The sequence below is a fragment of the Lepidochelys olivacea genome (genome assembly GCF_965140295.1).
Source record: "Lepidochelys olivacea isolate rLepOli2 genome assembly, chromosome: 3".
Taxonomy (NCBI): Eukaryota; Metazoa; Chordata; order Testudines; family Cheloniidae; genus Lepidochelys; species Lepidochelys olivacea.
The window spans coordinates 87,396,888-87,468,976 of NC_140413.1; the positions used below are offsets into that span (position 1 = coordinate 87,396,888).

The window sequence follows — 72,089 nt, forward strand, 5'->3', positions numbered from 1 at the left end:
CTTCAAACAGTGTGTGCTGGATTTATTTTTTAATCTCGTTTGTTTGTTTAGGTTTTTTTGTTCTTATAAGAGGGTTTTGTGGGTGGCTATGAGAGCAACCAAACAGGAACAGGCCCAGTCCTCCCCTCTAATTTTGTACCCTTCTGCCTTTTCAGTTTCCGCTTTGCTGCTGTGTCTGACATACATCTTCCCTCTTGCAAAGCTTTAGAAAGGCTGGGTACAAACAACAGAATGGCAAAACTAATGAGGCACAAAGCATTATTGAATGCAAAAAGTAAACACAGGAAAATATGACAGAAATATAGTTTCCTTAAATAGTTCCATTATAATAACCCTAACAGTTACCTTTAAGAGTAGCAGATATAAAATGTTAAGGAAGAAATGTGAAGGTGTCCCTTTAAATAAAACTGCTTTAAAAATCATTTTCCGGTCCCTCAGTGTTTTACAGTGTGAAGCAGCCTCACACTGAGTTCTTGCATTACACCAATATTGCTTCTGGTCACACACTGTATCATCATAACTGATGTGGAATGACACAATAGGGTTCATTTTCAGCACAGCTTGTAGGGGAATTAAGGAACTTAAATCATTGTTAATGGAAGTTCTGCCCCTATGTCCAGCCATATATGCTGAAAGTTTACCTCAGGGTCAGGACACATTTGAAGAACCGGCTAAAGGCTTACAGAAAAGAAAAACATTTAGTGTCCCTTCACCCTGTATACATAAAGGACACATAGTGGTTTTGAGTTTTTTTTACTTAAAAAGTGTAAAAAATCAATCAAGGGGGCAACCCTCAGAAGGTTTCAATGTGTTATTACTTTATCTTCCAGTTGTAGCTGAGCCTAACCATTTCCGTTTGATGGGCAATAGGGATTTTGTGCTTGGAGGGAGGAGAGTGTATAGCACTTATTTTATAACTTGCACAGTGGCCTCAATGAAACATTCACTACAAACTCACAATTCAGAGATAACATAGCCACCAATTTCCATTTGCTGCTCATCCATGTGGAAACGAATTAGCAATAAGAAGCATCTTCATTGCAGCAAGGCAGGGTGTAGAGTTTAAGGACAAAAATGAAACAAAAAAGCAATAAATCTTTCAAAAATACCATACAGGGACATGCAAGTGGAAAGGCATGCACATCTAACCAAATCAATCATGGTAACTAAATCAATTGGAGGTCAGTGGGCAGAAAAACATAGACGTTTTGGAAGACGTGTACTTGTGCGATAGTGAGCAATAGAATTCACATGAACAATTGAATAATCTCAGGTCAAGACCTGGGTAAAGGGTAAACCAAAGCATTGTGCCTTAGAGGGCTCATCCAAAGAGATTCTGACATCCTCTGAGAACAGCGTGAGTGTAATTTTCATTAAATTGAGGCTAAATGATATTTTCCATTATATTCACCTCTATCCAATATCTATTAAATAAGAACTGATGAGCATGGTGATGTGACAGCCTCATATATTTGGTCCCTATTTTTACTTTCAGTGAACAAAATGAGAGATAGAGAAGATGTGTCATCTTTAGGTCCTTTTTTTCCTCTGCTTCTGTTGTGGCCTGGATGATTTATCCTGTCTTCTGAAATTCACACTCTGAGTCCGAGAGGGGAAAATAAGAGTGTATCCATCATCAAGCTGTTTGCTCTCAGCACTAATCATACATGGCTGCTTTGATCATTTCTGCTCCAGTCCCCTGTGAGAACCAGGTGTTGGTATGTGTTCAAGTGAAGGCACTAGATCAAAGAACACACAGAGATACAAAAGTTTATCAGTGGAAGGGAACATTCATACGTTATCCCTCCTGAGAGCAGACTTCAGTTGTCAGGCTGTTGCATGGAAATGTGTTGTCAGCGCATCAGGTAGAGCGGACCTGACAACCCTGAAACATGCCTGTAATAGAATTATCAAAGGAACTAATGGTGAATGGTGGACAATATTTTGAAGATTAACATATGAGAATCTGATGCCAGCATTAGGCCCGTAGTCTTCATATCCTCCTGAATCACTGACAAGTTTGTTGGACCAGAGATAAATTCTTTTTTTAATCACTGAAGTATAATTTCATTCCAGTCTCTATCACAAAAGATCATATTAGCTGTAGTAAGTTAACTGTTGGGAAACACAAGCCATGCCTCCTACTAGAGTGGAAGTTTAAGTAGCCATGCAACATCTGATATTATTTTTTTGGCCATACTGTAGTGTTTCCTGCTGCCCATTACCCTAACTCAACCCCCAGCAAGCAAGAAATGTGAGCCCTATTACCCTCCCCTGCTGATTTTATTGTTATGATTCACCACATGTGAACTTACTCAGTTCTAGTATTCATTTCCAGTCTTGTCATGAACTTCAATTAGCTTCCAGCATCCACACAGCATAGAAAATCTCTGCTGGCAAAAACACACCCAGGTTCAAACCAATAAGGCTTTTTAAGGCTGTCATAATTCCCATTTTGTCAGACAAACAAATGTCGTGGGTGGACATCTGCTGATGTCTTTAGTAGCTTGAAAGTTTAATCATAAGCTGCTAGGTTAAAGACCCTGACTTAAAACCACATAAAATAGCCTTTAAGTTTTTGTGCTAGTTATTGTAGTACAAGTGCATTTGCTGCTCTGGGAATTTGCCCCCTCCCTCTTATGCAAATTCTAGCTTTGGGAGCCTAGGCAATGAAATTACATCAGGTCCAACCATGAAGCCTTCCTGCTGCTCTTCTTCTCTCCCATGTGCTCTGTCACAATCCCTGAATTTCCCTCTTGGTATTTTGCTCCATCTGCCTCTCTTAGCCAGAATAATACCTCATCCTCAAAGTATCTTACCCAGCTATCTGGCTGTCTTTTTTTTTTTTTATACCTCTTCATGGGCTTTCCAGACCCCCCAACCAGGAGATACCCAGAGCATCTACTAGTTTCCTTGTCTGACTGTCAAGCTGCAAGAGGTCTTGCTTTTATTCCAGCCTTTCTTGCACTGAATAAAATGGAGATCATATATCCCTTCCCCTTTCCCTGTAAACATTGCTTCAAGACCTACTCCTCCCAGGAGCCCGTGAGACCTCAACTCTCAGAATTCATCCTCGGCAGTAACCAGCAAAAGTGATGTGCTGGGCCTATAGCCTGTCTTAAAAGGCCAGAACAACCTGTTATACAATAACTTCTAAGCCATGCTAAAAATTTATAATTGCTTTTGCTTGGGTTGTTTGTTTTTTTCAATTGTCCTATGGCAATTTCTCAATTGTCCTGTAGAAAGCGTTACTGTGCATACATAGCAGGCTCAATTTTGCTGTCAGTTAAACTCATGCAACCTGATTGGCTCCTGTGGGGTTGCACAAGTTTAACTGATGGCACTAATTGGCCCTCAAAGAGCAAAATTCTGCCTTTATCTGTGACCGCTGTACAGGGGGTGAAGCTAGTAGGAGGCCACACATCTGCCATTGTCGCTCATGCTGGCTCAAAGCGGGGCACCACAATGTGCTACTGGGCATTATTTATTACCTCTATAATTTGTTTGTTTGCCTAATGCTGCTATTGTTGCCTGGTGCAAGCTGCTGCTGACAGCATGTGCATTAGCCAACAGGAGTCCTGCACATGCCCCTAAACCGACAGACCATTCCAAACAAACTCCAGATACAAATGTTGTATACCCATGATGGGAGTAATGCAGACTCCATGATCCAAACATACCCACAGGTGAGGGCTTAAAATACCAATCCGAATCTGAACTTTTCTAAAGTTGGGGGTATTATAAACACAGGCACAAGTGCAAACACAGAGTCCAGGTTTGCATCACAGTTTTGTTTCTGACTCCTAGCTCTTGAGGAAATGTTTTGCAGGCTGTCAAATGTCATAATAAGAGGGCTCAACTCCTAGGGCTCTTTTGAGCACAGGGTAGACATTCTGCCTTCCCTTACCTTTTTTTGTGGTGGAAGGAAGTTGTTCCCTGCTCCATCTTCTCTGCCCTGGCCCTACTTGTACTCCAGTGCTACAGAGGGCAGGATTTTACCATTAGCACAAATTGCACATTAAGGATAATACATGCTTAATATAGAATAAAACACTTATGAAAGCCAGAAGCTTTCCAAGTCTGCATGTTTGATCCACTTTATTTATTTTGGAACAAAAGATCTAAATAGCCCCAAAGTCAAATGGTTTCTTTTGGCAAAAGCTAAAACAGGAGGAATAGGAAGAGCTGATACAGAAACTGTTTTAAACTGAGAGGAACAACTCTTCAAAGCTGGGATAGAGGCTGCTCCAAGCATTACACGGTGTTTGTATTTTTAAGTGTTGTCTGTATGCACAATTTATATTATATTCTTAAATCTAATTGTAATCTTTGAACCAAAAGAATGTAGTTAGTGCTTTGTCCAAACTCCAGTGTAGTCAGTGGGAATAATAATATTGTCTACAATAGGCATTTGAGCGGGCCCCAGACTCCTATCTAAAAGCCCGTAGTCCTGAAACGTATTTATTTCTGTAACTTTCTACAATTATTAAAAACACAACTCTCTAGAACTATAGACATAAGTTACAAAAAGAAAATTAATTATACGTTTACCCACCCACAGAACTGACTCGCTTACAAAACAGACAACACAAAATATTCCTTCATTCAGCTCTAGGCTCACCAAACCTCTACCGCTGCATCGTTGTGTAGCATTATGCGGTAACATCGCACAGTGTATACGTTAAAACATTGCTGTGCAGAAGCACTGAATACTAGCTAACTACAGAATCATAGAATCATAGAATCATAGAATATCAGGGTTGGAAGGGACCCCAGAAGGTCATCTAGTCCAACCCCCTGCTCAAAGCAGGACCAATTCCCAGTTAAATCATCCCAGCCAGGGCTTTGTCAAGCCTGACCTTAAAAACCTCTAAGGAAGGAGATTCTACCACCTCCCTAGGTAACTCATTCCAGTGTTTCACCACCCTCTTAGTGAAAAAGTTTTTCCTAATATCCAATCTAAACCTCCCCCACTGCAACTTGACTTTGTTCTGTGTCTGTACAGCACCTACCACAATGGGTTCCAGGGCCATGACTAGTGCTCCTGTGCTCTAGGGTAATTAAGGAGGACGTGTCTCCCCATTCAGTTCATGTCAGCTGTTGTGTCTTAATTAAACCCAACAATATCAGTAAGCTAGAAAGATGTTTGGCTAAATTCCCACTTGGGGTAAGTCCTACACCAAATCTAAATTTCATCTATTCATTCTAAAAGTAAATCAATCTCCTTATGAACTAATCACACAGTGCATTTAATCATATAAAATGGAGGACTTTTCTTAATGAATGTAAAAAGGGCTGAGCTCAGAAAACTTTTTCTGCCATCATCCAACCCAAAGCTGACAAGACTGATTTATTTCAAACTGTGTTAAGGTTTGTTTTTAACCTGAGAAATGTTGGCTTTCCTCTTGTCAACATAAAAGCTGTTCATAGAATTGACAGAAACTGATCTACTTGCATTATAAGCTTCAGCAAAGAACCCTACAGTATATAGTTCAGACTTATTTTGTTTTTTAAATCCAACATCCTTATGGGGGTTATGATCACCACTTAGCATTGGTGTTGTAGTTATTAACAGCCAGGGTAATAATCACTCCTAAAAACCTTATTGAAATAGGTGTGAAATTTATGCAAACAAAATTACTTGTAATTGTGAACAAAATGCAAAATATCTCTAATAGAGATGATGATACCTGATAAATTCTTTTACATTTTACATTAAAACATCATAATTTAATTCAGTCAAATTAGAATAGGACTGAAAGGTTTTTTTGAGCTTATCTGTGTGTCACTAAATACTGAACATATTATCATCACAGCTTGGAGCTGCCTTTATGAATAGCAATAATATAGTTCTTGCTATGTTAATAACATAGTTGTCTGGATTCCTGTAAAGGAGATGGTAATTATGACCCCTTCATTTATTTTTTCCCTAACTTTCCAAATGTTTAATGAGTTCAACCCAATGTTACAGTAGTGATGGGAGAATCACTAAAGGTTTGCACCTTAGGTGAAATGTTCAAACTCATCCAAATTACCCCCAGGTCAAGCAGTAGCAATAGAACCAGCATGGTATCCTATTTGCCCATGTTTGGGATATGGGAGTGTTGACCAGAGGATATGTATAGTCACTATAAGACTGATTGATTTTTAAGGCCAGACGGGACCATTAGTATAACCTTCTGTATATGACAGACCATAGAATTTCATCTAGTTACCTCTCTGTTGAGCCCAATAACTTGTGTTAGGCTATAGCCTATCTTCCAGAGAGGTATCCAGTCTTGATGTGAAGACATCAAGAGATGGAAAATTGTTCCTACAGTTAATCGTACTCATGGTTAATTGTTTGCACTTTAATTCTAATTTGTCTGGCTTTAGCTTTAAGACATTCTTGTTATGCCTTTTTCCATTAAAATAAGAGCACTTTAGCCGCTGGAATTTGCTTGCCATGCAAATACTTATACACCCTAATTAAGTCACCTTTTCATCTTCTTTTTGATAAACTGATCAAATCAAACTCCTTTAGTATATCACTGTAAAGCATTTCCATTTCCATAATCATTTTTGTGGCTCTTCTGCGTATCCTCAAGATTTTTAACATCTTTTTTAAAATGGGCACATGAGAACTGGATGCAGCTATTCCAGTATCATGGTATGGGCTGCTGGAAAGGTTTACATTTTATCAAGACACCAGATTTTTTTAAGATTAGAAACCTTTTTAGTTGAAATGTTGTTTGATACCAACAGAAGCAAAGTACTGTCTTAATGGGAAATAAAAGTGACATTTAAACTATTTATAAGAAACAACATCCGTTTAATCTGGAAGTGAAGCTCTGAACAGTTGTTTGCCTGACAGGGTGGGGTGTCTGGAATATGGATGAAATCTAGTCCAATTTTCTGACAATTCTGTATTTAGTTTTAAAATTGGATTTTCCTGTAAGATGGTCTGACAGTGTCTCAATGAAACTCATGCTCATGCCAGGTTCCTCAAAATAATTTCACCTGAAGATCTTTGTTAAATGTATCAAGATGGGATTATTTTTAAGTTACATTTATTATTTTAACATCTCATGCAACTGTGTATATTAGAAAAGGAGGAATAATGGTTATTTAACCCCTAAAATCTGGGCCAGCAGCCTCTACCATTTGGGCAACCACTGGTATTTGAACTATAATGTACAACTGGCTTTAGCCTGGGATTTATTAGTTCCCTTTTTGTTAAGACTTTTAGTTGATACATACATATAGGTTCAATTGGCTGATTGCTGCCTTCCCAAATTGTTAAATAAAATGTGGTATTTTTAGTATTAATCCATTTGATTTTAACCTGTTAAGTAGGTAAATTTGACATTAACATATTTTATCTTCATTTGATTTGCATCATTAAATTAGGAGTAATTTTTGTAGTGACATTTTTTTAATTTTTATTTGAGAATTAATTTATTAAAATATTTAAAATTGGGAAAAATTGTCAGATCAGTTTTTTTGCTCTACGAATGTGACAGGCTAAAAATCACAAGTGAGCGTTTGGAGTTCACAGGCACCATTTCTTTCACAATTAGTCTATAGGCCCTAGTTGTCCTCCTGTCACTGAACCACTAGCCATAGCAACCCAGAATAAGACTTTTCCCGGTTGTGGCTGGAGTCCAGCAGAACACAGCACCACAGTACACAGGATGTGCAGAATCCCCTGTATCCTGACCGCTTCCCACTCCCAGCAGAACCTGATTGCTTTTTCTCCCTCTGTCTACCTCACCCCTGGTTGACTTCCCCATCCTTGCCAAAACCCCTTCCCTATCTTGGAGCCCTGTGTCCTAAGTAGGAGCGCTGGAATTAATTTAAGTAAAGAAAAATTGAAAATGCAAAAACAAAACAATCAGGATAAACTTTCTAAGGGACAGATCTTAATTCATGGAATGCTCTCCCAAGCTGTGGAGGCACCATTGTCCTTTTCAGGTTTCAGAGTAGCAGCCATGTTAGTCTGTATTCGCAAAAAGAAAAGGAGTACTTGTGGCACCTTAGAGATTAATCAATTTATTTGAGCATAAGCTTTCATAAACTAGCATAAGCTTTCGTGAGTAGCTCACGAAAGCTTATGCTCAAATATATTTGTTAGTCTCTAAGGTGACACAAGTACTCCTTTTCTTTTTCTCCTTTTCACTTCTCCTCCCTTTTTTTTTGTCATATCCACCTATTGTCTCTCCCTTCATATGCTTCAACTGTAAGCTCTTGGAGACAGGGACAGTCTATTATTACATGTGTATACCACATGTAGGGTGACCAGACAGCAAGTGTGAAAAATCGGGATAGGGCGTGGGGGGTAATAGGAGCCTATATAAGACAACCCCCCAAATATCGGGACTGTCCCTATAAAATTGGGACATCTGGTCACCCTGACCACATCTAATATATTTGGACCTTGATCTCTTTATCAGGGCATCTAGAAACCACTGAAATAAAAACAGTAAATAATAGTACTCATTGGTTGTGTCATTTACCACTGGACTGATCAGTATGGACAGCGCACTTGTGAATATGTGGTATTGTACATAGCAGCCTCTACTGTGATAGGAATATACACTAAATGATTACCTATAGGTTTTTTCCATCTTTAACCAAATGGGAACAGTATCTAGAAAGTTCCTGGAACTCAATGGTGCCAGCACATGGGTCCAAAAAGTATAAATACGCAGAGACTTCCTTGAATAACAATAGTGTGAAAGCAGTATATGGGCCTCATGGCTATCATTTGGCTATTGAAGATGTGCCCTAAGCTACACCCATCTAACACAGCCTTAAACTGTTACATATCTTATTACTCCAGTAGGGAAAATAACATGCAACTAAACAAGCCTTGACCTGCTCAACACTTTTCAGCAGAACTCGGGTACACTCATGTTTAGTTATGAAATAGCAGAACTGGGCCCCTAACATTATGAATCATCATTATTATTTCTTTTTTAAACAAAACACTTGTGAGTTAGGGAAGTAATATCCACATTTTACCAACGGGGAGTGGAGGCACAGAGAAATTAAGTAACCTGCCCAAAGTCACATAAGAAAGCTAGAGCAGAGCTGGGAACCTGGAACCCAGATCTCCTGAGTCACAATCTGGTGTTTTAACTACAAGGCCATCCTTTCTCCAAAATCAGGAGTGACGACTGTGAAGTCAATAGAGTTACACAGGTGTAAAAACAAAGTAAGTGAGAGGAGAATCAGACCCTTGGTGTTTCTGGATGGAAATCTGAGTATGTTCACATTAATCCCCATAAAACGCCCCTCACGTGTGGGCCTTCAAATATTTATTAGACACAATGTCTTCTACTCAGTTGTCAGATCTCAGATCTTTTTCATTTTCTTTTTGCTGGTGGAAATGGAGAATGTTCCCATCACTTCAACGGAGCTCCGCTTGAAGAACAAATGTTTTATATGTATAATTATTCTGTCAATATTCTTCAGTCGTGGTGTTAACTGAACCCAATGTACTAAAATCTGTTTTTCTTTCTGAATAATACTGTGCCCATACCCTTACAAAGTTTGTTTGAAAAAACATAATGTACCATTATCCCAATGTACAAATCTTCAAGTATGTTTTCAAATTATCTGATGTTGCATAACTGAATGTAATGTTGCATTTAATTTTTAAACATGGAACTTCTGCAGTTTAGCATATATTTAATTGTGAATGATATACACTCCATCAGCTCTGAAGCTTTAAATAGCGTTACTGGTTTGAACCTGGGTGTTTTTGCCAGCTAAGATTTTCTATGTTGCGTGGATGCTGAAGGCTAATTGAAGTTCATGGCAGGACTGGAAATGAATACTAGAACCGAGTAAATTCACATGTGGTGAATCGTAATAATAAAATCAGCAGAGAAGGGTAATGGGGCTCACATTTCCTGCTTGGTGGTGGTTGTGTTAGAGTAACGGGTAGGAGGTGGCACTGCACCATGTCCAAAAAATATCAAGAGGTTGCATGTCTACTTAAACTGCCACACTGCTAGGAGGCATGGCTTGTGTTTTGTTGTCTGGAACCTATTAAAAGAAATAAAAGCAGATATGAAGCCTTTCTTCAACATATGGAAGCATTTTTCTGTCAGCCACATTCGGAGGTAGAAGCTGTCAATTCACAAAGCATTTGTGCATCTTTTCTTATCACAGGCATATCTGTCTCTTACCCCCAGAGAGTATTAAATGAGCCATCCTTGGTCAATATTTATTTGGGATTTGTCAAAAACTAAACAAAAAATAAACAAATATTTTTCCTCCTCATGAAACAATTTATTTTAATGAAAATTTCATTTTTAAGAAAAAAATCATTCCCCCCCCCCAACTTCAATCATGAAAGGAATGTAAAACTGCTAAAACAAAAACAAGGAAGGCACTGGGTCTCTGTTTCTTATGGGGGTACAGAGTACGACTGGATTCTTGGGAAAGCATGTTATAAGAAGTAACACATCTATCCAGTCAATGAAAAACATCAGAAGCACCATACATGGGTTGGCCACCCTGACTTCCATCCTAGATGCCTCCATCTGTGAGGAATTAATATTAATGGCTGTCTTTGGTTGGTTTTATGTTTCCATTGGGTATGATTTCCAAAAGGGGAGATATCCCAATAGCCTATTAATAGGCTATTAATTGTTTGTAACTGTAAAGCTGCCTGCAGTGACTCAAGAGCATGAGTACCATTCTCAAGGCAGATTGATAGGAAGCAGGGCACAAACCCCAGATTGGTTGTGAGTTCTATATTTTCATTTCCCAACCAGTTATTAAGTATAAACTCTTCTGGCACGGTAACAGTCTAAACAGAGAGTCACAGACACTCCCTTTGGGTGCTCCGATTTATCTTGCCACTCAAGTGACCATACCTTTGTGGTGGATGGTTCCTTCCTCCAAAGATCACTGCAATAGTCAGGTTACTCCCAGTCCCAAAATGATCAGTTACTGAGCCTAGGTCACTTGCACCTTAGATCTTACACCAAAGACAATGCTTGTAGCCAATCCTAGAATAAACTATCTTAAAGATTTATTAAGTAAGAAAAAAGAGTTATTCACAAGGTTAAAACAGGTAAAAGTATATATACATAAAAGGTACAATTATAAGATTTAAAAAAATAGAAACTTCTATAATAAGCAAGCTCTATATATCTTTTAGGGCTAACCCCAGCCAAGCACTGGGGATCTCTTGCTTATGCCTAGTAAACCTTGCTCCCCAGAGTCCAAGCAGCACAGATATATATAGTTCTTTTTTTGTCAGAGGTTTTTATCCCCTTCCTCCCTTGTGCTCTGAGCTGTAAGCTCAACTTATGGAAGGAATCCACTAGCATCACTTCTCTTCATGAGGGATTTGGGGGGATGGCAAAACAACAAACATCTTTTGTCATCTTTATTGTCCCACAATAGTCCATCTGGTGTCAATGGACCTTTCTTGTTGGGCAGGATATAGCACCTTCTGTTGGGGATCATCCCTTCACACTAGTTAAAGTCTCTTTCCTGGCTGGGGATTGGTTGTATTGTAATCCTCAGTGACTATGTCACTCAAATATTACCTTACAAAGTGTGATACAGATATTCGAAGTGAGATTAATACATACAGCTGCTCACAAGCATTCAATAAAGTCTAAACACTAAACATATTCTTATAACACAGATTCCAGCTCTGTATTTATCAGGGTTCACTGAGACATGGGGACCGTGGCATGAGTTGGAACTTGGTCTGCCAACGTCCATACCAGGTGACACAGGCCTAAAAGTTAAGACCAGTTTCTTAGCAGAACCTCTTCATATGACACCTTTTTTACATTGCCAAATATTGAGTTTCATTACTAAAATAAATGAAAGTTTCACTTTTACAAATAACTCATTAAATTGTGTGTGGGGGGGGTGGGGGGGATGGGGGGGGAGCTGCACTTCTGAGAAGCACTGCTGCTCATAGAGCTCAGTGGGTGGAGGAATTGAATGCCAGTAGCAATAGTCTTTGATCTATGCATTTTCCCAAGCTGTGACTAGCACCAGCTTCTTTGCAACTATTTGTCTGTGTGCATGTGTGAAGGCTGCTTAAGGACAGGGCAGATACACTTTTCTAAGGAGAGACTCAGCAGGTAGGTGACTATGCAGTCTGCTGGCAAATAAATGTGTCTATTTGAGGAGTTGTTTCATTTTATGTGTATTCTTCTCACCATGTAATTAGCTGCCTTCTCTAAAAAAAGAAACCATTAGTTCAGTACGTCTACACTACACACTCCTTTCAACAGCATGCAGAGTACATATGTTACATATCCCCCCACCAGGGGTATAAATATCCATGTAGACTGTGAGACACTTCTTAGATGACTCGAGACACATCAGAGCCCTGTGCATATATACCATACAGCTCTCAATTCATCCAAGCAGTGCCTCCTCTGTCTACACTGCTATTTTTGGTTGTGTAGTGTCCCCCAACCTTCCTGCTGGGACAGGCCCTAGCAGTGGGGAAAGGCTCTTGCAGCAGAGAAGCAGCGGGGAAAGCCTCCGGCAGTTCCTTGCTACTGGAGCCTTTTCCCACTGCCTCCCTCTGCCAGAGCCTTTCACTGACATGTAGCTACACACTGGCAGGGTGGAGACACTTTTCACTGCTGCATGTAGCCACGCAAACCCCCACATCCTGCCACAAGTGATGTGCAGTGTAGACTTAGCCTATGAAGGCAGGTTGCAATAACGAAGGCTAGAAAAAAACAAATTTGGACAAGCCTGAGACTGACGTGCATTGAAGCTAATAGATTCAGACACCTTCATTGGAGGGGTCCCTGGAATGACAAAGAGCTGTGTGAGTTTCATTATAGGAAAGAGTACCACTCTGGGGATGTGTGTATGTGTGAAGAGAATAATATGGAAGATGCCCACTTAAAAAAACAGATATGAACGAAGATACTCTTCAAAGCATTTAAGAATACCAATACCAGTCTTTGACCTTTCTAACTTGTTAGCTAAGCTTTGATAGTACAAGCTTCTCATGGATGAATCCACATAAGAATCAAAGTCAATGACTTCCTTTGTTAATGACTTCCTTCAGTTCCCTGAAAACATCCGCTCAATGTGCAGAGTCAATAAAAGAAACCTAACAGATATTAGGAACCATTAGAAAAGGATAGATAATAAGAGAGAATATCACAATGCCACTATATAAATCCATGGTATACCCACACCTTGAATACTCTAAAAAGAGATATGTTAGAAATAGAAAAGGTGCAGAGAAGGGCAACAAAATTGTTAGTGATATGGAACAGCTGCCATATAAAGGGAAATTTAAAAGACTGGGACTTTTCAGTTTGGAAAAGAGATGGCACAGGAGAGATATGCTAGAGGTCTATAAAATCATGAATGGGGTGGAGAAAGTGAATAGGGAGGTATTATTTACTCCTTCACATAACATAAGATCCAGGGATCACCCAATGAAATTAACAGGCAGGAGGTTTAAAATAAACAAAAGGAAGTACTTCTTCACACAATGCACAGTCAACTGGTAGTACTTGTTGCCATGGGATGTTGTGAAGGCCAAAAATATAACTGGGTTCAAAAGAGAATTAGATAAATTTATGGCAGGTAGGTCCATCAATGGCTATTAGCTAAGACAGTCAGGGATGCAAACCTATGTTCTGGGTGCCCCTAACCCTCCCATTGCCAGAACCTGGTACTGGATAACAGGGGATGGATCATTCAATAATTGCCCTGTTATTATTCCTTCCCTCTGAAGCATCTGGCACAGGCCACTATCAGAGACAGGGTATTGGGCTCGATGGACCATTGGTCTGACCCTGCATTGCAGTTCTTATGTTTGTTTATATCCACTTTTTCTCCATTTAAAAAAATAAAATATGAGACCACTCAGGGGTGAGGAAGTAGGGAGAGAGATGCCCTGGGCTCCACTGCCAACAATGCCCCAGTGATGACCAACTGTCTATCTCATTCTCCACTGATGGAAACCACCAACACTGATATATCAGAATAGAATGTGAGATCAGCTCCTGGATGAAGAGCAGATGGCTCAAACTCAACCCCCCGTCAAAACAAAAGAACTAGACTGCCATACTTCTCCTTCCACTGAAGGCATATAGCCCAAATTTGTCAAACCGGTGTGACAAATCTGGGTCCAGGCTGATTCATCAGTGAACTTGAATGACCAATACATAGTGTCGTGGAAAAATTAACCATGCATTTTGTTTGGATCAAAACAAGCCTGAGGCTCCTGTATTGGTTACAAGCACAGGGGGGTAACAGCTCTAAGTAGCTGCCCCCCTATGCAAAGCACACAGAGCTTTTTAAAGCTTAAAACCACAGACAAATTACACATACTTCTGTATTAATTACCTTATTTGGAATACACTGAAAAATTAACACTGGTCAAAAGCAAAAACAAGCATCTCCCCCACTAGGCCCTTCCTGTTATTCTGTCTGTTCTTTTGCGGTCAGTGACCTTTCTAACACAACTGTTGCAGTTATGTAGAATCATAGAATATCAGGGTTGGAAGGGACCTCAGGAGGTCATCTAGTCCAACCCCCTGCTCAAAGCAGGACCAATCCCCAACTAAATCATCCCAGCCAGGGCTTTGTCAAGCCTGACCTTAAAAACCTCAAAGGAAGGAGATTCCACCACCTCCCTAGGTAACGCATTCCAGTGTTTCACCACCCTCCTAGTGAAAAAGTTTTTCCTAATATCCAACATAAACCTCCCACACTTCAATCTGAGACCATTACTCCTCGTTCTGTAATCCGCTACCACTGAGAACAGTCTAGATCCATCCTCTTTGCAACCCCCTTTCAGGTAGTTGAAAGCAGCTATCAAATCCCGCCCCCGCCCCATTCTTCTCTTCCGCAGACTAAACAATCCCAGTTCCCTCAGCCTCTCCTCATAAGTCATGTGTTCCAGTCCTCTAATAATTTTTGTTGCCCTCCGCTGGACACTTTCCAATCTTTTCACATCCTTCTTGTAGTGTAGGGCCCAAAACTGGACACAGTACTCCAGATGAAGCCTCACCAATGTCAAATAGAGGGGAACGATCATGTCCCTCGATCTGCTGGCAATGCCCCTACTTATACATCCCAAAATGCCATTGGCCTTCTTGGTAACAAGGACACACTGTTGACTCATATTCAGCTTCTCGTCCACTGTAACCCTGTCTGCAAAGGCCTGTACTCTAAGAATTTAGGTGTATTCTTATCACTTGGCTAGTGATAGAGGTATAAAAGAAAGAATCAAAATCACTGTCTGCTGGTGTAAGGGCCTTCTCTTACTGTGACAGTCTGAGGCCCTGTTCTTAGGCTAAGGCCTTTGGCTAAGCAGCAGAGGCAGCCATAAGCTGGGAAGCGAACGGTCACATCCTCACATTCCAACCTAGTCACATTGAAATAAGGTGCTATTGGGCTGTTAGGCACTATCAGGACAGGATTGTATTCCTATCACCTCCAGAGAAAGGGAAGTGCCTAGAAAATGTAAAGGGAAACTTAGTTTGATAGCATCCTGTCTGGCAAGAACTCACTTATCAATAGCTGGGATGTGAAATCCTCACTTCTGTATTGTTTTGTCATTATAGTTCCCACTTTGCTGTTGTTTGTCTGTATAATCTCTGTCTGGTTCTGTGATTGTTCCTGTCTGCTGTATAATTAATTTTGCTGGGTGTAAACTAATTGAGGTGGTGGGATATAATTGGTTACATAATCATGTTACAATATGTTAGGATTGGTTAGTTAAATTTCAGGAAAATGATTGGTTAAGGTATAGCTAAGCAGAACTCAAGTTTTACTATATAATCTGTAGTCAATGAGGAAGTGACGGGGTGTGGGTGGGGGTGGGCATGTGGGTGTGTGAGATGGGAACAGGTAATGGGGGTAAGAAAATTGGAATCATGTTTTGCTAAAGGGGGAGATGGGAACAGGGAATGGGAGTAAGGAAGTTGGAATCATGTTTGGCTAAGGGCAGGAATGGGAACAGGGACACAGGTGTAAGGCTTTGTGGTGTCAGAGCTGGGAAGGAGGATACTAAGGAAGGAAACTGGAATCATGCTTGCTGGAAGTTCACCCCAATAAACATCGAATTGTTTGCACCTTTGGACTTCGGGTATTGTTGCTCTCTGTTCATGCGAGAAGGACCAGGGAAGTAAGTGGGTGAAGGAATAAGCCCCCTAACAGCCATTCAGTCCCTAGTCTGTAGCGGTGCATGGGATTCTTCCGTCCTAAGTGCAGGACTCTGCACTTGTCCTTGTTGAACCTCATCAGATTTCTTTTGGCCCAATCCTCTAATTTGTCTAGGGCCCTCTGTATCCTATCCCTACCCTCCAGCATATCTACCTCTCCTCCCAGTTTAGTGTCATCTGCAAACTTGCTAAGGGTGCAATCCACACCATCCTCCAGATGATTAAGGAAAATATTGAACAAAACCGGCCCAAGGACCGACCCTGTCCTTGTGCTTGTCCAGCTTTTCTAAACAGTCCCGAACCACTTCTTTCTCTACAGAGGGCTGGTCACCTCCTCCCCATGCTGTGCTGCCCAGTGCAGTAGTCTGGGAGCTGACCTTGTTCGTGAAGACAGAGGCAAAAAAAACATTGAGTATATTAGCTTTTTCTACATCCTCTGTCACTAGGTTGCCTCCCTCATACAGTAAGGGGCCCACACTTTCCTTGACATTCTTCTTGTTGCTAACATACCTGAAGAAACCCTTCTTGTTACTCTTAACATCTCTTGCTAGCTGCAACTCCAGGTGTGATTTGGCCTTCCTGATTTCACTCCTGCATCCCCGAGCAATTTTTTTATACTCCTCCCTGGTCATTTGTCCAATCTTCCATTTCTTGTCAGCTTCTTTTTTGTGTTTAAAATCAGCAAGGATTTCACTGTTAAGCCAAGCTGGTCGCCTGCCATATTTACTATTCTTTCTACACATCGGGATGATTTGTCCCTGTAACCTCAACAGGGATTCTTTAAAATACAGCCAGCTCTCCTGGACTCCTTTCCCCGTCATGTTATTCTCCCACGGGATCCTGCCCATCAGTTCCCTGAGGGAGTCAAAGTCTGCTTTTCTGAAGTCCAGAGTCCGTATTCTGCTGATCTCCTTTCTTCCTTGTGTCAGGATCCTGAACTCGACCATCTCATGGTCACTGCCTCCCAATTCCCATCCACTTTTGCTTCCCCTACTAATTCTTCCTGGTTTGTGAACAGCAGGTCAAGAAGAGCTCTGCCCCTAGTTGGTTCCTCCAGCATTTGCACCAGGAAATTGTCCCCTACACTTTCCAAAAACTTCCTGGATTGTCTGTGCACCGCTGTATTGCTCTCCCAGCAGATATCAGGGTGATTAAAGACTCCCATGAGAACCAGGGCCTGTGATCTAGTAAGTTCCGTTAGTTGCTGGAAGAAAGCCTCGTCCACCTCGTCCGGTGGTCTATAGCAGACTCTCACCATGACATCACCCTTGTTGCTCACACTTCTAAACTTAATCCAGAGACTCTCAGGTTTTTCTGCAGTTTCATACTTGAGCTCTGAGCAGTCATACTGCTCCCTTACATACAGTGCTACTCCCCCACCTTTTCTGCCCTGCCTGTCCTTCCTGAACAGTTTATATCCATCCATGACAGTACTCCAGCCATGTGAGTTATCCCACCAAGTCTCTGTTATTCCAATCACATCATAATTCCTTGACTGTGCCAGGACTTCCAGTTCTCCCTGCTTGTTTCCCAGGCTTCTTGCATTTGTGTGTAGGCACTTAAGATAACTTGCTGATCGTCCCTCTTTCTCAGTATGAGGCAGGAACCCTCCTCTCTCATGCTCTCTTGCTCATGCTTCCTCCCGGTATCCCCCATCCCCACTTACCTCAGGGCTTTGATCTCCTTCCCCCGGTGAACCTAGTTTAAAGCCCTCCTCACTAGATTATCCAGCCTGCTTGCAAAGATGCCCTTCCCTCTCTTTGTAGGTGGAGCCCATCTCTGCCTAGCACTCCTCCTTCTTGGAACACCATCCCATGGTCAAAGAATCCAAAGCCTTCTCTCCGACACCACCCGCGTAGCCATTCATTGACTTCCATGATTCGACGGTCTCTACCCAGGCCTTTTCCTTCCATATATATGTCATAAGCTTGACTATTGCAAATCTGTTCTGTCTGGGGACTTTTCTATCCTGCCCCTTCATGCCCATTATGCACAGAAAACCATTGTTCCATTTTGGGGACTTTCCATTGTGACTTCTTCTACTCCTTGACACACATAAGCAAACAGGATCTGTTTACGGCCTGCAGGCAAGCTTGATCAAAGTCAGGGCCTTGACCTGAGTTTTATGTCCTGTTAATTTTCCCTCACAATAGTAACCAAAAACTCCACTCTCTTTCAGTTTGTTAGGACTCTGTGGCCCTTCCTCCTGAATGAGGCCCTGACCATAGTCATCCATGAAGTTGTCAGCTCCAGACTGAATTACTGTCATTCACTGTTTCTGAAGATGAATGTGAAAACCATGCAAAGGCTTCAGCTGGTGCAACGTGTGACTACCTGCCTCCTCCATGGTGTAGGCTGCTGTGAGCATATCTCCCTGTGCTCCTATCCCTTCATCCTTCCACTGGCTCCCATTCATCTTGAATTGCCTGTTTAAGGCCTTGGTCCTAATCTTCAAAGCATTTACTGGATCAGGTCCCATTAGAGGCCATATTTCCATCTATGAAACAGCAAGATAGTTGCAGTCCTCCAAGACATACAATCCAGTAGAAAGTGTTTGTGAACTGCAGACAACACATTCTACAGGTGGATCACATAAGTTAAGAATGAATCTCCAATGGAAATAGATGAAGCTAGAGTCTGACTACCTTTAGAAAATGTTGCAAAACCTTGCTAGTTGAAAATGTTTCCCCCAGCATATCCAGGATGACATTCACCACACAGCCCACTCCTCTCTCCTTCCCCCACAAAACAAACCCCACAACCCTACCTCACACAGAATTTGAGTAACTTGAAAAGGAGAAGAATTAGAGATCCATGAAGTCCAACTGGGAACTTTGTTAATTTACCTGGAATGCACTCAAAGTACAGCACTAAACCCAAAGATAGGTCATTTAAATGCAACTGTTGAATATGGTTCATAAGCATTGTAAACACACACCTACATAGAACAGATGGGCTAAGAAATCCATCCTGGACTTGAAGTCAAGTTATTGGTAACTGCAGAGGGAAGGGGTGTTGAACTTGAAAGATCTCAGAATGTCTCTCAACCCAATGGACATGTTATCTAAAGAATATTCTGTGTGTGATAAAACATTGATTGAAATAAATGCCCATCCCTTTCACTGTCTCTAAAACAAAACATGGTCTTGATTAACAATTTGGGAGAGAGAAAAAAAAGATAGGTTTGCAGATTACTGATCTGTTTGAGCTAATAGTTGTAAACACTCAAACTTTGGTTTGTCCTCTTGTTAGTATTAGGCTTTGAGACTGAGCCTGAGATGACACTCAAGATAAACAAAGCCTATCTGATTATGACTAAATTCCAGAGTTCATCTTAATAAAGTGGAGGGCAGCAGGTTTCACCTAGATCTAATAAGATGTGAAATTTGCTAGTCATGATTATTTTTAATAACCTTGTTGCAAAAGGGAATCTGGCTATCTGAAAACGGAAGAAGGTTAGAAAGGTGGCTTTCCAAAGGATAAGGTTTTTTTATTTCCAGATGTTCCAAATCCTATTTTATTACATTGGTGTAGATTCAGGCAGCCGAAGAAAGACTTTTTTTTTCCTGCTCCATTGGAGGGTCACATGGTTAATTTTTTTTTTTTACTATGATAAGACAGGCAATTGTTTGATGTGCATGTCACAAGGAACACCCCTCATCTGGAGCAGAGGACTTTCTTCTCACCTTGATATGCAGCGAAGTGTATCAAATCCATTGGAAATCTGCTGAGCAGAACAACACATTTGTAACCAGCCTGCATACTTGTTGCTCCCAGAACTCCAGGATATCTCAACAAGTGCATTCAGTTTAGATTAGCATGTTTATGAGAATGAACTGATCTGTTTCAGGTGAGGGAACATATAATAAAACTGAGGTCAGTGATTTTCTTTTTTCCTCATCCTCAGTGCTTGTTTTATATGAATATCAATGCTTTTTTTATAACAGCTTTGTCTATAAAAGATATTATGTTCCATTATATCTCTAACTTTGGACAAACCAGCAGGATCTCTTTAAAGGGACACTGCTTCAGTTTTATGAACACGTGTTGCAGCGTTGCCAATTAAGTGTAACAGTATGGCCTTAACTTGGGCAGCATCAAACTTTAATAATATAGTGATTCCAAGTGCCCCAATGTCCCTCAGCCTTGAGGTGACCTAAAATACAAATAGAAAATGCTGTACTGAAAGTTTGGACATGTTCTATTGCTTAAGCATAAAGACAATAATCCACAACAGCTTTTCTACAACGTTGGATAATTTTCCCTTTCTCGCTGAGAACTATGATCATGCTACATTTGGTCTTTGAACCAGAATCAGCTGCCTCATGAGTAGCTTTTCTTGGCCAGGGGTGGCTCTGCAGCACCATGTGTCTGTTTCCACTTAAGACCTCCACACAATTGCTCGCTCTTTCCCTCTCTCTCTCATGGCTAACACCACCCCGGCCTGGTGCTGGTTTAACAACAAACAGTTCAAAAACTATCCTCAAGGTCCCAAAGTCAAGTCCATCATCACAACACAAACGTTCATAGTCAGCACTGGCATCTTCTACCATCCCTGGTACTCTTCTTCTGTCACAATCTGCTCTTCACAAAACTCCCCGCTCCCCACCCCCAGTGCTTCCGAGCTGGAGCTCAGCATTCTGGCTCTGGCTTCCAGTCCCCAACCCTTCACAGCCTCCTGCAGGAGCCTTCTGCTCACGGCAACTCCTCCCCACAACATTTCTCTCCCTGTTGTGATGCTGTATGGAATCTGGGGGACACTTTAGGACAGTAGTCTCTAATCTTTTTAAGCACAAGATCACTTTTTGAATTTAAGTGTAACCCAGGATCTACCTCAGAGAAAAATGTAGAAATAACAGTAATCACACAATGCCAAACACCCTTGTCCCTGGCCTGCCCCTCCAGGCATGCCCATGCCCCTGCCCCTGCCCCACCTGTTCTCTGAGGCCCCACCGTGCTCTCTCCATCCCCTGCCCCTCTGTTGCTCGCTCTCCCCCACCCTCCCTCACTTTCACTGGGCTGGGACAGAGGGTTGGGGTGCAGGAGGGGGTGCGGGCTCTGGGCTGGGGCCGAGGGGTTTGGAGTGTGGGAGGGGCTCTGGGCTGAGCCTGGGGCAGGGGGTTGGGGTGCAGGAGGGAGTTTGGGTGCAGGAGGGGGCTCAGGGCTGGGGCAGGAGGTTGGGGTGCTGGCTCTGTGAGGGGGCTCAGGGGTCAGGCAGCAGGTTGGGTGCAGGGTGCGGGCTCTGGGAGGAGGCTGGGGCAGGGGTTTGGTGTGCAGGAGGGGGTGCAGGCTGTGGGAGGGAGTTTGGGTGTGGGAGAGGTTTGGGGTGCGGGCTGTGGCCGGGCAGCGGCACGCTGCTTTCCTCAGGTGGTGCCTGGGTGGTGGTGCAGTGGGGCTAAGGCAGGATCCCTGCCTTCCCTGGCCCTATGCCACTCCCAGAAGCTTCCATGCACTTCCCCCGCCTGCAGGCACTGCCCCCACAGCTCCCATTGGCTGCGGGTCCCCGTTCGCAGCCAGTGGGAGCTGCATGGGTGGTGCCTGCAAGCGAGGCAGGTTCCTGCAGTGACTGAGACTGAGATCGACTGTCAGAGGCTCCATGATCATGGTCCATCCATGCACATGGTCTACCAGTTAGTGAGCAGTGCTTTAGGATATAATGAATACCAATATTATAAAATTGCAATGAGCTGTGCCAGATATGCTGTTTAAGGTATCTGCAAAAATGTTATATTTTGCCATGTATGATAATCTTGTTTATATGTGTGTATCACCTTTGTACGGTAAGTTATAGATATGTATAGTATATCTGTATTTCCAAACTTGTGCTGTGGATCTGGGTGATACCCCCAGATAGATTGGCCTCAGCACTGCCTAGGCTACTTGATGGTCCATCAAGGGACATCAAATGTAAAATGAACCCATTGAAAGGGTCAGGGGCTACACCTTATGACTCAGCAAGGCATGCAGGAGTATGCCTATGAACAGAACTCAAAGACTTCCATGCTGTGTGCTGGGCAGCTTGTGTTTGGAACAAAGGAAATACAAGCTGAATGGCAAAAGACTATAAAAGGCACTGGCAGCTGCATCTTTTCCATTTTGTCTTCAGTCCCACTTCTTGTCTTCATTCCGGCTTCTTACCTCTGGAGCAGTGGTTCTCAACTGTGGTCCACCGCTTGTTCAGGGAAAGCCCCTGGAGGGTTGGGCCAGTTTGTTTACCTGCTGTGTCCGCAGGTTCGGCCTATCGCAGCTCCAACTGGCCGTGGTTCGCCACTGCAGGCCAATGGGGGCTGCTGGAAGTGGCAGCCAGCACATCCCTCGGCCCGCACCACTTTCCGCAGCCCCCATTGGCCTGGAGCGGCGAACCGCGGCCACTGGGAGCCGCGATTGGCTGAACCTGCGGATGCAGCAGGTAAACAAACTGGCCCGGTACACCAGGGGCTTTCCCTGAACAAATGGTGTACCACAGTTGAGAACCACTGCTCTAGAGGAACTTTGTTACAAACTGAAGCTCTGAACAAAGGACTGAATGACCCATCCAAGCTAGGGATGTGTTCCAGAGAGACTTTCAAACCAGCAAACTCACCAATACAACAAAGAACTTGATATGTGGACTTTGAAGTCTCTGTATGTATCCGATTGCTTTACCATTTAACAACTCTCTTCTTGTTCCTCTCTTTTTTCTTATAATAAACCCTTAGTTTTAGGCACTAAAGGATTGGCTGGCTGCATGGTATTTTGGGTAAGATCCAAACCTATACTGGCCTGGTAATGAGGCTGGACCTTGGGATCAGAAGAATATTTTGTATATGTGAGCAGAGTTTTAAAATGACTGCTCACTGTACTGGACCTAGGAGCTGATTGGGAGCCAGAGAATTGGAATGCAATAAAGGGGGCTGTGTGATTTCTTTTTTTGCTTCTTGGTAACCAGTGTTCAGTGTGGGGATCAGAAGCAATTTGTGACTGGTTGGGGAGTTTAACTTCAGTGTTACTCACCAGTCATGGGAGTATCTCTCTCCTTTTTGCAGCCTGCCCTGACCTTGGCATTTCCAGTGAGGGCTACCCCAGGTCACTCTTGTTTCCTGTTCCTCTTTGGCTCTTTATAGGGAAGATCGCTATTCTATCAGCTCTCATCAAGGCTGTTGATGAGGCACAGGTGGGCTGGAGCAGGTCCCTCTTACGAGACCAGTCCACTCGGTGACATTCCTCATCAGTTTTGAATAATGCTGGCTCAGTATTTCACTGAGTACATGGAAAAACAGGAGTTCTCCGCCCCCCATACTCACACTTTCAAAAGTGGATTAACCCAGTTGATCAAATCACTAGGCTGAGCGAGGCAGCATGCTCCAGTAGATAGGGCAATGAACAATGTGTTCTGGGGCCTGGGTTTCATTCCCAGTTTTACCACCAACTTGCTCTGTAACCTTGAGCATATCTATCACTTTACTCCTCTGTTTCCCTTTCACCCTGCCTGCCTTGTCTATTCAGATTGTAAACTCTTTGGGACAGGGACTGACTCTTATTCTGTGTTTGTAAATTACCAAGCAGAACTTGATATCAGTTCATGCTTCTAGGTGCTATCAGAATAGAAATTATAATTAGAATTTCAACATAAAATTATTTTTGGAGGAAACCACTCTCTCAGCTCATGTTTCCATGAACTAAATGTACATGTGTGTATATGTTTAGGAAGGAGAGACAACTGTAAATATTTATGTTTAGGTAAATGCAGATAATCTTGAAATATTATATTACCTACTTTTGTTGGGACAGTCGGAAAAGAATAATCGAGAGGAAGGATTTATTGCAACGATTTAATTCAGACCAGGGTTTTTAAATAAAGTAACAAAATTGTTGCTATGTATGACATAAAGAGAACCCTCCTGGTTTTAATAATCCAACTGTTATATTCTATCATTTGTGGAAATTTACTATTTGAAAGGTTGCATATGATATTGTGTGAGTGCAGAGGAATTGACTTCAAAGCTGCAACTCACTGGAAAAAGGTCTGGTGATACTATAGAGCATAAGAGGTTGAGTATATATATAAAATTATCTGAACCTTAAATAATGATCTACCATTTCAGCATTCCATCCCTCCCACTTCCATTTATTCTTCTCCCACAGGCCTTCTATGGACTAGATGACCTTATAGATCTTTTCTCTGACATATATTTCTATGATACTATAGCAGGGGTGGCCAAATTGTAGCTCATGAACCACATGTGGCTCTTTTACCGTTAAAGTGCAGGTCAAGGAGCCACCATGCCCCCCCATGCTCCGCACCTATCAGACTGGGTCTTGGGGGGGAGCTCAGGACCTCTGCCTTGCAGCGGGGTGGTGGGGTTGGGGCTTCTGCCCAGTGGGGAGGAGGTTCTCAGGCCTTCTTCCCAGTGGGTAGGGGGTTCTCAGGGCTGCTGCCCCACAGGGCGCACCTGCCAGGGGTCAGGGCTTCAGCAGGAGCAGGGCAGGTATGCCCCGGCTCTCCAACTTCTGAAGATTGTCATATTCGGCTCAGCAGGTTAATAAGTTTGGCCACCCCTGTTCTATAGATTAGAATATAGCTTGCAGCCATTTTTCCCCAAGAAATGTTTTAGGTGATACTAGAGAGAACATTACAGTAATAATTATTGTTTTAAGGTAGACAGTTTGTAATATGCCAAGTAATATATTGATTTTTACATTAATTTAAAAATCAATACGATAAGTTTGGATGTTCTATAACAAATGTTTCACATATTTTGAAAAGAGATTGGTCCAAATATTTTTGCTTAAAATACATCTCTAATTGTGAACCTATTGATAAATTACATTCAGTAGTGTATGGTTATTATAGCTTAAAGTTGTCCATTTTGCCTTCAGTTTGGGGCTCTCTAACACTAAATTGCTATTATGGGCTCCTTCCTCCTGTGTATTTAGAAGAAAAAATGGACCCTTGATTCTGTGCCAATAAAATTGCAATTACATATAAAGCAGTGGTTCCCAAACTTTTGTACTGGTGACCCCTTTCACATAGCAAGCCTCTGCGTGTGACACCCCCCCTTATAAATTAAAAAACACGTTTTTATATATTTAACACCAGTATAAATGCTGGAGGCAAAGCGGGGTTTGGGGTGGAGGCTGACAGCTCACGACCTCCCCCATGTAATAGCCTGGTGACCCCCTGAGAGGTCCCAACCCCCAGTTTGAGAACCCCTGATATAAAGGGATAAGTTTCAGAAGAAACCTCCAATTATGTTACTGTACTTTTGCACCCATACATAAAGTTTTGTGGGCACAAATATCTGCTGGTGCATTTTACAGCACATAGACATTCAACTAAGTGATTTGTAGGTGCAAGCAGATACCTAGACTTCTCCTGCTATAAAGTGTGTCTGCAGTTAGATGTGGGCACAAAATTCAAAGTCCTCTTCGGGGCCTTTGAAAAATCAGGGTCAAAGACTTAAGATCTTAAATGCAATAACTTTCTGCTTCTTAGGCAGCTGTCCAGCTCATCACATCCTTAGGCTAATCCTGCCTTTAGTAGCTGACATATGAAGTGATTGGAGAGCGCCATAAGGGATCACAGTTGTGAACAGCTATAGCTCAAAAATGTTTTTTAATGCTCTGAAGAGTCTGAACACTGAAGCAAATTCTGCCATATGGGAGAAGGATTTTAGAATACAAGTAGCTTTAAGGGCCAACATAAAATAAGGGTATACGTCAGTTTTGGTGTCAGTCCTTCATTGATATATAATTTTGCCACAATCTCTTTATATTTATTATGATGTAAACAATCTGTCTCGATCAGCATTTCATGTCCTCATGTGTTGTCATATGTTGAGGAAACCATTCTCCTTCTACAGATCATATCCAGTCACTGTTCCATGAGTCTCAATTCAGTGCAGCTTTGATGCTTGCCTTTGAGAGTCCATTCTGAAAGCCCCAAAATACCTGCTTTAATTTAGCTGGTTATTTCTAACTGGAAAACATGATTGAAATGCTTCGTTTTCTACAAACTGTGAGCATTAAATAATGGATCCTTGGGAGTGAATCCCTAGGTTGTACTTTAATCTTTAATATCTCATGCTGTCATTCACAGTGGCCCAACTGCTAAAGTAAAAGTGCAGCTTTTTAGTCAGTCAGGAAATAATATATTATTTCCAACACAACTGTGATGAGAGCCTTAGCCCGGTTGTCTGAGATCTGTTACCAAGGAGAAAAGTCTGCCATTGGTTGACCTCTAACAGAGGAAGACATTTATATTTTGTTCGTTTTCCTGTTTAGAATTCTTTGCTTGACTTTGACCTCGGATTGAGAGGACCACTCCCTTATGTACAAAGATATAAGGCTCACAGTTTGTGAGTTTAGACCTTGCCTATCCCCTAAGGGTGGAGTGCTTCTAACTATAACAATACAAGGGTGCCCATGCTCTAGGGGGCCATGTTGCCTTTGCATATAGATTATTAGTGTAGTTTCCAAACATAGCAATGGTTTCCTGACTGAAAAAATGTGGTTTTGGTTCACATCACTTCCAGAATATTGTTTAATTCAAATAAAATTGTCTAGTTTTTTTTTTAAGCTTCACACAGACACTATCAAACATTGCCAAGAAAATGTAATTGAATAGCAACAGGACAGAAGTGAAAAGACCATGCACTAGCAATAGTCACCTCAAAAGCTTCAGAGCTCAGAAACAATGAAATGTTTGGGGCTTTTCTGAGACTTCATTTATGCACAGTTTTTGTACCCATAATAGAAAGCATGAAAGAACAGGTTCTCTTGTAAGATTTCTGGTACTTCCTGTGGCCAATCAGGCTGCAAATACAGCCAAAGCAGCCTCTTGTATCATTCCAGCCACAACCTGGAGGTAAAAGAAGAGACAAATATGATTTTTAAGTAGATGTTCTATACTTTAAAAACAACAAAAAAAAAACCCCAAAAAAAGCCTGACTTGAGATTTTGGTGGAAAGGATGTCTCTCTCTTATCTGAACTTGTTTGCCCATCCTTGTTGTGTATATATAATAAATATTTACTTGAGAAGTTTGCAGATCTTTTCGATTAGAGAATTTCAAAAGAAGGAGACAAATGCAACAATGTTCTTGCAATCCCCTCCCAAAGAGCATCATGTGTCAGCATTTTGTTTTGTGATCAGCTGGCTAATGTGTGTACATGGAACCCTGCACTTACTGCCTGGAAACAGGGCTCATCTGCTCAGCTGTGTGTCATAGGCAGTTTACTGTTGAGAGCTACCTGCTCCGTGGGAGAAGCTTGTGCTTCGGGGGAGGATCCCAGTTCTAGTCCTGCTGTCACTGAAGTTCCTAGTGGCAATTTAAAGAACATAAGAATCAGGAAGTCTTCTATCCAGACAGATTTGTAACAATATTATGATGCAGTCTTTAATATTAGCGTAAATACCACTACTCGGTAATGCCATAGCAGGACAGAAGTCTGAGATTAATTGAACACCTTTAGATTTGATCATCACTGAATATGATACCCTTGTGTTTTCATTAGTTAAACTAATATATCTTTATGAACAGTGCGGGAGGCTTTAACAGCATATGTTGCATCGCTGCTTAATGTAGAGCCAACAGCTGATACATCCTCGGAGTCATTGCTCAGATGAACGTGTTCCAAAGTAACCTTGGAAAAGCAAGTTTGAACAGTAATTATTTACTTCATTCATATGATGTACGGACACAGGGGCTTAAATATGCCTCCAGTATTCTTACTTAGTATTTCAAAATAAACTGGCCAGCAGCCCTGATTTTTGCAGGGAAGTCTTAAACTGGCCTTTCAGCCTCATGGAATGAATTACCATGGTTTGGGCTGCTGCATTAATGGCTAGTAGAGGGAGAAGATTTGCCTGATTGTCTCACCAGTGCTATGACTGATGCTGCAGTAGTGCTGGTTTGTAAATCTTTCCTGTGAGTAAATAAGTTTCCATTGCCCAACCAGTCACTTTGCAAAGCAAGTGTGCTTAGAATAATGAGCAAACTAGTTTAGCATGTTTCACTTTCAGTCAAGCAGTGCCCCAGAGAGACCAGAAAAATAGACCCTTTCTCACCTCCACAAAACAGAGAGAAATCAGGCATGTTCCATTGTTGCCCCAATTTTCAGCTTATTAGCTGGCCTCCCTGGTCACCCTAAGACCAGTCATTTCTTTGGTAGCTAACATGTGAAAAGGTTCCATGAAAGTTCTGGTTAATGGGTCAATGAATGTCCTTGTTTCTGTACTGATTCAGAAAGGGGAAAAAAGTGGTTGCCCAAACTGAATACTCTGTGTAAACCCCAACAATCTCATCTCAAATATTTTTTTTAAATATCCAAGCCAGATAAGATGGAGGACAGCCCCCCCCCGTCTCCTCCTCATATTATTTCCATGCTCTTCCCACCAATGGCAAAGGTCCCTACTCCTTAGATATCCTTTATTACCACAAGCAAGAGTTTCACTTGGTACTTGCCTTTTTGCCCCAGACTCCAGAGTACAATCTGTGTCCCCTCGTGGGGGAAAGGGAGGGGAAGTTTAGAGTAGGACTCCGGGAATAAGGCTGGAGGGTACAGGCTTTCTTATAGGAACAGGGAGAAGGAGTCAGAAGAATGCTGGGGGTCACTACCTTTGGCCTAGAGAAGGCTGAGCATATTTACCTGACTTTCACAAATATAATGTGAGTGTGGAGGAATAAAACCTCTTCTCCCCTTCAATTCAGGAGCCCAAGACTTTCCAGCTCCAACCTGGGGGAATTCGTGCTCCACTTCTGGAAGGGAACGGAGTCCTCTTAAGATCAGAGTTGCAGTTAATGGGCAGGCTTGGCTGAATTCTCTAGCCTCCTAGTCACGTCCACGCAGATCCCTGCTAGCCACACCCACCTCTTGAGTTTTGCAGCAGTCCATAAGGATTTCTATCCAAACACCAGGTTCTGCTTCTGGAAAATCAAGCAGCAACCCACTGCAGGTATTGAGTACTGCCTGTTCTGGCTTCCCCATGCCAGCCATGCTCGGAATCTGCTGAAATAGCTAATAGTTTGTAAAACATCTTGGCAACTTTGGGTAGGATTGGTTCTGTTTCATATAATTTTCCATGTCCAACATTTATAGGACGATCTTTGTATCATTAATTCAAAACTACTCAATAACGTAATCGAAGACCACATGGTTTGGGAGCACACTTGACTCACAAATCAAAAGTATCTGCTAGAATGTATGCAGAATAAAGCACTGGGAAGCACCTTTCCACTGGGTTCAATTATTTGAATCCCATCAAATATTGTATTGCAACATTGTCAAGGAAATCCGGTATTAGAATTCAATTAGTATTTTTTTTTTAGCCTAGATTTGACATTATCATCTAGCTCAGAGTAAGCCTTCTACTGCAATGCCCAGGAGTAGCCTGGGAGGGAAACTGTCACCCCAGGACTCAGGATCACAATCTCCCTCTCAAGCTCTCTTCTGCTTCAGGTAAGCAAAATGCTGTGACAAGTCTGCATCTAGTGCAGTAGATGTTCCTCAGTACACCAGTGTAGTTCTATTGATAAGTGCATGTTGAGGGTGAGAGGGAAGCAGTGCTCTGGCCCCTTGATGGAAGTAAAAAGAAAAGGAGTACTTGTGGCACCTTAGAGACTAACCAATTTATTTCAGCATAAGCTTTCGTGAGCTACAGCTCACTGAAAGCTTATGCTCAAATAAATTGGTTAGTTTCTAAGGTTCCACAAGTACTCCTTTTCTTTTTGTGAATACAGACTAACACAGCTGTTACTCTGAAACTTGATGGAAGTAGAAGCTCTGCAGATCCCCACATGCTGTAAAGGGTGGTTCCGCATAGCGGAAAAAGGGAGCTAGGGGCTGCCTTAGGCGTGATGTCCATCTGCATACCTGAGATTCCTTAGTCCCTTAATTACAGAGTGTCATTTGCTGACATTCCTTATCAGGTCTGCAAAGGAATTTCCTGGAAATGCTACTAAGCAAATATTTTTTAACACTGCAGAGCAGATAACAGTAGTATTTTAAAACAGTAAAAGTTTGCAGGAGCCCAGCCCAATAGTTTCATCACCGCCACAGACACATTGCTTTGAGAAAATAATGAATGCTATGTATTGTTTCTTAGAAATGCTATGTGGTCGGAGTGGTAGAATGGTTTTCTAATCCAGGAAGGAATATGGTCAGGGAGGGAAGTTAGAGAAAACATAGTGAAGAAAACAGGAAAAAACCCAACCCCCACACTAATTTTTGCATTTTATTGAAAAATATATGCAAAATATAGTGTCTTAACCATCTAAACTCTAACTTCCTAGACCTAAATTATAACTTTATAAACTTCCCTCTGATCCCTTCTTGGTATATGCCACTTTCTGCTTCCACAGATTTGATTAAAAACCTCTGCCTCGTAGGGCAGCCCACCTCCCATACAACCCCTCATCGCCTCCAGGAAGCCCACACAAGCAGCTCCAGCCTCAGTTTCCCTGGTAAGGGGCTTCTTCAACAACTCATCAACCCATTTTATTCCCTTCTCAGGTTGTGGTTTATTAAACTAATCATTCAAAATAAAGTTCTCAAGCCCATCCATTTACCTCCTTTTCAGGTCACTCTCAGGCCTTTCCTGCCTGTAGTCTCATGCCAAAGTTTCTCTGCTGGAGCTTACTCACTCCCAACTGTCTCTATACTGTCTTCTTGTCTGCTCAAGCATCCCCCTCCCCTCTCTGCAGCTTCCTACTGTTCTTTATAGGGGAACCTATAAAGGGGCATCTTATTATTAACTTGGGATTCCTGGGGTCCAGTTCTCTGGCCCTTAAAGGGACAAGCCCCCCCTCTTACATTCTGCAAAACAATGGGGCTCCCTTCCAGCAGGGTTTTAAAAAACCTTCAGGGCTGATGCAAAAATATTAAATTTGAGTAGTGCTCAATTACAAGAGTCAAGTTTTAATCAACATTTTTGTAAAGTTTTATCAAACACTTAATTGATATTGTTACGGAAACAGACATTGAAATACTGAAAATCAGTTTTAAGCCAATGAAAAAAATCACAATAACCATTTAAATAATGTTTGTGAAAACTGAGTTTTCAGTAAATGAAAAAATTGTAACAACCATTTTGATAATGTTTTGATAAACATTTGCTAAAAATACTGATAAAACAAAAATGGATTAATTACAGACCCTTTGAAATGAAAACAACTTTGAAATTTCAGATTTACTCACAAACCTCATTTTCATTTTTCATCCAACCTTCCATTCACTTTTACACATTGATGGAAATTCAGTGACTTTTTTCACCAATCACTCTTACTGCAGGTGGGGAAATCTGGGTTTGATTCCAAGATCTGGTGAAATTTTTACCTAGACAGCAGCGTTTGGAAATGCTGCAAAGAGAAAACAAACTGCTTAGCCTCTGGTGGGAGGGATTGCCTATCACTCAGTCAGCAAGCACCCCAGCTAATTAAGCACTGACAAGCTCCTAAAAGCTTTCTTCATCCAAATGGATGATGGCCTTGACTCTGGTTCCTCGAGAGTCAAGGGTTAAAGTATGGAGAAATGAGATCATCCTTAGGGATGTGGAAAGGACGCTGGAGGAAAGAAAATAAAATGAGCTGAGACTGTGGGACTTTTTTACATGTTCCTTTTCCTTTTGATAGAGTGTTTACTGCATGAAAGATTCCATGTGTGTGTGTTAATTTCACTGATTAGGAGAGGGTAAATTTCTCATTTCATGTGCACCTCTGGAGCAAGACAGCAAGAATGGCAAATTACTTACAGGAAAGAGAAAAGGTTTCTCAGAGCACTTACTGGAATACAACAGCTAGCACTTGTCTGGTTCACTAATCACATATCTTGTACAAAGAAATATTGTATGAAGGAAACTTCAGAAATAATGTTAGAGGAAAACATGATCTCATTTGTGGAATGGGCATAGCAGTAAATGTCATTTCAGGCCCCTAGTTTAGCTTGTTTTTCACACACTTGCTTGAGCATTATTTATGTATTTAGTAACATATGGGATTGTTACTGATTGGGGCAGATGGGTCATACTCCTGTGGGACAGTGTGCATGCAAAGAGTGCACTCTTTCAGATGATTTTAAACTGCAACAGAAAAATGCCTGCATTTGAAAAGGTTTGTCATGTCTAGTGAGTTTTGCCTGTCTGGTTTTGTATAAAAGAGTAGATCTTCATGTTGGCTTGTTCTTATTCTACATTTGGGATAGACGACAGTTGATAAATGGCATGCATATATATTTTAAATAGGCCAGATCCTCAGCTATGCTAAACTGAAGAACTATGCTGATTTATACCAGCTGAGGATGTAACTTTCTGTATCTTTATTTCTGTACACATCTTTGTTGGAAATGCTGCATTTCAAGTCTTTCAGTATGTCTACACTACAGTGTAAGCCGAGGGTAAATAGAACTCAAGTTAGCAGACCCTGGGTTTGTTAACATGGCGCTGGAGCATCTATACTCATTCATAACCCCAGATTAGGATTTGTTGAACGCGGAGTCCCAAAGTGGGTCTCCTGCATCATGCAGGCCTGATCCTAACCACCCATATCTCAGACTTCCTAGAACCCTCACAAAATGTGGCTCCTTTAGGCCTTTGTTTGTGGTGCAGTGTGGGAAACTTGACTGTCCACCTAATTTACTGTCCAGAGGATAAAGAAACTCAGCCCATGGGTTTCTGAGATACTTCTGACAGACTCCCAGAGCATGAGTCCATCAGGACTGCATCTACTCTGCAAAGCAATAGGGCTTGAACCCTGGGTCTTGGCTTGACTCAGGTTTGGATCCTCCACCCCACCTCTGGGGTCCTGAGACCCTGGTCTGAGCCTTGGGATAGTGCAATTTGTGTGTAGATGGAAGGGGTGTTTGGCTTGAGCCTGAGCTTACATTGCAGGATAGACATACCCTTCAGTTCTTCAGTAAATCGTGTTATTTTAAACTAATGGGGAAATTGAGACAAAGAGGGTGCATCTGCTATAGAAAAAATAGTTTGTGCAGAAAGGATGCGGGTGTTTTTCCAGCTATGCCATGAAAACCCGTTTAGAGAGATATAAGAGATTATTTATAACAGGGATTGGCAACCTTTGGCACATGGCCCATCAGGGAAATCCGCTGGTGGGCTGGGATGGTTTGTTTACGTGCAGTATCCGCAGGTTCGGCCAATCGCAGCTCCCACTGTCCGTGGTTCGCCGTCCCAGGCCAATGGGGGCTGTGGGAAGCAGCGGCCAGCACATCCCTCAGCCTATGCCGCTTCTCGCAGCCCCGATTGACCTGGACCGGTGAATCATGGCCAATGGGAGCTGCAATTGGCCGAACCTGCGGATGCTGCAGCTAAACAAACTGCCCAGCCCACCAGTGGCTTTCCCTGACAGGCCGCATGCCAAAGGTTGCTGATCCCTGATTTATAACAACAATGATTTCCTATATTGCACCTCTAGCTAAAAAACAAAGAGTAGGAATTATGTCATACAGCACAAAAATCCATGCACCTTTAGGGTGAACTCAAGAGCTGCTAAAGAGGATACAAGCAACACTTCACATCATCTATCGGTGGAGAAGAAATTTTGAAGAACGTTGCATCTGATTGAAATTGCTGGAGCAATTCATGTTGGCAAAATATAATTAGCTAAATTGTAATTGGCTAGGACAAGGAAATTAACAGCTTTAGTCCTTCAAAAAGTATCAAGCTTCATGGGATCTTTATTGACTAAGTAGTTAGTACCTTACATTTACATCTTTATCAAAAGATAACATCTACTGCAGCACAATGCCCCAGATCTATGTTAGTACATTTCATAGATTCATATTCATAGATTTCAAGACTACAAGTGACCATTGTGACCATTTAATCCGATCTCCTGTCTAACCCAGGCCATAGAACATACCCAAAATTATTGCTAGAGCATATCTTTCAGAAAAACACCCAATCTTGATGTTTGATTCTGTATATGTGGACTACTGCATCAGCACAGTGTCAGGTTTTTTTGTTCAATTCTGATTAAGAAGAAAAAAAATCTTATCTTCCTAATCAGCAGTACTTTGGTACAACACCCAACTGCTGCTTAGATTTTTATCCAGGTGAACTTACGTTTCTTTGATAGGATTACAGCACTTGTTATAATAAAATAGTAAGGACACAGATATTTAAAAGTGGGTGCCTAATGTTGGATACCTACACCCACATTCAGACACCTAAATAAGCAGCCTGATTTCCAAAAATGCTGACAACTCAGCAGCTCCCATAAAAAACAATGAACGCTTCTGGGTGCTCAGACCTTCAGAAAAATCAGTGTTTAATGATGGATTTAGGAGCTTAACTTTAGGCCAGGGATTGGCAACCTTTGGCACGCGGCCCATCAGGGAAATCCACTGGCGGGCCGGGATAGTTTGTTACCTGAAGCATCCGCAGGTTCGGCTGATTGCAGCTCCCATTGGCTGTGGTTTGCTGTTCCAGGCCAATGGGGGCTGTGGGAAGCAGCTACCAGCACATCCGCAGCGTCTGCAGGCCAGTGGGAGCTATGATTGGCCGAACCTGCGGATGCTGCAGGTAAACAAACTGTCCCGGCCCACCAGTGGATTTCCCTGACAGGCCGCGTGCCAAAGGTTGCCGATCCCTGTTCTAGAGTTACAATAAAAAGAAAACAATAAAACATCAGTAACAAGATAATTTTTCTACTACAGACCAAATCTTGGCAGTTGCATGGATTGCTGTTTTCCTCATTTAAAAAAAACCACATTATTTTTTAAAAGAAGACTGTAGTGTCAACTGATCAGTCATCTTCAGCTCCTGGGCTTTCTTACAGGTTATGGCTGACTCTCTGGATCCACCCATGCCAAATCAGTTGCTGGATCAGGTCCTTTAGTTAAACACGCTTGACTTACAATACTGGAAGACTTATGCAAATCTTTCCAAAGTTGTTTTCTTTTTATTCAAAAAAGTAATTAAAAATGTATACAACTTTGACATATTTTTAATATTAAGGAAAGCAGAGTTGAGTGTCTACCCTCTCAGTACTTTCAACAGTTTTACATGAATTCTGCATGTAGCAGCTTTCATAAAATATGTATTGATGTAATATTTGAACAGTGAAAGTCACAGCTTGTGAAGTTCTTTGGCTAAAATTGGATTAAAATTCTAAAAACTGGTGTTTCATGGCCATATCCTTTTTTGGGAACAGATTGCGTTAGTATATATAATAAAATCAACAGACTGTGACTTTTGTCACTGATCACCTAGTACAAAATGACTAGCATCACACACTAGATGATGAGTTTAAGAGGTTCTATAGTATTTGTTTGTAGTGTTGTATTTGTTTGTAGTGTATGTATTTCATTACATAATTTTGCAATAATGTTTTATCCCCATTTAATAAAAAAATCTATAGCAAAATCTTTAATGATTCTAATGCATTTTAAACTTATTTATTTTGTAATGGAAGTCTTGTTCCTGTCAACGTTAGCAGTCATTGATCTGTGATATTCCTTTATTATCTAAAATTGTGAAAAGAGACTATTATCTAAAGGCAGGGCCCTGTAGTTTTATCACTCTTATTACGCAGTGCTTGCATGAGGAAATCAAGCACTGATGAGTGAACTGGTTCAATTAAAATAAGAACTGAACTCCACTTGAAGCTCATCTGTATTGAACCATGACCATTTTAGAGGTTCGAAAAATTCAATTAGCTTACGCATTTTTTAAACTGAATTTAGTGCTCAATACAGTGGGTAGATTGACATCCCTGAAGAAGAAAGTCTTCAACTTATAAAAGGGGAAAAAAAGACATAGCACGGCAAGCTGCAATGGTTCGTTCCATCTTCATGCCCATCCAATCCATGTGTCTACTGAGAAAATCAGCAAATTTGGTCAGTGATTTTCATTGTATGTCCACTGAGATCTGGACGGAGCCCATTTAGTCGTTAGCTGCCAAACAGCCATCAAATTATCTATACTGGTTCTTGGCTGGTTGCTTAATTATTGATCAATGGGATGTTTTTCCTTTTAATTTCTCATATTACTGCACTTCCTGGTGTCATCTAGGACCAGAACTGGAAATATAAAACACCAAAGAGACAGCTCTTACAACTTTTCTCACTCTCAGAAATCCACATAGAATTGAAAGCATTGAGAGGATCTGTCTTCTGCTGTTTCAAACAGCATCCAAAGGCCAGGTGCCAGCTCTTGGCAACTCTGCTGGCATTAGCTAAGAACTGACAAACTCACAGCTGGAGACCAGACCAGTTCACTTATGTGTTAGTGTTGCTCAAAATAGGTATTAATCTTATAAGAATGTATTTAGTGTTTAGACTATAGAACAGTGGTGCACAATCTACGCAGCCAATCAGGGTAACCTGCACCACTTCCGGCAGCTCCCATTGGCCGGGAACAGTGAACTGCGGCCACTGGGATCTGTGGGCGGCCGTGCCTGAGGATGGTCAATGTAAACAAACTGTCTCATGGCCCACCAGCAGTTTACCCTGATGGGCCATGAGCGGCCCCTGGGCCGCAGGTTGCCCACCACTGGTATAGAATGTTTGTAAGTTGCTGCATGCATTAATCTTATTTTTAATGTTTGTATTCCATGCTATAAGGAAATATGTAAGTTTTGTTTTATAAAACCTTGACAATGTTTGCTCTAAACTTGTTAACTCAGATGGGAAGAGTGTCCCACCCACTCCCTCCCCAACCCCCACTCCCATCGCAGACAACTAACAAAAACAGACAGGCCATCAAGGAACATCACAATACAAAGAACTGGTTAATGGCCCTATCACACCTTGGAAATGCTATGCACAAGGAAGCTTGTTCTATGGAGCTGGAGGCTGAATGAATGAAATAAAACAAAGACACGGGAAAATTTTCAATCTCTTTGCTGTTTGAACTCTCATAGAACCAGACACACCAAACAGAAGCCAGAGATCCCCAGGTGTTGCATCCTAGGTCTGTCCTAAAAGACATTTTGAATTGATAGATCACTACAACTCTGTCACTCTTAGGATTTAGATTGCAATTCATTTGTGTATATGTATTTGCTTTCTTTAAGCTTTAAATAACTCTCATATCTTTTTCCTAGTTAATAAACCTTTAGATAGCTTATTACAGGATTGGCTACAGGCATTGTCTTCGCTGAGGATCTAGGGAATCAACTGATTTGGGGTAAGTGATTGGTCTCTTGGGACTGGAAGCAACCTGAATATTATGTGATTTTTGGTGTAAGGGACCAAATGTAGCTAAGTTCAGCTTGCTTGGGTGGCAAGATAGACTAGAGAGTCTAAGGCAGTGGTGGGCAACCTGCAGCCCGTCAGGGTAATCTGCTGGTGGGCCGTGAGACAGTTTGTTTACATTGACCCTCCCATTGACCCTCCAGCCAATGGGAGCTGTGGGAAGCGGTAGCCACGTCCCTGTGGGCCCCAGGTTGTCCACCACTGGTCTAAGGGGACTTTCTATGATTCCATGGTGAGACTGTTATAGTGAGCCAGGAATTCACATTTGTCACTGGCTTGGTGAAATCTAATTCTAGAACTTACCACCAGTTTAGGGTGTATGCCCTGTTTTTGAGAGTCTGCCCTGAGGTAGGCATTCATGGGCGTGAGCCATTCCAGAAATCTACATAGAATTCAAAGCCTTGAGAGGATTTATCTTCTGGTATTTCAAACATTATACAAGGTTTTGGTTAAACCTTTGATAAGAGTTTTGGAAGCTTCTCCATAAAGCAGTCAAAATTAGAACTGGTTGTAAAATTTTCTGTTGGAACTTCTTTTATCAAAAAACCCAGTTTTCCCATCAAAATTATTATTATTATTTTTTTGCAAGAAGTATATGCTTTCTGTGGAAAATTTGGATTTTTTTTGTCAAAAAGCAAAACAAAAAACACCCAAACACCAAAAGGTTTTGTGTTTTTGTCTGAAAGCTGAAATGTTTTGGTCAAAAAATGAAATATTCCAATTCAGATATACCACCAAGGTGCCTCGTGAGAGTTGTTCTTTTGCCTCAGATTTTGCAAATACAAAATGTAGGCACAGATCTCTCAGACTCAATTTATATCTGCTGAAAGGAAGTACAAATAATTGGATATGCACCTGCAATCCATTTTGGTGCATATGGGTATTATGAAGGCAATGTGAAGTCATGAGAAATGAAGATAACACTCAGCTTTTTGAAAGTTTGCCCTTTTTGAAAATCTGGCACCAACTACTAAGGGTATAAAAAACCAACTCTGTTGATTATCCAATAGAGTATTTAGTGCAAGCACATTTCCAACTGTTAGCTTGCTGGTTGTGTGGGAAAAAAATCAATGTGTCTCTAGACAGCAGTGCAGCTGCTCAGTTTAGAAGAACCTATATATTTGGTGAAGGATAAATCTGATATGATCTTTATGTATAGAACTGATATTGGTTGTCTGTGAGTAAGAGAATGCATGATAGTAGAATGAGTTTTGATGTAAGTTGTATATGTTAACTATATTGTCTGATGACAGAACATTTGTGAGTCACACTTTTAAATATCCATTTATCAATATTGTTTGTATCTTGTGGTCAGTATATTAACTATGTTTATAGCATATTTGACAGTTCTGAGCAAATCAGAGATCAGGACACAAATTTTTTAGTGTTTGTTGAGTCTTTGGGGTAGATTTTCAATGAATACCTACATGACTCCAATGACCCATATAAGCGAGAGTCATGTGGTGAGGTTTTATATACAGCATTTTCAGAACAAACTTCCAATTGATTTAACTGTAAAATATAATACTAAAAGTATATGTAATGAGGGATTTTTAATACTGTTTTTCTTTATCAGAATTAAAGGCTCAATTTACAAGAGAATTTAAAGACTTTTGATTGCAGACGTCTGCCACAAATCTTCGCAACCACCATTAACTACCCCAATCAAAGGTCTCTCTCTGTCTCTTTCTCTTCTCCCCACCTCCTCCCTCAGGGTTCCCAACTCTCATGATTTTATCCTGAATGTCACACAATTTGATGCTTTTGTTAAAATACCAGTTTCTTATAATGTGTGATTCGATGAGGATCTCAGATTTTATTTAAAAGAGAAAATAAGTTTCTAGACCAGTCATGGTTGCCAACTAAGGCTTTAAAAGATGATCCAAACGTACCCTGAGGTCTCAAAAACAGATGGCAAATAAAAGCACTTAAAATCAGTAACTGCTTTACATTTTAGGGGGGCATGGTTCATGGGTTTTGAGCGCTTAGGGTTGACAATACTGTGCTCCTTATGAGTTAGAAAATCTCCTTGAGAAATCCACCAAGTCACTACCATTATCCTTCTGCAGATTCCTCCTTAACACTCACTTGTACCATGATGCCTACAAAGCATACACAGCAGCTGATGACAATGGTTAGACAGATAGCAAGCTGAGACCCCTGCTTTTAATACAGCAATTTGCTTGCCTTACTTACTGTCACTTATCTTTCCTCTCCCCCTCACTTAGCTCATCCACCTGCTGCATTTTGTCATAACCCAGACTGTAAGTTCTTTGGAGCAGGTACTGTCTTTTTACAGCATGTCTATACAGTACCTAGCACCTGGATTGGTGTCCCTAACTGCTAATGTAATGCAAATGAGTAATAATAAATGTGAGATTTACTTGATAGAATATTTACATGAGGAGAGCTCATCCATTAGTATCAGTGGATCACAGTTTTTAGCAGGCTGCAAACTCATCTGCTTAACTTTTGTATATGCTCCAGAGCTGTACCCCAGCTTCTTTAGGTCTATCAACAAATTCAATAATGTGAATTTTCAGAGGGGATTCTTTGAAAATGGCATATTTTCCCCTTTGACTTTGCTCATTGCTTTACATTATGTTTGGCAGCAGCTTTCCTTTTGTTTTTCCCCATGACGCTCATTAGTCAGGGATTGTGGGCCTGATTCTCATTTACACTAAGGCCCCTTTACATGAATCTGGGGGTGTAGAGGGGACTTAAAGTGAGTGTCAGTGTAATTTACTCCTAACTTAATTTAAGTCTCCTTTACATTGCCAAAGTGATGTAAAGGAGTCTTTGGGGATAATGATACTGACTTACCTTGTAAAGCACTTTGAGACAGAAAAACTAAGTATTATTTATTAATTATTAATTATTATTATTATTAGTTGAAATGAGAATCAGGCTGGTCTCTCTTTAGGAGGTGGAATATGTATTCATAGCGTTTAAGGCCAAATGGCACCATTAGATCATCTATCCTGACCTCTCATCTACCACAGGCCATTAAATGTCACCCTGCAGTGAGCCAAATAACCTGGGTTAGACAAAGACTATGTCTATACAGTTCATGGTAGTGAGGCACTAAGCCCAGGTTGCTCATACTACCTGAGTAAAAATAGTTGCATAGACATTGCGGCTCAGGCCGGAGCTCAGACTTTGAAGCCCACACTCTCCCTAGCCTCCAGAGCTGGAGCTCCAGCCTGAGCTGCAACATCTACACCGCTACTTTTAGCACAGTAGCAGAAGCCTGTGTCTGTTGACTTGGGCTTGAAGTCTCTTTGCCACAAGCTGCCACTCGCTGCATAGACATACCCTGTACCATTTCAGCCCTCAAAAGACTAAACTGTTATGTACCACAGGCAGAGAACAGGTGAGACTGAGCTGCCACTAATGCCCAGATTATGTTTGGTAAGGTTTTTTCCCTTTAGTTTTTTAGAGCCTGATTCTCCATCACACTCCACCTTGTATAATCATTTGCAACAGTGCAAAAATGGCTGTAAAACGTTAATTTGTGGGTATAAATTACTTCACATGATATAGGGTAACCGGGAAATCAAACCTGAATGTTGCAGTCATGACTTCAGATGTCTTGTGATAATCACCATGTAAATAATACTTAATTATAAGGCCTACTGTATATGTCATTAAAGTTTGCCTTATGGTAACAGATACAATCAGATAGCAGGTACTGATCACAGCAGATCAGTTAATACTCCTAATCTCTGATTGTCACATTTACATTTTAGAATGGAGTTTTGTGCCTTCCTCAAAGATTCTGGTTACATTTGAGTTTTGGAAGTAATTTCTGAATTGGTCTCATTCCATCTTTTTGTTCTGTAATCAGGAGCATTGCTAGAATCTGTTCCAAAAAGGAACAAAATTCTTTACTTCCTGTCCCAAAATATGATATTATCTTGGTGAGTGATGGATGACTGCCTGATCTGGCCATGTGTTTCAGGCAGCGTGGAGAACACTGGTAATCTAAGTCAGGATTAAGGGAGTAGTGAAGGCTCCCTGTTTTAGCTCCACACTTTCCTCCCAACTAAGACGCACAGGAATTTTGAGAGAGATGGGCCAAATAATTTCTTATGGTAATTGTCTCTTGTTTAGACTCGCCCCAAGTAAGAAAGTGTTAAAATGCAATATCTTGACAAAGATTAAAAACTCTGGTTTTCTTTTTAAATATAAGACACATATATTATATATGCATTTTGGTAATAGAAAGGCTAGGAAGACAAAATTATATGGCACCACCATTCTGCAGAGGACTTCATATGTCTCTTTCTCTCACACACACACTGCTGTAGCTACAGGCAAATGAACAGGAGCTAATTTGGATCTGTGAAACTGACATGACAAGCCAGAAGAAAATGCAGCAGCTTTAAATAAGCACACAGTGATTTAGTTGGCCATGCAGTATCATTATGCCAGAAAGGCATATCATTTTGTCATATTAAAGGTGACAAAGCACATGTGCAGCATTGAAGGTGAAGTCAATGGATAGAGGAACTGGAGCACAGAGGGAGAGAGAGAGAGAGAGAGAGAGAGAGATGTGGCTTAGAAACAAATAGTAGAAATGATGCATTTCCTGAAGGCACTAGTCAGATTTCTGGTCCTCAGTACATGGAGAACTTTGGCAGTGTATCAGCATGACTGTTCAGAGTGCTATGCCTTGTCATTTGGGACGTGACAGGAGTTAGGCTATTAGCAAAGCCGCAAAGTGACTGAGGCATTGTGGTAATAGATAAAGATCTCAGCTATACTCAGGATCAAATGGGAGATAAATGAGCTTCTGTTATGCTTAACCCATTTTCCAGGAAGCATGCTCCGCTCAAGTCTGACCTGCTCTCTTTGATGAAAAGGCGGCTGTGTTTCTTCATCACAATATGCCTGCACGCACCATATGTCTGCCTCAGACTCCCAAGGAGAAGAAAACACTTAATACAATTCTGCCAGGCAGCCCAGACCCAGTGTTCCCAAAGGGGATTTACAATGTATTAGCTTTGCACTTTCTGAAGGGCTGACAGCAGAGTAGTGTCTTCTGTAATTATGCTTTATGCGGGCAAGTGTAAACAGCCAACAGTGATGTTAACATTTAATAGCTTGTAAAATAAATCCATTATTTCTTAGGACCAAAGCTGAGTTGTTAATTTTATAATCAGGGTGAACAAATGGTCTCAAGTTGATTCTGTCCTGAGCATCAGCAGGAGATTAGTGAACAATGTGAATAAAAGGTGTTCCTATAAAAGGAGGCCTTTCCTTCCCTTGCGTTGTTTATCTACCTTTTTTACAGCCCTGTGCCGTACATGAAATTAGTTCTTTGAAACGTCTGGATTATTCCCAGGAATCAGAACACAATGTAACCCAGGTGCCTAATGGGAGATATCTCTTTAAGAGCTCTATGCCCCGGGAAAGGAATGAGTTGTGTTGTAGCCAGACAGATGCACAAATATCACTCCACATCCAGAAGTTTCTGGAATTGGGTCTGGTAGTTTGGGGTATACTCAGTAGGTTCCCTGTTGCTGGACTCAGACTCCAGTAGGGCAAGGAGTCAGGGCAGCTGCTTTTCAGAAGGTCAGGTACACTGTGTGGATTGGGAGAAGCTAAGCCTAGGGAGCAGAAAGCAGGTTGTTGTCCCTAACTCTGAGGTATTTTACAGCAGGTTAGGGACATTGTTAACCCTTCAGTAGGGAAGCCCCAGCAGTGCTCATTATAGAAAAAGGGAAATTGGGAGGGAAAACTGATTTTTTATTTTAGTTGTATACTTTGAATGTTTAATTTTAGCCAAACTGTTTTAGTTAAATTGTCTCAACCAGTATGCTTCACTAACTTTATTCTTATTTAAATGTGATGAAGGGAAAAGTAATTTATTTTGCTATTCTCAGTTTTGTATTTTTCTTGTAACAGGGATTTTTTTTAAAATCTGCATACTTCACTGAGTGGTTAGTTAATTGGTTAGCTGACTAGCTAAGGGAGTGATTTCAGCAGAGTAGGAGGAAGAATCTGCATGGAGGCCAGCTGAAAATTTCTACAAGGAAGCAGAAGGAAGATGTTGTTTTTGACTCAGAATACTGGATAGATCTGGTGACCAAAGACTAAGTCAGACTCAGGTGAACTCCCCATAAGCTTTTGGGAACTCTGAGTTTCTTCTCACGGTGTTTGTGTGGGAACTGACCTGTTTATATTTAATTTGTTTTCTTTATTTATGTATAACTGTGAAGAGAATGTATGTGGCTCATAAAATAGACATGTTTCTTTATCATAAGATTTTATGCAGTTGGTACTTAAGAATTAAATTCATTCCTTTTGTTCTTTTAGACTTGACTGCTGGGAGGTTGACCCTGAGCAATCCTTGCAGAAAATCCTGTGTGACTGAATTCTGGGTTTCCAGATGCTTTGCAATGGGAGTTGGGTTTCCAGGCACTGGAGGAGGGCAATGATGTCAACTCTAGCCCATCCAAAAGTTACAGCAATATACCCTAAGAATTCAAACTCTATGAATTGTATGGAGGATGTTACATCAAGCCAATACTATAAAATGAAAGCACACAGAGAGAAACTGTCCAAGACCATTCAGCAATGTATGTCTCCTTTGCTCAGGCTAGCACTTGAAAGAACAAATTAAATGTTTTCAGAAATATTTCAGAATTTCCTTCTGCCTTCCCCCATAACACAAAATGAATTCCTAAAGGCTGCTAAAAATGAGAGACTCACATGCTAGGCAGACAGAAAGTTCAGCTCATAAAACTATTATGCATAATTTACATGGATGTTCTGCCGAACTTACTTGGAAATAGCACAGAAGAAAAATTAATTACACACTTTTAATATTCATTAAACCTTTCCTCCCCTGAGTGCGAGTTGTGACTTCAGTATCACATTCCTAAAGATTATATGAACAACAACACAAGAATAATTTGTCAACAGAACAGGAGAATAAAGCATCCCTGTCTTAAAACCTGCCCAACTCGAGGCTTTGGGGCTGTGCATGGCAGGAGATGAGTGCATCATGTCCTACCTACTCACCCAAGCAGATACCCCAGCTACTGTGGTGTGAGTACTGGAGGGTCCCCTTGCTGACACTTTTACCTGTCTGGAGAGAAGAGGGGATCCGAGCAGTTCCCAGGGGGAAGGGCTGTATGCCATTTGCCCCTGCCTCTCTGGAAAGGGAGATGAACCCATGTCACTGCCATTCCAAGAGTGGGGTAGCACAACAGAGGTCCCATGTAGCAGTGTGTCTAAGGCCCTGGGTTGCTTTAATCCAGTTCTGAATTAGCCAAATGGAAGATCTCTCCCTTTTCTATTTATCTTTGTAGAAAGGTAGGTAAGGTATTGCTGTGAATAAAGAACATTACCAACCACTATATGGAGTAAAATCTGATATAGGGTAATCTGTAAACATACCACATATATGAGAGTGTCTAGTCACCGGTATCTGAATAACAAAGGAAAGACCTACTATTGTACCCCTATATCAAATGGTTCACTGGAGCTTTAGGCACTGATCCTGCAAACACTCACATATTTGCATGGCTTTATTCACATCAGTAGTCACATTGATTTCAATTCTTGAAAATTCTAAATCAAGTGTTGTAGTTGGTAGGGAAAAAAATCTTTAACAAGGCTTTAAAGAAAGAAAGAAAGAACATTGCTACAAGGAAGGACTTACCATTTAGGGAATTGGAAGGATGCGCTTGTATTCAGAAGCTCAAGGTGCAATTTCAGCCACAAGCTTCCTGTGTAACCTTATACACATAACTTAATCTGTGTCTCACGTCCCCACCTGAAAATGGAGATAATAATCCTGCCTTTCTTCACCTTCTCTGTTCAGACTGAAATCTCTTTTAAAATAATGAGTGTCTTACTATGGGCCAGATATAATTTGTGCTAAATTTACATTCTGTATGACTGAGAAGAGCTGGAGAAAAAGATAGATCTAAATCTAAACTAAGAAAATATAAGAATTTTTGCTGTTTCAACTTTTTTTTATCCTGAATTGTGATAAATGTTGAAAAATGATTTTTTTTTGGCAGAACCAAAAGTTTTTTAAAAAAAAATTCTGTTTCGGAAATTGCTCAATGTTTTATTTCAAGTCAGTTCAGCATTAAAATACATTTTCTTATAGGGCCACCTTGTAGTAGGGGTGCCAGTTGCCCATTTTTTCCCTATGCCTCAGGCCCTCTGGCCAGATTATGATATAGAGAGTCATAGATTTTAAGGTCAGAAGGGACCATTATGATAGTCTAGTCTGACCTCCTGCACAATGCAGGCCACAGAATCTCACCTACCCACTCCTGTAACAAACCCCTAACCTATGTCTGAGTTACTGAAGTCCTCAAATTGTGGTTTAAAGCCTCTGAGGTGCAGAGACTCCTCCAGCAAGTGACCCGTGCCCCACACTGCAGAGGAAGGTGAAAAACCCCCTGGCCTCTGCCAATGTGCCCCGGAGGAAAAGTCCTTCCCAACCCCAAATATGGTGATCAGCTAAACCCTGGGTGTGTGGGCAAGACTCACCAGCCAGACACCCAGGAAAGAATTCTCTGTAGTAACTCAGATCCCACCCCATCTAACATCCCATCACAGGCCATTGGGCATATCTACCGCTAATAGTTGAAGATCAATTAATTGCCAGAATTAGGCTATCCCATCATATCATCTCCTCCATAAATTTATCAAGCTTAGTCTTGAAGCCAGATATGTCTTTTGCCCCCACTGCTTCCCTTGGAAGGCTGTTCCAGAACTTCACTTCTCTGATGGTTAGAAACCTTTGTCTAATTTCAAGTCTAAACTTCCTGATGGCCAGTTTATATCCATTTGTTATTGTGTCCAAATTGGTACGGAGCTTAAATAATTCTTCTCCCTCTATGGTATTTATCCCTCTGATATATTTATAAAGAGCAATCATATCTCCCCCCAGCCTTCTTTTGGTTAGGCTAAACAAGCACAGCTCTTTGAGTCTCCTTTCATAAGACAGGTTTTCCATTCCTTGGATCATCTTAGCAGCCCTTCTCTGTACCTGTTCCAGTTTGAATTCATCCTTTTTAAGCACGGGAGACCAGAACTGCACACAGTATTCCAGGTGAGGTCTCACCAGTGCCTTGTATAACAGTACTAACACCTCCTTATCTCTACTGGAAATTCCTCGCTTGATACATCCCAAGACCACATTAGCTTTTTTCATGGCCATATCACATTGGTGACTCATATTCATCCTGTGATCAATCAATACTCTGAGGTACTTCTCCTCTGTTACTTCCAAGTGATGTGTCCCTAGTTTATAACAGAAATTCTTGTTATTAATCCCTAAATGCATGACCTTGCACTTTTCACTATTAAATTTCATCCTATTACTATTGCTCCAGTTTACAAGGTCATCCAGATCTTCCAGTATGATATTCCGGTCCTTCTCTGTATTGGCAATATCTCCCAGCTTTGTGTCATCTGCAAACTTTATTAGCACATTCCCACTTTTTGTGCCAAGATCAGTAATAAAAAGATTAAATAAGATTGGTCCCCAAACCAATCCCTGAGGAACTCCACTAGTAACCTCCTTCCAGCCTGACAGTTCATTTTTCAGTGTGACCTGCTGTAGTCTCCGCTTTAACCAGTTCTTTATCCACCTTTCAATTTTCATATTGATCCCCACCTTTTCTAATTTAGCTAATAATTCCCCATGTGGAACCGTATCAAATGCCTTACTGAAATTGAGGTAAATTGGATCCACTGCATTTCCTTTGTCTAAAAAATCTGTTACCTTCTCAAAGAAGGAGATCGGGTTGGTTTGACACGATCTACCTTTCGTAATGCTATGCTGTATTTTGTCCCAATTACCATTGACCTCAATGTCCTTAACTACTTTCTCTTTCAAAAATTTTCCCAAGACCTTGCATACTACAGATGTCAAACCAACAGGCCTGTAGCTACCCAGATCACTTTTTTCCCTTTCTTAAAAATAGGAACTATGTTAGCAATTCTCCAGTCATATGTACAACCTCTGAGTTTACAGATTCATTAAAATTTTTTGCTAATGGACTTGCAATTTCATGTGCCAGTTCCTTTAATATTCTTGGATGAAGATTATCTGGGCCCCCCAATTTAGTCCCATTAAACTGTTCAAGTTTGGCTTCTAGTTCAGATGTGGTAATATCTACCTCCATATCCTCATTCACATTTGTCGTCCTACCATTATCCCTAAGCTCCTCATTAAAGACTGAGGCAAAGTATTTGTTTAGATATTGGGCCATGCCTAGATTATCCTTAACCTCTACTCCATCCTCAGTGTTTAGCGGTCCCACTTCTTTCTTTGTTTTCTTCTTATTTATATGACTATAGAACCTTTTACTATTTCTTTTAATTCCCTTTGCAACATCCAAATCTACATGTTTTTTGGCCTTTCTCACTTTATCACTACATGTTCTGACCTTGATAAGGTAGCTTTCCTTGCTGATCCCTCCCATCTTCCACTCCTTGTAGGCTTTCTGCTTTTTCTTAATCACCTCTCTAAGATACTTGCTCATCCAGCTTGGAGTCATGAGACTCCCATGCGAGTCAGCCCAAGGAGACACTGTACTGCATTACGGGAGATGTAGTCCAGCCCTCAGGAAAGAATGGGAGCAAGAGATACGTGAAATACAATTCCCATGAGGAAATACAATACCATGGGGCCCATCCTTTGAAGAATGAGGATAATCAAAATACCGAATTGGTCCTCATTCAGTGAGCACTTTCCATCCTGACTGGAATGAGGTCGGGGTGGGGCGATACTGTGAAAAATACAATACACTTCCTGAGAGTATAAAATCACAATTTTTTAAAGTTACTCCAGATTGCACTAATGGGAAGAAAAAGTCTGCTGGCCATCAAAACCAAACAGAAGTAATTTCTCCACTCTGCACTAATTCATTCACCTAGAACCTGATCCAATATCCACAGTAAGAATTCTCACTGCTTATAGTGGGAGATGAATCAGGTCCATATGAAGTACTGCCTGTTTGAAGACACCAAAAATATTGAGTCAGACTCCCAAAATCATGGCAACATTGCCAAGTGTAAGCCTTGGGAGGTGTGAAAGTTCTGAAAAGGATTTCCCTGCCCTCCCTGCTCCTAGTTGGAGCCTCTAGATCAGGAGTTTCCAATCTTGGTTCATGGCTTGTTCAGAGTAAGGCCCTGGCAGGCCGCAAGATGCTTTGTTTATCTGAGTAAACAGGGTAAGCTCCCAGTGGCTGTGGTTCGCCATTCCCATCATATGTTTTTTTCCTATGTTATTGACCAAAATAATATTTAAGTCAATGCTAAAAAAATTCAGAGGATTTTTCATGATTTTTTTCCTCCCCCAGTTACAGATTTACAGAACTGGATTCCTTAAATTATAACCCTAAAATACAGATCAGATTAATTAGTGAAAAAACAAATTGTTGGGACCTTTTGTGAACCACAACTTTCCAGGCAGAAATGAAGACTGAAGCAATTTACTCTGTTGCTAAGAATTCATCAGAAGCAATTCACCCAGTGGATTCGCCAGTAGATGTGAAGCAATCGCTTTCCTGTAGTTTCACTGGTAGGAAAGCTTCTGTTCTTTATCTCTACTAGCAGAGAATAGAAGTGACCTTCATGCCCAATTAAGAATAAATACCATAGCAAATGACTAAGGAGTACCCAGAAGCATGGATATCTAGTCAACGCTTATCTGAAATGACCAGGCATTCAGAGGCCCATATAATCCACACCCTACAATCCTTCAGATGTACTGAAAGTTAACTGTGGCATGGTCAAATCAATAGACTACATCACATGAATTCAAAAGCAAAAAAAAAAAAAAAGTTATTCAGAAGGTAAAATACTAGTAGAATAGGTTTGATTGTAACAGGCACCCTAAAATGTAGATATTGTATTTATCTAAACCTCTCTGCATGCAAAAAATAACATTGAAGTCTCACACCATTACTAATATTTACTGCTCACATAAAGGCCAGAAATACAGTATTTTCAGAACTGCTTTCCTACATTCCTATAGATAAGCACTTCTAGTCCTGACAAGAATCCAGAAAAAATAATAATGTAACAGAACTTTTTTTGAACCAGAAAAGTACTAGACTAGATTGTAATTTTAGGCACAGCTCTGAGCATGGCTTTGTGTTAAGATACACTACCCCACAAGTAGCTCTAAGAGGCTGCAGACACATCTCTAACTCCTGATTCTTCCTTGCTCCTAGAGAAATAATTTACTACGGGCATATATGAGCCTAACCCATTTAAGTGGGTGCAGAGTTCAAGTTGTAATTTATTCCTATGATGGGGTGTTCACCCCCACACAAACTCTGAGTGGGTTAACGTAGGCCACAAGGGGACAATTAACCTCATATGCTGCACCTGGAGGGGAGCCGGGTATGAATAAGGACTAATTCCAGACAAAATCCAGCTGGGGGAGGAACTGAGATATGATTATAAAGCCAGGAAGTGCAAATAGTAGGGGCTACAGGAATAGGGTCTGTAGTTACTTTAGAGAGGAGATGGCCAGGAATGAAAAGAAAGTCCAGGTAGGAGAGTAAGATGTGGTATCCCTCTTTGGATTAGGGAGCCTGGCAAGAAACTAAGAGGGATGAAGTAGACATGGGGACTAGAGAAGGCTCCATGATAAACCCATGGATAGACCAGGAGATAAGGATGTCAGGTTAGAAGTAGCCCAGGGAAACACCTACTGGGACTGAGTAAACCTGGATTGCTGGTCATAGGGGTCCCTGGCCTAGTACCTAGAGTTTAGGGTGGGCCCAGATTCCTTTATCAGCCGCTGGGAAGTAGTACAAGACCAAGAGGTGGAATGAAAAGCCATCTGGACAGTTTGTTGGTGAAATGTTGATACCTCAGAAGAGGGGAAGTGAAGATGGAGCACTTTGAGTTGCAAAGAGCGGGGGACCACAGAGGCACCATATGGGCTAAAACCCAATTCCTATACCTAAGACAAGGCAGTGCACCAGCAGTGAGTGGATCCCTTTACAATATTGGAGGAGACTGTGGGTATGCCTATGTCCACTGATAAAAGAGGATAGTGAGTACTATATGGTCAAAGGAAAGGGAGGCAAAAATAGACCTGCTATGTGTGGAATTTTTTTTTTTCATGGAAGGCAAGTAAACTTTCCCTGTTTGGATCCCAGAGTTTCTGCTCCAGTTTAAGGAGACAGAAAAATAACCAAAGGGGATCCAGGAACTACTTTTGCAGGCCTGGAGAGCAAACAGAGATAGTAGGAAGAACAGTTGTATCCTCAGGGATATTTGGTGAAGCTGGCTGAACAGTAGCAGCATTTATATAGGATCCTGCAGAAAGAAATTAGCAGAGGGGGCAGAGATTAGGGTAGGAATGGTTCTGGAGCTAGGAAACCAGAGGGTGTGTTATGCTAGTTGGTAGACAGAGCACCTGACAAGAGTGCCTCTATTTATATGGTGATAAAAAAGGCTTGCCCTATAGGGAGGAACACAGGAAAGCACAAAGGCATCCAACCTCTTATGAGAGTAGGCGTGGAAGGTGCTTGTTTTTCCTTTGGGGAATTGGGACACAAGGAAGCATTGCCCTCACAAAGAGATGATTAGTGGGCAGGGTCCTAAGTAAAGAACAAAAAATAGCATTTATGGCACTCATCATGGGCACAGTAGTAATAGAGCAGGTTGGCAGGGCTGTAATGATGGAAAGTGGGCAGGAACTGGAAGTGAGAGAGGTTCCTGTACAGATAAACTTGAAAGATGCAGGGCTAAATGCTGAGACTAACCAGTCTATTGTTGGAACTCAGACCCTGAGGGAAAAGGTGCTGGGGGAATTCCATGGAATGACTAAAGGGGCTACGGGGAAGAAGTTAGTAGCTGCAGAGCAGGCCTTGCAAGTAGCTGTGTAGGACCATGAATTTCAGTAGCAGCAGTACTGGGATGTCACAGAAATTAAGGCCAGACTGTTTCTCTCAATGGATGACCAGGCGAAGGCGTGAGATGACCTGTGGGCCTGACTCCAGAGCAGAAGTCTACAAGCTCTGAGCAGGTTAATGAGGGCCAGAAGGAGACCATTAACCTTATATGCTGCACCTGGAGGGGAGCCAGATATGGATAAGGCCTAACTGCAAACAAAAGCCAGCTGTGGGAGGAGCTGAGATAGGATTATAAAACCAGTGCAATCTGCAGGGGGCTGCAGGAAAGGGGCCTGCAGTCCCTCTGGAGAGGGAAAGGGAATTCCTCAGGAACAAGGAGGAAGTCCAGGGTGAGGAAAAGACCTGAGATCTTGCCCTGTTCTAGGGACTCTGGCAAGAAACAGAGGGGTGGACAGTCAGAGGAAGCGCCAGTAGCAAACTCACATAAAGACCAGGAGATGAAGAAGTTGAGTAGGAGAGACCAATATTGTGAAGGCTCCACTTGCTTCAGGTGAACCTTCTTGGGGGTGGGTCAGGGAATCTGCTTTTACCCCATATGGTGCCCCCTGTCATTGGCTTCTTGAACTGTAGTCCTGCCCTCTCTCTTTATGCGTTGGAATACTCCCTCTGGACAGGTCACCATACCATCTCCCTCCTTCTGGGCTATCTGAATCCAACCAGACAAATAATTCAGATACTACTTGAAATAGCAAGTAAAGCGTTTCACCTTTGTGTCCTGTGCAATGTCCCAGTGCATGGTAGGGACACCTGGGCCTGTCTGCAATGTTAGTTCCAGTCCAGGGACCTATGACTAGCAATCCATGTTTGCTCAGTCTCTGTTCCTGTTTCTCTGATAAAAGGGGACAGTATCCTTCACACCCCACCACTGGAGCTTCCCTTGTTCCCCATGGCTTCTTCACTCCACTTGGTCTCTTGCTAGACTCCCTGTCTCGGGCAGTATCCCAGGGCTTACTCTCCACATGGATGTCCTCCTTGTCTCTGACCGCCTCCCTTTTCCTCTCCAGAGTGACTGCAGACCCATTCTGTGCAGCCCACTCCCGCTCTCACATGCCTATTCCAGCTCTTCCCACAGCTGGACTTTGTCTGTAATTAGGCCTTGTCTATTCCTGGCTCCCCTGCAGGTATGGCACTGAAGGTTAATTGCCCCCTTCTGGCCCACATTAATCTACTCAGGGCTTGTGTGGAGAGGACACCCCATTGCAATCCCATTTAGCTTTTGGCAATTATATGGGTCTAGGTATTTTATCCAAACAGACTTCTGTCAAAGTTCCTTCCCCACTCTGAACTCTAGGGTACAGATGTGGGGACCTGCATGAAAGATCCCCTAAGCTTATTCTTACCAGCTTAGGTTAAAAACTTCCCCAAGATACAAACTTTTGTCCTGTGCTTGAACCCTATGCTGCCACCACTGAGTATGTTAAACAAAGAACAGGGAAAGAGCCCACTTGGAGACGTCTTCCCCCAAAATATCCTCCCAAGCCCTACACCCCCTTTCCTGGAGAAGGCTTGATAAAAATCCTCACCAATTTGTACAGGTGAACAAAGACCTAAACCCTTGGATCTTAAGAACAATGAAAAATCAATCAGGTTCTTAAAAGAAGAATTTTAATTAAAGAAAAGGTAAGAGAATCATTAAAATCAGGATGGTAAATACCTTACAGGGTATTCAGATTCAAAACATAGAGAATCCTTCTAGGCAAAATCTTAAGTTACAAAAAGACACAAAAACAGGAATATACATTCCATTCAGCACAGCTTATTTTACCAGCCATTAAACAAAAGGAAATCTAACGCATTTCTAGCTAGATTACTTACTAACTTAGCAGAGTTTCTGAGTCTGCATTCCTGATCTGTTCCCAGCAAAAGCATCACACAGTCAGACAGACCCTTTGTTCTCCCCCCCCCTCCAGATTTGAAAGTATCTTGTCTCCTCATTGGTCATTTTGGTCAGGTGCCGTCAGGTGCCAGCGAGGTTATCTTAGCTTCTTAGCCCTTTACACGTGAAAGGGTTTTGCCTCTGGCCAGGAGGGATTTTATAGCACTGTATACAGAAAGGTGGTTACCCTTCTCTTTATTTTTATGACAACTTCTCTATTAAGTAACAATCATTTCTCAAATCTCAAAGGCTAAAACATTTTTACTAGCCTTTCTCACAGTACCTAGAAGGAGGTCAAGCACTGCTGCTATGTACTATAGTAGAATGATATTACAAGCCCAAAGAAAAGTTTATGGAAGAGCAACACGTAGGGTCTGCAGAGGAGCTATGATTTGTTTTTTTTATTATGTAGCTGAATTTTTTTTTTAAAAATCATATTTTAATTTTATTTAAATATAAATAGTGAACACACAAACAGTTACAACCAGAAATACAGAAAGAATGAGACATTCAATACATACACTGAATCTATACAAGTCATTGGGAGTGGAAAAGAAGAAAGAAAGTGATTCTCCTAGCAAACCGTCTGATCTAAAAGAAACCACTAAACAGTCCGTTCTATTCACTCGCTTCCAGATGGGGTAAGTCAATGGAGCTATTGCCAATTTATTCCAGATGAAGAACTGGCCCTCTAACTCTGGAGTGAGATCATTGACAGATCAGAGAAGGAACACAGCTTAGAAAAAAGAATCACATGAAGAAGAACTGTCAGAGGACTTCACAGAAACGACGTTTGACTTTTTTTCCTACGGTGTTTATTTCATGTTTTGAAAATGCTTTATGTAGAAAACAAAAACATCATGGCTCAAAAGGCTTTAGTGACTTGTACTGTGTGAAATGGGGATAGCTTCAAGTACAGCTGGAATGCATGCATGAAATACATCTGGGTGGGGGAGCTGCCTGTGCTTTCATTTAAGACTTTTGTATGGATAGATAGATCAAATTAAAGGCTTATTCAGACAGATTCTGAAATTGATACTAGAAAGGTATAAACCTCCCACACTAGGTGAGCAATATGTAACAGTCTAGTGAGTAAGGCATCCAAGACTGCGTATCAGCAGCTTAGTAAGTGTGGCAATTCCAAGTGGCCCGCAGAACCTGCCAATAGGACTCATGCTGCTTGAGAAGAAAATATTTTGTTGTTGTCACTTGGGTTTTGTGAGCACCAGTCAAACAAAAAGACAGAAGGAAGATCTGTAAGAAATATGAGGTGAAATAACCACTTGACTGCACTTTTTCCAAAGATACATGGACAAGATATTTTTAAATGCTGTCTAGTTAGGCTCCTAAGTCCCTAATTAGGTGCCTAAATAAATGGTTTAATTTTCTAAAGTGTTGAGCTCCCAGCAGCTCAGTTGGGTACAAACACATACATCCAGCACAATGGGATCACAATCTTGAATGAGGCTTTTGGGTGATACAATGAAAAAAATATATTTTGCCCGCTCAGGCAACATTGCTAATCATTATCTGCCTTGCCTATCTTTCCTGTTCTTGCTGCAGACCTTTAGTGCAGCTGTTGTCACTGCTGTTGGTAGGAAGATCCTGCATAGCATTAAACTATTTTCTCTATATTTTAATGAAGAATCTATATATTGCACCTTCCCCCTCCAATTTGTACCACAAAGTATGATGATGATCTGTAGACATGCATTCATGCCAGAATCCATCTGGTTCTGGATAGTTGGCAATTTCCGTGCAAAAATATGTGTTGCTGGTGATCAATCTGCAAGATATTTCATATGGGAAATGTCACAATTATTTGATATAGTAATATGCATAGGAAATGAAGATGGAAAGAACCAGTGATCAAAGGAGTCATGAACTGGGGGATATCTATTAGAGTAAATCACCCAAAGAGAGGGAGTGAGGATAATTCTGAACTCACTGATGCAAAATACTAGCTATGTAGAAATGACAGGGGTTATCAGTCCTCATGCTTCAGAACAAAAACTGAGAAATTGATGTCAGAAAAGAACCTCCCCTACCTAACCCCAGTAATTCACAGTTGGTTACGTGCATTGCTATACTTTTCTGCCTTCCTGTGAACCAGTCTTTGCAGGTCACTATAGGATACTAAACTACGTGATCCATTTGTCTATTTTTTGTGACAGCTTTTATATTCCAGTTGCAAAATTTTTATTCTGCTATCCTTATTTCTGATTTTTCTCTCCTCCATGCTATGACAGCAGCACTGAAGATACAGGGCCAGATTCTCCAGTACAATACAGCCTTTTGTGCCACCTGAGTAGTATAGCGGAACTGGTACTGGGTTATAAATGGACAGTAGAGAATTTCCCCTTGTGGAGGGGAACACTCTCTACTGGCATAAATGTGCTGAAGGCAGTTTCTATGCTAGTACCCCTCCTCACCCCAGATTAAGAGGCCAGGCTGTCATGGGCATGGTGAAGAAGAAATCTGCTATACAGAACTTTCATTGACATAAGGTCTTTTAGGGACTGTAAACCAGTTATGTAAATTAGAGCATTCCTTAGTCTGATTAACTCATGTTGGGGCATGGCAGATGCAGAGTGAGCCTGGTGTAACTGACTCCGTGATGACCCCACTTCCCCTCCCGTGCCAATTTGAATTTAGGTGGTGTCCACAGTTACTATTAGTAAATCAAGTATTTCAATAACTAAACATCTTTAATTTCACTCTTGTATGTACACAAAAGAAAGAGATATTCTTTTCCTAATTACTGCCCATAGAGTGAATAAAATATTTTTTGTGTATAATTCAGACCTCAAGAAATTCAGTTTACCTTGGACCTCTAAGGGTATGTCTACACGGCAATGTAAGCCTGGACTCAGGCTCAAGCCCAACCTCCGCATCTCTCTACACACCATTCTTTCTGACTCAGACCAGCAAGACCTCCTGGTATGGGCCCCAGGATCCCACCGGATGTTTGATGTATGCATTTAGGTCCTTCACCCTCTGCTTGGTCCTTCTTTCTCAGCAGCATGGCCCCACTGCAGCAGGACTTTGGAATTCAGAACTGTCACTGATTGGTTCAAGCAGAAGCATCCTTAACCTATAGTGGATATTCTGCTTGTTGGCCACATCTGGATGAAATACCAAAGAGAGAGAGAAGGCTTCATGGCAGGTAAAAAGTCACAGACAGGCTGCAGAGTGGGAGGACAGAATTGCAGAGCACAAAGAGACTTGCAGCGCAGTTTCTGGAGCAGGAGCATTGACTAAGGAAAGAAGATAGAGCACAGCAGAAAGACCTGTTTGAGAGGCTTGTGCTTATGACTGCAAGAGTACAGGCTTCTGTTGCACCAGCACCACATCCTGAGTTCCCTCCATGGCACCATGTGCTGCAGACCAGGAAAATTTTGGACTACTGCAAGCACTGGAATAGATTACCTAGGGAGGTGGTGGAATCTCCTTCCTTAGAGGTTTTTAAGGTCAGGCTTGACAAAGCCCTGGCTGGGATGATTTAGTTGGGGATTGGTCCTGCTTTGAGCTTCCACCCCTGAGATTCTATGATTGTATAGCCCGTTCAGCTGGGATTTAACAGTAATTGGACAGGGCAAAATGTACCCCCTGCTGGCTTCCACCTCCACTGGTGTGAAGTGCATACTAAACATGTAAGAAAGGGAAAGGAGAAGAAGGACCAAGGGACACACAATATTAGGGGATTTATTTGTTGGCACTGTTTGCACAATTCACTGTTTGGTTTATGCACTTTATTAATGGTTTTGGTGTTTGGTTTTCTCTAAATCAATCCATAACGTAAATCCACTGTTCTTGCTCGTGTGTATGTATGCATTAGCGTGGCTGTAAGACCTGGGTCCAACGACTGCAAACTGTAAACCCAGGTGTACAATACGGTGTAGATGCTAAAGCATTGGGTTGCAAGCACCAAGTCCAGAAGCCCAGATCCCACGGATGTGGGTTTACAATGCAATATAGACATACCCTAAATGTTGAACAGTGAGCCTTTCACATATGACATTTAGTCTATTTCAGAAATGTTTTGTCGGTCCTTAGATTATTATTCTTGATAGCTTGAGGCTTTCAACCCAAAGTACTGTCTTGGTATTACACACATTTTAATACTTACACACTCAGGCAGGAGCTGTAATGCAGTCACAACCTTAATCTGGGATTATAACTTTACAGTTCAGCCAGATGGATAGAAGTTATGTCTCAAGTAATTGGCATAGACCTTTTCCCCTTGTAATTAAATGAACAGAGGTACACAGGCCAGTGGCTTCACCAAAATGTTATCACCTTGATTATAGGTTTATGGATTCTCAGTTTTATGTGAGTGAGATTTGTGAAAAATTCAAAGATCTCTGTATGCTCCCAGGAATATTAATTTGTGCAAATGGACCTTATCCAATTAAAAATGAATGGCATGAGCTGTCAGCAAGCTATTTCCAGGACTGAATCATCCTTGATGCAGCAAAATTCAGCTGGGGCCATGGAATGACAGCATTCCAGTCAGGCAATTTGTTGTCCAACAAAATTAAAATCTCCACAGATTAAGTGCACATGGCCAAAGGGTCTGTAAGCAAATTGTCTTTTTATAGGGGAGCTCCTTTTGTCTGCAGATAATTCAACTGTCCGTTGGTGTTTTAAACATGATTATTTTACATACATCAGACAGTGGCTTGTACTACAGAAATATTGTAGTGATGTGGTTTTAATTCTGAACATTTTATTTAAATTAAAACCCGTACCCAACAAAAGCCAACGAAAATGAGTAGCCCAACTTCTAAAAAAACATTAATTGAATGTGATTGTGGTAAATCCATGTGTTCCAGTATTAATACTGATATTGAAAGCATACTTGGGTCCAAATATTCCTAATGATTAGTATTATTGCACATTGGATGTTTAAGAAAAAGTTAATATTTACTGCTGTGGTAGTTATATTTACCACAGAAAATGCAGTAATGTAATATTTCCTATTCTAATTATAGGGAATATAACAAATGTACTAAAGTCAAACACACTATTCATTTTTACTATCACTCAGTGTGATAACTAGGTAGGATATTACACTACAGAGGATAATGTTTTTTGCTATATTTTGCAAATTAACACCCTTTTAACCATTAAACTAGTAGTTCCCAAAGTGGAGCCTCCAGAACCCTGGAGATCTGCCATGGGTTATGCAGGGGTCCACCACTTGAACCAGAGCTGGAACGCGCTGAGACAGTGTTCCAGTACTTTTGCTGCCTGGAGGACACCATGTTCTCAAAATGGCATCCTCTGCCCAGGGTGACCTCACACGCACCATGCATTCAAGGTTATGCTGGCAGAGACGTTTTCATGTTGGCAGAGGTGTACAGGTAGTACTGGAAATGAAAGGGGTCTGGGAAGCTTGGTAAGATACCAAAGGGGTCCTTGGGGAAAAAAGTTTGGGAACCACTGTATTAAGCTTTTGTGAATGAGAGTTATTGCTTATGTGTTTAACTGTAGTTTCAGTCCAGTTTCTCATGGATAGGTGTCCACATCATAAAAGTGACCAATAGGATCAGTACTCTTGTTGGAGGTCTCAGGCAAAAGAGTCAAGGGCTATATGGACATTCAGAGTAAAGCTGTCTCTCACCTGTAAATATAGCCCTCCAGTTTAGTGTTGAGATACATTTAGGGGGCATGGGGTAATCTGATGACATTTACACTGTTACTAGTGTAGTTGAAGTATGAGGTACTGACTACTGCCAGGGCAAGATAGCGGGCTAGATACACCTCTGGTTGGATCAGTCTGGAAATTCCTATATTCTGTGCTACAGGGACTTCATTCTTCACTCCTTCAGTCTAGCACCTTTCAACAGTACTTCATTCACTGAAAAAAAAAGTCTAAAAAAACCCATAGGCATAATGCACTGGTTTCAGGCATTATTCCTGTTAATTAAGCATCACCTTTTTGTATTGCCATTAATACAATTTTAGCCTGGGTTTAACTGAATGAGGCCATGTCTACACTAGAGAGTTTACAGCAGCACAGCTGTACCGGTGCAGCTGCGTGACTGTAAGATCTCCCATGTAGCTGCTCTATGCTGTTGGGACAAAGCTCTCCTATCGACGTAATTAAACCACCCGCAACGAGCAGAAGTAGCTGCATTGGTGGAGAGTGTCTCCTGCCGACATAGCACTGTCCACACTGATAGTTCTGTCAGTGTAACTTGTGCCACTTGGAGTGTGTGGGGGTTTTTCACACCACTGAGTGATATAAATTATACTGATAAAAATGCTAATGTAGACATAGCCTTAAAGTTCAATGAAGGCAAAAAAATGTTCTATTTTAAAGACTATAGGTATTCCTAAAGTTTCTGTATCTCCAAGATATGTCTTCATAACCAATGAAACTATAATTTATGATAATACTTATGACAGTGGGTGAATGAATATACACAGGCATAACATCACAGATCAAGGAGAAACTAGTCCATTTTCCTCCAATCCATTTTTCCCTTATTCAATTTAATCCTATTACTTCTAATTATTATTCCTTCCTAAACCATGCTTTCCCTCTACTTTAATCTAGCACTCTTCAAATAAAACCCTTAGTCATCTTTTAGACAAGCTATAGATAAGTAGGGTCTGAATATCCATTCTGATACACCAGGTTTATGCTGTTGTTACTCCACTGAAAGCAATGGTGTTTTATCTGCTATAAAACCAGTGCAATGAAGTGGAGAATTTGATCTTTAAGTTTTATAACCATTGCTCATAGGTCAGTTCTTCAGAAAGCTGTAGGTCCAACAAGGAATTCACAGAATAGTAAATGACACCATCGCCTTTGAATGGCAAATGGAGGATTTGCACATTCAGGCCAGGAAAAGAACATTCAGATTGTGGAGGCGAGGGGAAGGCCTGGAATCAAATGAGATTGTTTTGATTGGAATCCCTGTTAGCTTGGCCATGGGAAAGAAGATTAGCCTCTAATAATTAAAAAATGTTCTAATTCCCACCAAATTCCACTCACTCCAGTTTATGAATCCTTGCTGTATGTTTCTCTTTTATAGATATTACAAGCCAGATTCTGTTGTCAGTTACATGGGTATAAATAGGGAATAATTCCATTGCTATTACTATAGTCTCTCTGTCTCTCTCTATAATTGAAATCAGATCCTATCCCAAAGACTGCATTCTGAAAGGTGCCAGATACAAATCTGACATTATCAATGAGAGGCAATAAAATGTTTTCTTTTCTGATGTCAGCCAAGTCACACAGACAGTCAGGCAGAGCTGGCAGACATGCAGCCCTGGAAGTTGTGGGGAACGCAGCAGCAGCAAGCTTTGCTTCTTTTTGGGACACATTTTCCGAGATCAAACTACTTTAAAAACTGTAACAACAAAGAGCCAGGCGTCAGATACCTGCCTATGACACCATTTTTTTAATAACCGCTTTTCTTTGATCTCAGCATCAATGGATTTAGCTTCAGATATCCTAGGTTGTAAGACTCCAAGATGTTTAATTAGCACTGATATCTCCTTAACTAAATAGTTTAAGTTACTGGTCCAAGTTTATTGGTTTATAAAAATGACTTTGCTTTAGTTCTTGAGGATTTAGAGGATTTCTGTTTTACTTTCTTCCTACTATTAAGTTTCTCCTTGCCAGAATGGTTTTTGTATACTATTGCAATGGAATACACTGGCTCAATGGTATAAGTGCTTTTACTAATGCCTTAACTTTCTTTAGATCCCAGTAAATTGTGCAAAGTACTATTTTACATTGTCTGTTCATGTGCATTAGCTAAGTTTCCCCTTGCATGACATTGGTAAAGGGCAGCTTCTTCTTCTCTTTGAGCAGAGGCCAGGTTTTCTAGCAATTGTTAAATCTCTAGGATAGTCTGCAGAGATTAGCAAATGTTGTCTTTATTTTATTGCAGAAAAGACTCTCATGTTTGTTTTTCTGTTCTTATTGCCCTGTTGCATGTATACAATTGTATCTGTTTAAACATATTGACCTTTTTTAGTTTTCCTTAAATAGCATAATATTGTGACAGCTGCCATTTTAACCAACAGTGCAGATTGAACCAGGGACCTACAGAGCTAAAAACATCAAGGGCTAGAGCCAAATGCTGCACGCAGATTTGTAACTGATACACATTTTCTTTGGAACAAACATACACAGTGCAGGCCATGATAATCTGACCATTGTTATTCCAGCTTTACCTCAGTGTAACTCTTTACATCAGTTACACTGGCAGGAAACCGGAGTAGCACAGAGGTGCATCAGGCCCTTTGTTTGCTGGAGCATGAAACACCAAAAAGGACAATTTTTTTTTAAAAAAGGCAATAAGACAATAAAATTATGCTGATTTTCACTAGCTGAGGATCTGTCCCAGTATTGCTATTTGTCATCCAATTTGCGCTCAGGAAAATAAAATGTGACTATGTGAAACAGAATCTGCATGGAGTGTTACTGTTATAGAAACAGCTCTGGAGCTGTAAATGCACTTCCTAAGTGTTTTGAATTTTAATTTCTGGTATGTGTTAAGTAGTGAAATATTTATAGACTGTGCTAATAGGTATTTTTTTAATAGGCAGGGATTTTATTTTATTGCATCCTTTGTAGTTAGTAATGGATACCTCCACTAACAATGTATTCTGAGTAAAATAGAATATTCTTTCATAGTATCAGTCGAGTCTAAAACAAAATCTCATTCCAAATAAGACTTTTTTCACTGCAAAAGAAATTTGAAGGAGTTTTTTCCATATATGTTGATTTAAGTATTAATATGCCCATTTTACAAGCTCATCTCCCTTTTCATTCTCAGGTTCTTCCATTTTTTAAAATGCACAAATCCTATTTCACTCTATTAAACAGCCTGTGGTAAGCAATCTGTGATCACAATAATACCCTCTGCTCAACTGCAGGCGGCACTGACGATAGTGATGTCTCTTGGAGAGGTCAGAGCTGATTAACTGAAAAAGAGGCAGCTGTTTCAATTAACCTACTCCATATTTCAAGAGATTTTTTTTCTCATTAAGGAAAACAAGAAGTTGAGAGATGGACCTTCTTTAGCTGAATTGCTCCTTCCTTCTCCCTCCAGGGAGGAAAAAGTCAATCTAGTAAACAAAGAACAATCATTAGTGGACATCTGTGGCTAATAAACAGGGCACAGTAGAAACTAGTAGAAAATAATGCATTATAGCTTTTATTTGCATAGACCACTGAAATGTATTCTATAATCTACAGAAAACTCTTCTTTTTGCTGGTTGCAGCAGAAATTTCTGGTTTTCCACACTGCAAGTCAAAATGCTAAGAAGCGATATGTGAGCTTTAGAGATACTGTGCATAAATATCAGTTATCAGTATTTTAGAATCTAAAACATTTTTCTCTGCAGACAGTTTTAATTTATATAACATACAAATTCAGATTATGAACCACCTTTGTGTGAGTGCACAGAAAGGGAAGGCCAATGAGTTTTTTCTCCTTTGCACTCTCCTGGCATGAGCCAGTGAACAATTGCAGCCCCTGCGCCCTGATAAATGCACTGACTTCTCTGCTCTTGTGTCTTCCGGGAGTGCTAAGCATCTGTAAGGGACCCACTCTCCTCCCCTGTACTTTGGAGTTCTCATCATACACTCTGCGGTGGAGAAGGAACTAAGAAAGGTCTGCCTGCACAACGCTGGTTAGCCTCGTGGCAGAGCATGGGAGGGGAGGGAGCACATGTGCAGGCCAAACGGACACTGCTATAAATATTATCCAATCAGCAGCTCAGGGACGCAGCCACACCTACAATGGAGCACCCATATATTGTTACTGCACCAAGCGAGTAACTTCTTCCTCAGAACTACTGCTGTAGAGGTAAACAGTAATGCCACACTAGGTCCTAAATAATTCTTGGAGTTATGCTCCTTTTCCTATGTGGGGGAAGAGACATACAAAACCATGATTTCTCTTCCTATAGAAGTTTATTAGTATTTACTAATTATGTATGTAGTGCCATTTTAACACTTTATGTGGTGGTGAACTTGAAACACTTAATGCAGGTGATCTGAAAATACCAAAAGTGCACAGTTATCCTACATTCTGGTCCCTGATACACAGAAGTTAGTAGTGACAGGTTTCAGAGTAGCAGCTGTGTTAGTCTGTATTCACAAAAAGAAAATACAGGGGGAGATTTATATACCCAGAGAACACGAAACAATGGGTGTTACCATACACACTGTAATGAGAGTGATCACTTAAGATGAGCTAATACCAGCAGGAGAGCAGGATGGTGGGGAGAGAAAACCTTTTGTAGTGATAATCAAGGTGGGCCATTTCCAGCAGTTCACAAGAACATCTGAGGAATGGGGCGGGGGAGGGAAATAAACATGGGGAAATAGTTTTACTTTGTGTAATGACCCATCCACTCCCAGTCTCTATTCAAGCCTAAGTTAATTGTATCCAGCAAATTAATTCCAATTCAGCAGTCTCTCCTTGGAGTCTGTTTTTGAAGTTTTTTTGTTGAAGAATTGTCACTTTTAGGTCTCTAATTGAGTTTAATCCCCACTGTATTTTCCACTGAATGCATCTGATGAAGTGAGCTGTAGCTCACTAAAGCTTATGCTCAAATAAATTTGTTAGTCTCTGAAGTGCCACAAGTACTCCTTTTCTTTTTGAGAAGTTAGTAGTGTAGGCCCAGGTCCTCAGAGGTATTTAGGCATCTAGGGTGGAATCTATGAAGAGACTTAGGTGTTGCAATGCTGAGTATCATGACACCTAACTTTCGGGCAACCAAAAAGAATCACAGGAACAACACTGCTATTGACAAAGCCAAGATAGGCGTCTAGGCTCCCTATAGGATGAATAGGGAGAGATAAGTGCCTAAGAACGTGATCCACAAAAGCCATGATGTTATGTCATTCTTTGCTATGCTAGTCCACGGGAGATGCCCGTGTTCTGAGCCCTCCCCCACCTCCCACTTTCTCAGAGATAGGTGCCTAAATTCAGGCTATAGGAAGGTGCCTACCTTGGCTAGGGATACCTACATAATTTCTTGGCTTGGATACCTACATAGTTTCTTCAGTCATCTTGGTGGTGCCTGTCTTATAACTTTTAGCCCACTGGTTAGAGTACTCATCTGAGCTGTGGGAGACCCGGGTGCGATTTCCTGCTCTCTGGCAGAGGGGAGGATTTGAACAAGAGCCTCCTGTCTCTCAGGAGTGTGCGCTAGCCACTGAACTATAGAACATTCCAATGAGAGGCTCCCTTAGGCTATCCTGTTGAAGCTGTCCCTTTTGGATAAACAAAAAGAGAGTGATTGACACAGGGGACTAGACCAGTGTTTCCTGTCTCAAGGTGGGTGCCCTAACTACTGGGATGCATTGCCACTCTCACTTTCTGGCCCACTGTCTAAGTATTTATTCACAGTAGATCCCCACATTTGAATATCCTATAGCCCAATAGTTAGAGCACTCTCCTGAGACCAGGGAAACCTCTGTTCAAATCTTATCCCGCAGGGAGGGGGAATTGAACCTGGACCTCAGATGTTCCAGGTAAGTGCTCTGACCACTGGACTAAAAATTAGAAGGCGAGCACTACCCTGTTTTTCTCCTTACACCAAACTCATTCCCACAAGAGCTGCTTCCTCATTTCTATGTAGGCACCTAAGCAGGAGAGGCGTTCCTGTTCATGGATCATCCACAGAGCTAAGCACCTCTCTGCTGCCTGGATTTAGGTGCCTATCTCTGAGAAAAGGGCAGGGCTTAGCACATTAGCTAGCTCAGATGGGGGCCGTCTAGGGTGCTAGCTTTTGTGGATCACATTCTTCGGCTATGTCTACAGCATGAGCGAGGGGTATAATTCCATGGTTCATGTACACATACTCCTGCTAGCTCCATGGGAGCTAGCGTGAGTATAAATAGTACTGTTATTGCAGTAGCATAGGCAGTGGTGGCACACATTAGCAGAGCAAAGTATGTACTCACTGGTATCCGACTGGTTTGTTCTCAGCATGGCTGCCACATGCTGCCACTGCCCATGCTACCACGGATACACTACTAGTTATACTCCTGGTAGCTCTCAGAGAGCTACCAGGAGTATGTATACACAAGCTGGGGAATCGAGCCCGTAGCTCATGGTGTAGATGTAGCCTTAGACACCTATCTCTCCCCATTCATTGTACAGTGAGCCTAAGAGCCTATCTCAGGCTTTATGGATCCGTTTTGTTCCTGTAGTTTTCTAGGTGCCTAAAAGTTAGGTGTTGTGATGCTCTGCATGTCAACATCTAAGTCCTTTTGTGGATTCCATCTCTAGAATGTAAACTCTTTGGGACAGGAAGCATCTGTTTTCTTATGTGTCTGTACAATGCTTACCCAGTGGTGTTGGGGGTCTTTAGGTGCTACCATAATATAGTTATTAAATAATAAAGAAGATATTATGGAGGGACTCCAGATTGGGATAAATCAATAATATTGGGAAGTACATGTATCATAAAATGGGTAAAGATATTTCTAAGGACACGTGATTGTTACTGGAATACATAACTGATTGAAAAATCAATTTTCTTTTCAAGATGGTGTTACAAACAAATGAGAATTACCTTTCAAAAGGTGCTCTTTTAATGGGAGAAGATTGCTAACTGCCACTTTGTAGTAAAAATATACCTTGTATGTCTAATTATCCCACTGTACCTAATTTGTGTGCGTTTACTCCTACATATGATGGAACCACAAAAGAATTGCAGTTTCTGTACATTTCCTGTGTAGCCTCATACCACTGTCATTTTCATTAAAAAGAGAATTATTACAGTATATCACCAAATTGCACAAGAAATCATAGGACAAATCATATGGAAAGTGTGAAGTTAGTGTGTGTTTTGACTGTTTTTCAACATTTATGAAAGATGTTAAGGATAATTTATTTAAAAATATTTTATTTCTAATGATTTGTACACATTCCATAAACAGGAGAACCTATACGTGCTAGGTCTGTATGTTACTGTAGATAGAGGCTTTGATCTTGCAACTGATAGTGCCTAGATGGAGCCCTATTGACTATCAGTTGCAGTACTGGGACTGAAGTTTTCAATTTTTCACCATGCTTTGACTTAACTACCTCTGACAGTACAATACATGGTCTTTGTTAACGTGTTTCTGTGCTTTGTATTGAAATTTGCATATATTGTGTGATTGTTCAAATAGTGTTTCCCATACTGTGTACCATATAATGAATGGATTGTTGCATGTGGGATCTCATAGATAAGGATTAAATTATCTCAGATTATCTCATAGACTTGAATCACAAAGGTAAACACAAATGTCATGTCATTCACAGAAATACCATGACTCTGATTCCCCATTTCGTTTTGACCATTTCATTACTGTATGTGGGCAGAGGGGTGCTGTAAGAGAGAAGAGAGAGGACTGAAGTTGCTTTTGCCTCAGTAATGACATCATCGCACATTAGGCCTGATTCTGGTCTCTCACTGGTTTCACTGTGATGTAATTCCATTGATTCCAATGGAGTCACTCCTGATTAACACTGGAGCAAATAAGATAAGAATCAGGCCCAAAAGAGCACAGAGTTCAATGCGGGGGGGACGGGGGGGGGGGGGGGGGGATGGGACGGGACCCGACCCCAATGTTATTTCAATTCAATTTTATTTTTGTCATTGTAACTTTTATTTCATACCGGCCCTTTCTCAGTACAGTATAGAATAGTATATTTGGGGCCTGAGGTATATAAAAAAACAGAATTTTAGTCCTTGTCCCTTAAATACGTTGGTGAAGGATTTCCCACATGGGAGTTTTTTCAGGAATCAGTAGAGTTAGTTTATTTCACATCCCCCCTCCCATTTCATTTAATAGTGAGTCTCCTGCAGTTTCCAAAAGAGATTATGCTTTACTAGTTTACTAATTACATCTATTTTATGTCCGGGTTTATGCCACTCATTTTTATTTGCCTAATTATTATAAACAATCATGGGGAGCATCAAACTTTGCTGAATTCTAACATTTAAAATATGTTCGATCACATATATGTAGAAAAGAAATACAGAAATAAGTGACTTCTATGAACACAAGACATAGACGGCATCGTGTTCCATACAAACACAGCTTAAGCCTAGTATGTGATCTTAAACGTTTCTGATCTGGCAAATAAAGATTACAGCTTTCTGTATTCATATTTTTATGGTTTTAGTGACTCCAGTCTAACCTCAGGGAGAGACTGGAATATTGGCGTGTCTGCACTTCAGAGCTGATGTTGGAGTATATAATCAGGAAAGCTTGCCATCTGATTAAATCTCCACTGACAGTGCCTGCCTTTGTGAAATTTGAAGCTCCTCTTCCCTATTTCTCCACCATTATAGAAGGCATGCCAAGGCATCCTGCCCCACTTTTTAATGATGGATGACCCCACTGTTTTAGCTTAGTGGTGTCTCTTGGGGACATGGCAGAGATGGGCTGGCAGCAGCACACACTGCCTCTAAGCACAGGCTGTACTTCTAAGCGGCTGGTCATCAGGGACCCACAGATCAGTATCGCCATCAGAGGCAGCTGCCTTTCATTTCCTCCAGTCCCTGAGGTTTTAATATTATGTACAATGAAAGCGCCTTTTAGTACCTCATTGACCACATTCACTAACGCTGACTCTCTACACTGTTCGAACTTGGGGGAGAAAACACCATGTTTTCACTGGAGTTATCATCACAGTACTGCTTTGAAAACAAATCTTAGGGAAAACTGCAAGATCCTGATTCCAGTGAAATTCTGTGCTGTTACAAGGTTGAAGGAAAGTAGCAGTACTCAGGGGCAATTTCCCTACATTTTGAGTGTATGTATGTGTAACTTTAGCGCCCTTGTGGCCCAGATGGAGTTGGCTCTGCAAGCAGCTCTGGCCAAGAAAAGGCACGCGCGGGAATGCAGCAGGGGAGTTCCCTTCTACCCCAGGGACACCTGTTCCACACCGTCCGGATCCGGAATCGACACACATACACTGGAATGTTGCAATGAATATGGGCAAGGGAAATATTTATTTACAGAGGGATGAATAGCGAAAAATTACAGAGGGCAAGATGCGGGGAGTGGCTCTGGTTTGTCCTTCTTGGATTCCTCCCTGGCACAGTGCTCCTCCTGGCTCCTCTCTTGGGGTGTCCCCAAACAGCTGCTTTGTCCCTCCCAGGCTTTGGGCTGGTTCTCGGTTGCTTCACTATGTGAGGTTCTGCTCTCTGTCAATCCTCTTGTCTGGAGCTACAACCACACACCCTGTCGCTGTCCCTCTCTCCACTCCCCTGGAGCAACTAGCACTTCCTCTTCCTATAACCATCAGCCATTCCTTTGCCTCAGGACAAGATTTTAAAGGGGTCATGCTGGGGTTGCCAACCCTCCGGGATTGTCCTCGAGTCTCCAGGAATTAAAGATCTTTAATTAAAGATTATGTCAAGATGAAACTTCCAGGAATATGTCTAACCAAAATTGGCAACCCTAGGCCATGCTCTCTAAACCCATAGAGGGTTATATATGTATTCTGTCCTGAAGGTCTGAGTTAAAGGCTTACACCCAATGTACATAAGATGCACATGCATAGTGTTAATCTTATTTATCATTGGATATTGTCCAAGTATGTGCTAGGCACATCACAAAACAGGCAAGAAGTCATGACCCCTTAGTTGAAATGCTTTCAAGATAACGCCAGGCAAAATGCAATAAAGGTAGGGTGGGATTACAGTGGGTAGTAATAAAACAGTACAGTATAGGGAAGATGGGAGAAACATATGTGGGAAACCTTTTAAATAATGTAATCAAATAATTCAAATAGTTGGTTAATTAGTTCAAGGTATCATGGAATAAGTGCGTCTTTAGACAGATTTGAAAGAGAAGAGGTTTGAAGCTTTGCAAACAAGCTCAAGTACAGAGTTCCCTGGATAGGGGCAGTGTAACCTCACCAATGTAAACAAAAAAGGGGGCTATCTGATTAAGTCACTAGAAATGGACTCAGGAGCTCTGGGGTCAACTCTCTGCTCTGCTACAGGCTTCTTGTGTGAGTTTGAGTAAGTAGTTTAATCTCTTTATCCAAATTCCCCATCTGTAAAATGAGCATAATAATTATTCTTTTGTTTTTTAGATTGTAATCCCTTCAGAACAGGGACTGTCTTGTACTAAATGTATATATAGCACCTAGCAAAACAGGCCCTGATCTCAGTTGCAATCCCTATCATAATATAAATAATATACAGATTACATTAGAGAAATTAGATATTATCTGCTGAAATTGCCAGATGATCCACTGGGATGACACAGTTACGCATGCTGTAAAATAATTTTTATTGTTGCCATCCTAGATAGTCAGTACCTTTTTAGTGTCCAAAACCAGTGACAGGATTGTGATAAACAGGAATGCTCTGCAGTGCCCCCTTTGGGGCCAGAGGTGGCACTGCAGCCATGCCCACCTTAGTCTGCAATGATTGGCTAACTGTTGGGTAGGCTAATCCATGCTGTAAATTTGGTGTCAGTGTCTAAACAATCAAATAACAAAGGAGGAACTCAGGCTTCAGCTGTGTGTATGTTTCAACAAAGACGGGGAAAACCTCTTTGAAGGGTTGGGGTGTGTTAGGGGGCTTATTCCTTCACCCACTTACTTCCCTGGTCCTTCTCGCATGAACAGAGAGCAACAATACCCAAAGTCCAAAGGTGCAAACAATTCGATGTTTATTGGGGTGAACTTCCAGCAAGCATGATTCCAGTTTCCTTCCTTAGTATCCTCCTTCCCAGCTCTGACACCACAGAGCCTTATACCTGTGTCCCTGTTCCCATTCCTACCCTTAGCCAAACATGATTCCAACTTCCTTACTCCCATTCCCATTCCCATTTCCCCCTTTAGCAAAACATGATTCCAATTTTCTTACCCCCATTCCCTGTTCCCATCTCCCTTACCCACATGCCCATGCCCACGCCCACCCCCACCCACTCACTTCGTCATAGACTACAGATTATATAGTAAAACTTGAGTTCTGCTTAGCTATACCTTAACCAATCATTTTCCTGAAATTTAACTAACCAATCCTAACATATTGTAACATGATTATGTAACCAATTATATCCCACCACCTTAATTAGTTTACACCCAGCAAAATTAATTATACAGCAGACAGGAACAATCACAGAACCAGACAGAGATTATACAGACAAACAATAGCAAAGTGGAAACTATAATGACAAGACAATACAGAAGTGAGGGTTTCACATCCCAGCTATTGATAAGTGAGTTCTTGCCAGACAGGATGCTATCAAACTAAGTTTCCTTTTACATTTTCTAGGCACTTCCCTTTCTCTGAAGGTGATAGGAATACAATCCTGTCCTGATAGTGCCTAACAGCCCAATAGCACCTTATTTCAATGTGACTAGTTTGGAATGTGAGGATGTGACTGTTCGCTTCCCAGCTTATGGCTGCCTCTGCTGCTTAGCCAAAGGCCTGAGCCTAAGCACAGGGCCACAAACTGTCACAGTAAGAGAAGGCCCTTACACCGGCAGACAGTGATTTCTTTCTTTTATACCTCTAGAACTAGCCAAGCGATAAGAATACACCTAACTTCTTAAAGTATAGGCCTTTACAGACAGGCCTGAATATCTATATCCTAACAGGGTGCTGAAGGCAAAGCCGTGGCCTGGGCCTGCGTTTTGAGTTAGCCATGGGGCACTCTTTTGCTGGTACACTATCACCAAGCTATATTCCTGAGAAAAACCAGGCAAGCCTTCTTAACTAGCCTGCTGGTTCTTAATTGGTCAGTCTTTCCTTTTGGCCTTTCTAGGCTTCTGGAGGACTATCTTGTTGATCACCCGGTCTCAGTGGATTTTCCTTGAGTGGTGAGTGTCAAGGTGCTCATGTCTCCAGCGGGGGGCAGAGATAGTCTGATAGACCCTGGCACCAGCTATATTGGTTGATAAAGGCTCAAAATAGGAGAGACCCCAGTGGAGTGCAATACTGAAGTGACAAAAAGTTTAGGACAAAGAGATTTTGACAATGAGACATCTATTGTTATTCTACACTCCCTGCGGAACATGACACCTTCCTTTACTCTTCTGCTATTGTCAGGTTTTCAGTTTCAAACCATAAGAATCACAGGGAAAAATGAAGTCGAAACCAAGGGCCAAACTGTCCCCTGTGTGTGACCTCCACTACTCTGGACTTGCAGGATCTTGGCTTGATTGTTCCTTCAGGGTTGGGTTTGCCACCACTGCCCTCCCCAGAACTAGCAGGCAGTCTGTCTGGGTGATCAACTGCAGCTCTTGGCCGTCATGGCAGTACATCTCCCATGCTCTCCGCAACTGCCACTACCCCTTCAAGTCCTTGTTTGGGGATGGGTGGGCTTCAATTGGTGGTGAATGAAGAAGAGTAAGATAATAGTCAATTCAGAAAGGGTCATTGTTATTACATTTGATATCCCAGTGGTGAAGGAACCATGCCATCGACACGTATTATCTCCCTCAATCAAAGGCACACAACAGTTCACTGGGACGCCGGGAGGAAAGTTGAGCACGGGGCTTTCTCATCCCTCTTTATGTCCCAGGAAAGTGACAAACATGGGGAAGTTTGACTAATCTCCCTCCTCCCATGATGAAGAGAAAGTCACAGGGCACAAAGCAAGAGGAGAAATCCTATACCATTCCTAACCCCTAAAAAAGGAAAATAGAGATGTTGCCTAATGATATCTGCTGTAGAAGTGGAGACAGACCTTCTGTCACCCTTGAAATACATTATCCTCACTCCTGGGAGAAGACAAATACTGGTAGAGAAAACCTGTTGCTGAGAAAAGGGTATTTTTATTCACCTATTTTGGGACAAAGGATAATTAAAGCCTGTCAGAACTGAAGGGCTCAAATAGTCTCAGAGAAGTTTCCAAATCTTGTGAATTGCAATATAGTCTTAGTATAGTAATCTACAATTCCCAAGAATGGGTGTTAACTCTTCATTCGCTGGGG

The 72,089-nt window shown here is 41.4% G+C and overlaps 1 long non-coding RNA gene across 1 annotated transcript; it reads right to left on the reverse strand.

Annotated features, from left to right (window-relative positions):
* Positions 1-26,651: 26,651 nt before the first annotated feature.
* Positions 26,652-31,498, reverse strand: LOC311518229. Its single transcript, XR_014710930.1, has 4 exons — positions 31,349-31,498; positions 28,798-29,075; positions 27,337-27,467; positions 26,652-27,009 (listed from the first exon to the last, which is right to left on the reverse strand). It is a non-coding gene; the product is annotated as an uncharacterized lncRNA (long non-coding RNA).
* Positions 31,499-72,089: the final 40,591 nt, after the last annotated feature.